Source organism: Nyctereutes procyonoides, unplaced genomic scaffold, assembly GCF_905146905.1.
Source record: "Nyctereutes procyonoides isolate TBG_1078 unplaced genomic scaffold, NYPRO_anot_genome, whole genome shotgun sequence".
NCBI classification, from domain to species: Eukaryota; Metazoa; Chordata; class Mammalia; order Carnivora; family Canidae; genus Nyctereutes; species Nyctereutes procyonoides.
The window spans coordinates 32,459,821-32,531,466 of NW_026575132.1; the positions used below are offsets into that span (position 1 = coordinate 32,459,821).

At 49.1% G+C, this 71,646-nt stretch overlaps 1 protein-coding gene across 4 annotated transcripts; it reads left to right on the forward strand.

Annotated features, from left to right (window-relative positions):
• The first annotated feature begins 28,530 nt into the window (after window positions 1-28,530).
• Window positions 28,531-59,588, forward strand: CUNH10orf71 (chromosome unknown C10orf71 homolog). Of its 4 annotated transcripts, XM_055345655.1 has the most exons (5): window positions 28,944-29,022; window positions 29,255-29,359; window positions 48,067-48,169; window positions 48,411-48,575; window positions 52,967-59,588. In XM_055345655.1, exon 5 carries the CDS (start codon window positions 53,104-53,106, stop codon window positions 57,367-57,369), a length of 4,266 nt encoding a protein of 1,421 aa, XP_055201630.1. In that variant the 5' UTR covers window positions 28,944-29,022; window positions 29,255-29,359; window positions 48,067-48,169; window positions 48,411-48,575; window positions 52,967-53,103; the 3' UTR covers window positions 57,370-59,588. The 4 variants fall into 4 exon arrangements, with proteins under 4 accessions (XP_055201631.1, XP_055201630.1, XP_055201632.1 ...); XM_055345656.1 differs by lacking the exons at window positions 28,944-29,022; window positions 29,255-29,359 and adding an exon at window positions 28,531-28,548; XM_055345657.1 differs by lacking the exon at window positions 29,255-29,359 and having other exon boundaries at window positions 28,988-29,022.
• The last annotated feature ends 12,058 nt before the right edge of the window (window positions 59,589-71,646 follow it).

A 71,646-nucleotide genomic window follows, 5' to 3' on the forward strand; every position in this document is an offset into this window, starting at 1 on the left:
TCTGAGCAGGGTTCATGCAGTTTGGGGTGCAGGGCATGAAGGAGGAGCTGTGATCCCTGAGGCTGCCACGTGGGTGGAGCTGATTCTGAGGGACTTGATCCAGCAAGGGTGCAAAAGCCTCAACATGTCTGAGCAGGGAAAGTGACAAAGCCAAAGCTATCGCTGGCCCCGGCCACTAAGTGAAATGGGGCTAAGAGAGAAGCCTGAGGCAAGAGCAGTGACCCAGAGGCTGCTGCAGGGGCCCAGGGAGCAGGCAAGGCAAGGCAGGACTCGGAGAGAGGGAGGGGGACAAGGAGGAGGCAGTGGGAAGTTTCAGGCTTCTGGGGACGGTGGGCAGTGGCACCCTCCCCATCCTCACACCAAACACAACCGTTTAACGAGTGCCTATGTGCCAGGCCCTTGAAATACAATCTGCCTCCATAATGACAGCAATGTTTCCAGGTGGGTTTACCTCTTCTCATTTTACCTAGGAGAAAATTCTCAGAGCCTCGAGAAGTTCCCACCAGCCTCGCGTGATGGAGGGGACACAGTCAGGGTGTCTGTGCGAGTCCATAGACCACGTTCTTTCCGCGCATCGTGAAATTACACTCAGGTCATTTCAGTCAGCAGAGAGCATGACCAGGTGACAGCTGACCAGGCTTGGTGAGCTTCGTAGTGGCTGAGCACCAGGCCACAAATCATGCCACGTCACCATGAAAGCCAAAATAACAAGTACCGATGTGTGGTCTGATTACTCCAGCTGTCTCAGCTCCACCGGATCTATTGACGATTTACTAATCCAGCCGATAGCCGAGGCTGGGCTGCGGACACACAAAGTGCCAAGCCGAAGAGGACACGCAGCCTGTCCTGAGTCCTCGGCTTAGCCAGCGGTAGTTCACTGGCAGAGTCGCTTTCAGGGTCAGCATGATTTACCTGGCGCCGGAGCTGGGAGGCCAGGCAGCAGACCAGTAGGCATCCCCCTGCTTGTGTCTCTCTGTTACAAATCCCTTTTCTTGGGCTTCCTCACTGGACCCGCTCACAGATGGCCATCTCCAGCACTTTCATTCATGACAAGCTGCAGCGAGCTGAATGGTGACACCCAAGCCATACTTTCAACATCCTAATCCCCAGAACCTGCGAATGTGAACTTATTTAGAAAAAGTTTCACTGCAGATGGAATTAAGGATCTCGTGATGAGGAAATCATCCTAAAGTATCCTGCTGGCCCTAAGTCCATAGACAAGTATCCTTCTAGCAGAAAAAGGTAGAGAGACATTCGAGACAGACACCAAAGAGGTGATGCAGCCACAGAGGCAGGGACCAGAGTGGTATGTCCACAGCCAAGGAGTGAATGGTGCCACCAGAAGCCAGAGGAGGCAGAGAAAGGTCCTCCCTCTGGACCTTGGGAGGGAGAGTGGCCCTGCCAACCCCCTGATTTTGGACTTCTGGACTCCCAATATGAAGATGTGTGTGTATGCAGGGATCTGTTAGGATGGTCACAGGAAAGGAACGCACAGGCTGGCTCGTGCTTTGGACTGTCCAGGGCGAGTTGCTATTTGCAGGAGAATTTGTGACCTCATCCCTCAGGCCCACAAGCCCGTCGGGTCCTGTTCTGCCCTTGGCTGGAAAGGGAATCCCGAGGTTGCATCTGCTTCTTGGGTGTGGAGCTCTGGGCTGGAGCAAGATGAGAAATAGTTCTATTTATAAACAAATAGAACCAGAGGGCAGGCACAGAGTTTGCCAAGGGCTTTACCAAGGTCAGAGGCCCAGTCCCTAGGGACAGGACACATCGCTGAAAAGCAGTGCTCCCAGAAGAAAGGGGTGGGAGCAGGGGGCACTGGGGGCCTCTCTGAGCAGTGGGGCTGTGGTCCATTTCTGAACAGCCTAACGCAGGAATGTCCAGCTGGCTTCCAAGTCATATCTGGTGTCTCGAGTGAAGGGCAGGCCCGGCTGGGTGGGAGGGGATTCTTTCCCACTGCCTCATTGCTGCTCCAAGAAAGGAAGTGCGAGTGCCCAGGGCCGTGCAAGGAGCCTGCGTCCTGTCTGTGGGCTGTTGTGCCACCCACCCACCCACACTCGTGCTGCCTCAAAGGCTGCACTGTGACTGGGCCTTGGAACTCCTCTGTGTCATGGTGACTGGACCTTGGAACTCCTCTGTGTTCCTCACTGTAAAGACCACTCTGTCAGCAGGACCAAGTCAGAGGGACACACTGGGTGGTGTGTCAGCCCAGCTGCCCCATGGAGGGTGGGGAGCTGTGCAGCAGTGCCAGGGATGAGGGTGGACAGTGGCTCTGATTAGTGGCTGGGCCAGGGTCCACTCTCATCTGGGTGGGTGCTGGGCCCAGCTGAGGAGGAGGAGGAGGAGGCCGTGCTGCACAGGCTGCCTTACCCAGCCCCTCCCACAGGCCTGCGCTCAGTTGATGCCCAGCTATCTTGCACCAGGGTTCCTGGCAGACGGGTTTTCTCCATGTCAGGAGCAGCCTCTGACATGGCCAGGAGACCTTCCTCATTTACATCTGTGACCATATCACATCTTTGAGTCTTGTACTTGTTAACACTTCTCCCTGTGGGAGTAAATTTCTGACTGCATAGCTGTAGCAGGAGGAAGAACAGAGGCAGACATTCACCTGCTTGGGTCCAGAAGACATGACCTTTAGTAAACCTTGAATCCCTGCTTCATCCCCTTCTCATTGTGTGACCCTGGATAAGTCAACAACTCAACCTCTCTGAGCCCCATTTTCTTTTTTTAATTTTTTATCAAATTTAATTAGTTAACATATAGTGTGTCACTAGTTTTAGATGCAGAGTTCAGGAATTCATCAGTGGTATATAACACCCAGTGCTCATTCCATCAGGTGCCCTCCTTAATGCCCATCAGCCAGTTGCCCCATTCCCCTACTCCCCTCCCCTCCAGAAACCCTAAGTTTGTTCCCTATAGTTAAGAGTCTTTTATGCTTTGCCTCTCTCTCTATTTTCATCTTATTGTATTTTTCCTTCCCTTCCTCTATGTTTATCTGTTTTGTTTCTTAAATTCCACATAAGAGTGAAATCATAGGGTATTTCTCTTTCTCTGATCAACTTGTTCCGCTTAGTGTAATACCCTCTAGTTCCATCCATGTCATTGCAAATGGCAAGATTTCATTCTTTTTGATGGTTGAGTAATATTCATATGTGTGTGTGCATGTGTGTGTGTGTGTGTGTGTGCTACATCTTTATCCATTCATCTGTGAGCCTCATTTTTTCATCTGTAGTGCAGATAATGTGGCCTACCTCACCAAGCCCCTGGGGAGGTTAAATGGGTGGTGTGAGACTGAGAAAGCCTGCCACAGGTCAGGGGCCCTGTGCACTCTAGCTATGCACCCAGTCACATGCAACACTCAGCACAGCACCTTGCACTCAGGCTGCTCTCTGTCTGCTGAGGATGCTCATGGGGGCATCCATGCAGCTCATGTGAGACCTGTAGCCCCCAGACGTCCTCTCTGCCTTCCCCTCCTAATTTTGGCTCTGGCCCAGCTGGTCCCCATCAGGGGACCTGTATTCCAAGCCTAAAACCAAACTTGTAGGGCACTTGGGTGGCTCAATGGTTGAGCATCTGCCTTTGGCTCCGGTCATGATCTCTGGGTCCCGGGATTAAGTCCCATATCAGGCTCCCCACAGGGAGCCTGCTTCTCCCTCTGCCTATGTCTCTGCCTCTCTCTGTGTGTGTCTCATGAATAAATAAAGTCTTTAAAGAAAACTCGTATTTTTATCACTCACTTGCCAAGTCCTATCTTTCCTGCAGAGATCTGGCTATGACCTTCTCACATTGAAGGGAATGTAGACTCTGCATATGCTAGGGACTGACCTACCACTGCCACCACAGACTCATGGGACACTGCTCCATGTCGCATGGATGGCCCTGGTTAAGTCATTTTTCCTTCCGTTTCTTCATCTTTAAAGTGGATATAATTATACCTACGTTTCAGAGTGACGATAGTTTGGTGGTTTGTTACTGGGCCCCACCCTGCCACATCGGAGGAGCACAGTTAACATTAGGTCCCCCCTCTCCTCTTGCCCAGAACCCCCGTGCATGAACACAGTGATGTGATGCAGGCCCCAGCACAGGCCCTAGCTGGTCCAAGGAGGCCACAAGACCCAGGAGCCCAATCACAGGAGGAAGGGCAATGCCATCGCTCCTCTGCCCGGAGCAGTGCTTGTCATCCGTAATGGCCAAGCTGAACTCACTCATCTTCCTGACCACCTGCCCCCAAAACACACACACACCCAACACTCCTACCTCCCCTATGCTCAGGAGCATCCAAGTGTGAGGGCAGTTCTCTTCTGCCCCGTGCCCACTTGGTTGTCATGGGCTATTGTGGGACTTCGGGCTGCCTCCCTCTTTCCTCTGTTGCCTGGGTCGGACCCTCACGGTACCCGCCGCACTGTCATAACAGCCTCCAAGGGCCCCCTGCCTTGCTTCTGCCCCTCTCAGACTGCCCCACATCAGGAAGGCTTCCTGACAGGCAGCTCCCAGAACCTCCATTCCCACCTCAGAAGAGGGCGTTAGCTGGATCTGGACATTGGCCTTCAATGTGCATGACAGGAGGGTCTCTAAGGTTGTTTAGCTTGGCAGCCTGCATTTTTCTGACAACCGTGACACTGGAGAAACAGTGTCAACCCCTGCATGCTCAGACATCCCAGAGAAGAGCTCCACCACCCCTCAGGGGCCTGACCTAGTGCCCACTCCCTCCAAGCCCCAGAAGTTGGCACCTCGCACACTGAAACCAGCACCGAGCTGACTGCAGCACCTCCCCAACACACACACACATGCTCACTCATGCATACACACACACACACATACACACTCACTTGCATGTGCACACACGCGTACTCTCTTACACAACCATCTCCAGGGCAGGTAAAGGGGAAAGCGGGATGGAGGGGCCATGTCCCGCAGGTGTCCAGCTGGGAATAAGGGGCTCCACCTTCATGAATGGCTGCCCACACTGCTTTTTGCATGCACGTGATGGTGCCACCACCTCCAGTTCCTCCAGAGGACCCTTGGGAAATGCTCTTCCCGGACCCTTGCCAGCAGAGCCGCCCCCCCAACACAGTCTGTGGGGAGCCCACTCAGACTCTAAGGGTGCAGCTGAGGCTGGAGCAAGCTGACCCAAATGGGGACACAGTGCTGTGGCTCAGCACTGGCCAAGCAATGTAGGTCCACTCTCCTCAGTCAGTCTCTAGGGCCCTGGGACAGCAAGGCAGTGCCCCAGCATCTGTAGAGCACCTGCCCGGAGCAGGCCCTGACCCCAGCAGCCGTTCCCTTAGCAGGTGCCACGATTACAGGACAGCACCCCTGGGAGGCACATCTTCAGAACCATCATGGATCTGTGTTTAAAGACTGTCTGAGACTGCAGAGAGCTCCCTGACACCACCACACCAGGTCCTCATGACGTCCTCTATGTCACAGCCAAACTTGCTCCTCCTCTGTGAGTGCCACTGCCCCACAGTGCCGCTACTGGGAAACAGAAACCCAGTCATCCGAGTTCCTGGGCTTGAGCAGTCTTCCTTCCAGCTGGTCACATTAATAACTATGATAGAGGCCTCACCAGGAGGCACCTGGTGAGGCAGGATTTGAACCAGGACCCAGTTACCGGTATAGACAGCCATACATCAATGTGAACTGAGAATAACTAGGGGGTTACCAGAGCCAACCCTCAGGACCAGAGTAAAAAATGGGGGCAAGTGAGTAGCCAGGCCCACTCAGAGGCATCTCCCCCAGCTTCTTATCCATCCGTCTTTTCATATATTAATCAGATTGGCAAAGCAGTGGGCAAGGCAATACCACTCTTAGGAAACTTGCTTGGGCTTCTCAGCAACTCTGGCCATATGGGGAGGTCAAGTATCTAGAGATGGTGCTGTGGGGGGGTTGTGTCCCACAGACCTCAATGAGGAGGCAGGGCAGGTACTCTCTGGGGCCGCCCTGGAGAGGGAGAGAAGATAGGAGCAGTTAGAGCAAAGCTTGTCTGGATCCAGGTGGTGCTATTGATACCTGAGGTGTCCAAATACCTGAGGGTGGACAGTGGGTTGGGACAACAGAAATCCCAGGGGTTGCTCGTGCTTGCTAAACTGTGAGTATTGGCTCCTGTTAGAATTGATGCTAAAGCCCAGGCACCCAGGGTGGGAGACTGCAGCTGGGCGGGCAGGTGGCCAGGCTGGCCCCACCCACCAGTAGGACGGATCTGAGGATGACATCTGCTGGTCCTACCCTCAAGGGTGACTGGGCCTGGCAAGGACAGAGGAGAGCCAGTGCATCTGACAAAGAGGTCTTTAAAACAAAAAATCTAAAAGATGACTCTCATGTAGGCAAAAAGATGTTCAGACAAATTAAACCTGCTTAGGCCAAATGCCTAGGTTAGAATCCACTACCTAAAGCCTTGTGGCCTTGGGCAAGTGTCCTGGCTGGAATGGGCTGAATGGTGTCCTCCAAAAATATATGTCCACACCATAACCCCTAGAACTTGTGAATGTGACTTTATTTGGAGAAAGAGTCTTTTGGCAGGCTTTGCATCCAAGGGCAAAGTGTTACAAGAGGCACTTGGGGGAGAGAGGCATACACAGAGGTAAAGCCCTGTGAAGATGGAAGTGGAGATTGTGGTGATGGCAGTCACAAGCCAAGAAATACTGGGGGCCACCAGAAGCTGGCAGAGGCAGGAAGTTTCTCCAGGAGAGCCTTGGAAAGCAGCTCAGCTCTGCAGGCACTTCAGCCATTGATGTCCGGACTCCAGAACTGTGAGAGAATAAGCTTCTATGTTTCAAGCCACTCAGATAATTTGTTACTGCAGCCACAGTGCACTAGCATATATAAAACAGGTTAATCATATCTGCTCTTCACAGTCATAAGTTATAGAGGACTAAAACAGGAGTGCTCATAAAAGAAAGTATGTAAAGATCCAACAATGGGGGATCCGCATAGGTCACGTACATTCATAAAAAGGAATAGTATGCAGCCATGCAAGAAGCTTGTGGACAATTGTCACTGATGAGACAGATATTCGCATTATAATATCAAGCCAGAAAAACAGAGTACCTGAAGAGTAAAGTATAAATGCATGTGAATCCAATTTTGTTTTTAAAACTATGCCCAAAAAAGGAAAAAAAATCACACTGACCATCTTTGGGTGATATGATACCAGTTCTTTATTTTCTGCTTTATTTCTTGCATTTTCCAAATTCTCCTCAGTGACTATTACTGTTATTATAAGAAAATAAAAGAGCTGTCCCGAAATTTTCTTCCTGCAAATATCACACAATTATGCAAGGTCGAGGGCCACTGAGATGGCTCAGTCAGTTGAACCTCCATCTCTTGGTTTGGGCTTAGGTCATGATCTCAGGGTCCTGAGATCAAGCCCTGAGTTGGGCTCCAGGCTCAGCCAGAAGTCTGTTTGGGATTCTTTCTCTCCCTCTCCCTGGCCCTGCCCTCTCTCTCTCTCTCTTTCAAAAATAAATAATTCTTTGAAAAAATTGTGCAAGTGTCACTAAAGACCCACTTTGTTTCCAGCTATAATCTCATGAGGTCCTTATAGAAGCCCCATGAGTAGCTCCCACTCTTACTCATTTTGTAGGTGAGAGAACTAGGCACCAAGAGGTGATGGCCCAACCCCAGAGCCAGTCTGTGGCAAATCTGGGCAAGAAGCATCTCCAGCCTGCCTTCTGAGCCTTGGGGGGCCCAGCAACCCATAAGGATGGCCACCACTCTGGCCTCCTCTCTTTTCCCTGACCACTCCCAGGGCTTGGCCATGTCCTTCAAGTCAGGATGGCAGATCAAAGTCTCAAGTGCCCTCCAGGCAGAGATAAATAACAGAAAGAGAGAGAGAGCGAGAGAGAGAGAGAGAGAGAGATCCTAGGATTCTGCTTTCTTATTTTTAAATGAAATGAAGGATAAATCATTTCTGCTAACTGTTTTTACCTGGCTGTAGGAAATGATGCATCGCCATCTTTTAAAAGAAAATTAAGCCTTTAATTCCATGGCACATGTAATAAAATGGCACTTCAGCTCCCTGCCCTGAATATATGGCCCATCATGTCCTAATTTACTATTTCGAAGCTGCCTGAAATGTTCTGAAGTTATTAATGTGGCAATATATTCAAGCACAAAACCCAGCCTTCAAATGCTGTGAAGCACTCAATTAACGCAATGGATGGCCATGTGGGAGCCAAAGAGGTAACGGCTAGAGGCAGGCCACGTGAGCAAGGTGCACAGCTGGCCTGGCCCTGGGCCAGAGCCTCAGTTTCTTCCTCTGGAAAACAGAGATGATGGGACCTAACTCACAGGTGCAAGCTACCTGATGTGACCCCGAGATCCTGAGGAACACCCTTGCCCTCCCTTACCTGGATCTCTGACTGCACTACCATCTCATCTCTGCCAAGAATGCCCCAAATGCCATCCTCTCTATTCTGACTTGCTCACCATCTGCAGGGGAGCTGCTGCACATCCATGAGCGTACCAGTGCTTAGCACGTTCACGCAGCCCACACAAGGGGCAGTTCAACCCCAGGTTCTGAGCTGGCACATCCCACTACACTTTGAAGACCAGGCATTTATGACCAATGATCCATGCAAAGGTATACTGGGGTGAAGTCTCAACATTAGAGAAAGGACGGGGGCCAGGGGCTTCTGTGTCTGTCCCCTCCTCTCCCCACAGCATGTGGTGCTAACCCACATGGCCATGGCCAACTTGCAGCCAGCATCACGAGCTCTCCTTGATGGCTAGCACCTGGAATGGCCACTGCAGGTGTGCATCTGGATGGGCCCACCCGAGTGAGAGCCCTCCTGCAGTGCAGAAGCTTCCAAACAGGCTCAAAGGTACTGCTGGGGTCCCTGGGGTTAGGGACTCCAGACCTTTCTGTGGGCCCCCTCAGCAGGCTGGCCCAGCCCCCGGAAGGTACAGGCAGCCCTGCCACCCTACACGTTCTCCAGGATAAGGCTCATCTGCTGTTTAAGGGACAGAGAGCAGGGACTGTTCAGTTAGTCCTCAGCAAACTTGTAAGAGGAATTACAAACCTATGTTTGGAGAAGGCAAATGTCAACTTCTCAGGTGTGGACATGACCCCTTAGCAATGGCGGTGAGCAGAACTCCCTCTGATTGTCAGAGTCTGTGGCCTGAGGAGAAGCTGACAGCTACTGCTGAGACCAATTTTCTGGAGGAGCCAAGATGCCTGGGCAACTGCCAAGTGAATAGAGCAAATTATTTACATAGCAATAGGACCTCTTTCCTAGGATTGCTGTGATTATTAAAATGAGTCAGTGTGTGGTGATCAATCAGTCACATAGACATGGTCACCACCTGTCAGTTGTGGATACCAGCGCCTTGCATGGCGGTTTCCCAAACATACACAGATTCTAGGCGGCAGACAGTGGGTAAATGCTCAGTACTAAGAGGCCTGCTTGGGTGTCTTCCTCATCCCTCCCACTCAAGCCTTCAGAGCCAAATTCTATTCCAGACAACCTCTTCCTTGCTCTCCTTGAATCTCAGGGCCACCATCTCTTGCTCACCGGACCCCTACATGTCCTTCTGATTGGCGCCCTGCCCCCATCTCATCCTACAACATTCTGCATTCCATTCAGCAACCAGTGAAGTCTTTCCAAAATGCCCATCAGATCCTGGTGGCCCTCCGATTAAACCCACCACTGGCTTCCTGTAACACTGAAGAAAATGCAAAGACTGTGCCCTTGTCCTTCAAAACTCCACACTCTTTGCCTCAAATCCCCCACCCCAATCCCCAAATTTAAGCTGCAGGAAAGCAAGGACCCTGTCTGTCTCCTTCACTGCTGTATCTTTGTTGCCTGGCCCACAGTGGTCACAAAACAAATGCTTCTAGAATAAAAGAAGGCTACAAATCCAGGCAAACTCACTACACTGCATTGCACCACTAAACAAGGGAAGACACTCAAAAGTAATCACTTCAACTAAGCTAAGTTCAATCCCTCCTCCTAACCTAGGCTATATCTCTAAGGGGCCAAGGTGGCCTGGAGGGAAAGTGGCCCTAGAGGGACCACCACATTCAGCTGCACAGGCTGTGGACCGCACAAATCCAGGGATGCCGTTGATATAGGACGATGCTCCTAGAGTTTTCAGATGAGGCAGTGGAGCAGCTCTGCCCACCCCACACACAACCTGCTCTACTGGGGACGAGCCCCCTTTGAGCCCCCTTCCTCAGCCCTGTCCAGACCCTCCTGTACTCCTCTGCCCTCCGTTAGTTTCCTCCCTAAGAATTTTCAGAGCAATAAACCAGAGAAAATTGCAAGTGGTCATCCCCTGGGAAGGGAGGAGAATAGAGCGTTGGACAGGGATTGTGGAGACTTTGGCATGATTAAATCCAGCTTTGGGTCCTGTCTCTGCTGCTCACTGTGTGCTCTTGAGCTCAGCGTTTTTCCAAGCCCTGGGCTGCCAGTGCACAGAAACGCTTAGAACCTGTGAGCTGTGCTGGACTGGGTATCCGTATGGCAAGGCTGGTAATGACATGGCAAAGCCGGAAGCTCGTGGCCGACTCAGTACACAGCAACTCCACCAGCATGAGGAGCTTCGCTTCCCGAGAGAGTCAGCACACCCTTGCCTGCTTTTATTCACCATAGAGGTAAGCACGAAGTTACCTTGTCACTTCTTGCACGAGGCCACTGCAGCTTAGAAGGTCAGTGGCTGCCCGCCGCCCCACACTGGTGATGGTGGGGCAGTAACTGCCCTGGTCCTACAGGTGAGCCTTACAGCTCCTGTGTGGCAGCGGTGTTCCCAAGGCCCTGGAGCATAGGAGTCAGATACCTTGCTCTTGACAACTCAGCCCACTAGGTCTGCAGGGCCAGGGACCGCCACTCCCACCCCACCCCACACCTGCCCTCCCATCTGCTCTGTGGGGTCCATCCCAGTGCCTAAAATCAGAGTGGGGAAGAGGGTAGGCCTCCCGAAAACAAAATCTCGACCCCGTAACTGAGCTTGGCTGTTAAGTCACAGGCTGACGCTAAGTCTGAAAACTGGGGACATCACTGACAGTGCTGATGACAGCCCAGCTGGGAGAGTGGCTATATTTAGCCACATGCTTGACCTAAGATGCTATCGGGAGCAGAAGCACAAGGTTGGGGAACAGGAAGGAGGTGGTATAGAGAGCCCCCACCCCGTGCCACCCCAGCTGTGCAGCCTTGATTAACTGCTCGGGTAAGTTTCCACTTCCCGAACAATCTTTGTTTCCAGCGTTAGGGAGGCTTTGTGATTTCCAAGTGCTTTTGGCCTGGAGGGGGAGGCTGAAACCAATCGGCTCTATTTGCAGCAGGAGGAATTCAGCACAAGAGAGTTAAGAAGCATGTTGGCCACGGGTGACAAAGCCAGGTTTTGCTTCCGTGGCCCTGGGTGCCTGCACCAGGGGGAGAGTCTCTGTGCCATGCTTCGGTGCCAGGAGGGGAACCCAGGCTATTTAGCAGGATGGATCCAAATCCCAGATTGCAATGCTCTCCCTCCTAAAAATTTTGAAAAGATCAAATGAAATAGAACATGAAAAGTATACAACACAGCAAACGGTGTGACTTTCTCCCCCTTTCCCTCTCCTACTGGGCCATTGTACAGATGAAGAAACAGAACAGAATACTCCGAGACGGTGATTTGCCTGAGGTCTCAGCCAGGGTCTCAGCAGTATCCGTGTTGCAGACACATCAATATTTCTCATCTCTGGGTTTGACCTGTGTTAAATGGTCCAAGAAAATCGAGGTTGGGGCGGAGGTGGTGGTGCTAATTTCCCAGAAGCAATCTTACCTCTGCTCTTTGAAGTGTCACGAAATTGGCTGGAGACTGCTCCCATCAGCAGCACGGCACGAGGCTGCTGAAAGCACTTTTAGCACCTGATTAAAAAGGAGCCTTCCTTTCCTGAGCAATTACCAGCCTGCATCTCCTGATTTCATCCCAAAGACAAGGAAGATGAAAGGCTGGCCTCCAGATGCTCACCCTGCAAAATGCTGAATGCCCTGACCGTGCCCGCCGTGAGGTATGCCGGGCCCAGCTTGGGCAGAGGTGGTTGGAGCTGCTGGACAGCAAGCAGGGCTTGCCATGGCGGTCACTTGTGTCCTTTCAAGCTCTGACACGGCCCCCCACCTGGGCTGTAGCTGCTGTGGTCTCAGTCATAATAACCAAGGACATTTCTGTGAGTGGCACGCTCCATTTCCTACAGCTCATAGTAGCAAAAAGCCATAAAAAGGAAATACTCAATGTTGCCAGAGATGTGGTCAAACAGGCAGGCTTCCCATTGCTGGTGACAGCAGAAAACCATTTGGCAAGATGTGTGCAAAACTCTTTGCTCCAGTAATTACACATCTACAGATATATCTTAAAACAAGTCTAAATAAGATTAAGTCTTACCTAAAGACATCTTTACTGTGGCATTTTCCAAGGAGCCAAATACACTGAAATCCTAGAGTATGGAATATTAAACCATTAAAAATAATGTTTCTGAAGAAACCAGAGTAAAACAAATCTTTTTATTATAATGCTCAATGGCAAAAGAGCATTATGAAATTGTCCTGGTGAAATTGGCCACAACTATATAAAAAAATTAATGACCTCAACTGTATAAAAAAATTAGGGGGGCACCTGGATGGCTCAGTCAGCTAAGCATCTGACTCTTGGTTTCGGCTCAGGTGATGATCTCATGGGTCATGAGATCAAGCCCCACGTCAGACTCCGGGCTCAGCGAGGAGTCCGCTTGAAAGATTCTTACTCTCTGCCCCTCCCCATTCTCTCCCTCTCCCTCTCCCTCTCTCTGTCTCTCTCAAAATAAATAAATATTCAAAAAAATTAGAGAACTTATGAGTGGAGGTTTCTGTAATTAACAGACTTTATTTTCTGTAGCAGTTTTAGGTCCACAGCAAAATTGAAAAGAAGTATAGGCTCCCTATACTCCCTACAAGCATAGACTCCCCCACTGTCAACATCCTGGATGGGGTTTCTCTTCCTACTTTTTCCTACTCTTCCCAAAATTGTCTATTATGAGAAAACTACATTTTGTCAAGAAGGAAGTAGGAAAGAAGGGAGGGAGGAAGGGAAGGAAGAAAAGCAAGAAAAGGAACACCTCATACCAAATGAAGAACACAGACAAGGTTATGGTCTTTCACTTTCCAACACTCTTCTTTATTTCACCAGCCATTAGAATTCCTCACCATTAAAAAAAAAAAAAGAATTCCTCACCATTTTGACTTGTGACCTCATTCCCCCAGTCCACATGCTTCTTCCCAGGGAGGGGAGACCATGTTAGTAAGGCTTTATCAGCACTGCAGCCCTCCTGAAAACTCCAAATTCCAGCAGGCCTCCAAGGGAAGCTTCCTGAGCTCACTCTCTCACTCTCTACACCTTAGGCTCTACACACGTGCACACACACACATGCACACGCACCAAGGCCAAAGGGAGAACATAGCAGCAATGTCCACAATAGCCAAACTGTGGAAGGAGCCTCGGTGTCCACGAAAGATGAAGGGATAAAGAAGATGTGGTTTATGTATACAATGGAATATTACTCAGACATTAGAAACGACAAATACCCACCATTTGCTTCAACGTGGATGGACCTGGAGGGTATTATGCTGAGGAAGTAAGTCAATCGGAGAAGGACAAACATTATATGATCTCATTCATTTGGGGAATATAAAAAATAGTGAAGGGGAATAAAGGGGAAAGGAGAGAAAATGAGTGGGAAATATCAGAGAGTGAGACAGAACATGAGAGACTCCTAACTCTCGGAAACGAACAAGGGGTGGTAGAAAGGGAGGTGGGTGGGGGGTGGAGATGACTGGGTGACAGGCACTGAGGGGGCACTTGATGGGATGAGCACCGGGTGTTATGCTATATGCTGTTGGCAAATTGAACTCCAATAAAAACAAAACAAAAACACAAAACAAAACAAAACAAAAGGGAGAACATGACCTGCAATGTCAGCGGCCCGCCAGCAGGGGCCGAGGGCTGGGTGGGGGCCAGGGCGGTGTCTGTATCTGAGCCTCCAGTACCCAGAACCAGGGGCACAGGAATGTTAAATGAATGAGTGGATGCATCAACAGGCCCATTTTTGGCCCTCTCTTTGCAGCGTTAACTTGGGAAATGGGATGTTCTGGGCAGTGATGGTGGAATTTACATATATTAGATCCTGCCACAGGAAGAACATTTAATACCTGGCCCACTTTAATCTCTGATAGGTCATTCTAAGAGCCAATTCCATCCAATTCTGTGCCACAGAAGAGAGAAGCCAGGACTAAGGTTTACCACCCACACACCACATAACCTTGGAGCCCATTCCTTCTCTCTCAGGGCCTGGCTCTCCCCAGATGTAGAATGAGGAGGTAGGGTGACCTCTTTCCAAGATGCTATGATCCCATTAAAGATCACCTGAATATATGATGAATTCTCAGCCTGGAAGCACTTACAAAATATGACACATTTTATTTCTTGTGTCATACATAATGATATGTACAAAGAATTCAGGGTAAGTTCCTTAGGAGATTTTCTAATTAGAAAATAAGATCCTTAGAAAGCCATGAGAGCTAAGAAGTGAGCTAACAGTGGAAATCCACTTCTTGTTATTTTTTTTGGTAAGATAATAGTGCAAAGTCTGACCCCCAGGTGTGCCTGTGCCACACACATACACACATGCACACACTGTCGCACACTCACACATATGCCCATAGGCATTTCCCTTCACCACCCCCACTGCCCCCCACAAATGACTGTATTGTAAGTGCACATGGAAAATGTTTAGGAATGAGGCCACCCAGTGGAATCTAAAAAGGGAAAGATGAAACATGGGTCTCAATGAGGAGGAACGATACCTGGGAAGTGGAGGCAACCAGCTACTTGTGGGATTTAAAATAGATCAAACACTGGGCTGTTTTCGTCTTTCTGGGGAGGAAAGCATTCAGGGGTGACCTGCTGACTTTTTGCCCAGAACATGTACTAAGGGCAAAGAGGCATCCTGGCACTGCTTTCTGTTGCCTAAACAGGTGGCCCCAACCAGGCAGGGTCTGTCCAAAGAAGCTTCTTGTTTCAAAGACCACAAGTAACATACCACTCTCCTAATCTGAGCCCATCTCAGGTTGAGCATGGAACAAAAGACTGAATACACATCGCTTATTTAACCTGTATCAAAACTGCCAGATCAATATTATTATGCCCATTTTATAGATCAGACCACTGAGGCAGAGAGTGGATTAACAATGTGCCAGTATGGTCAGTAAGAGGCCAAGCTGGACTATGTAGTCTGGTACCAGACCCGTTCTCTTGTCTGACTGCTTTGCAATCCCCTTTTATCTGGAAAAGTTGGGAGGGGCATGGAGAGGTGGCCAACATTTCTCAGGGAAAGTGGAGAACATTCCCTGAGGTCACAGCTCTGCCTTTTAAGTCTTGCTCTTCTTTCATCCCTTCTGTTCTTGCATCTCCACATCTCTGGCAATGGAGTTAGATCTGAGATAAGAAGCTGCTGAACACTCAAGCTCCACACCCATCCTTACAGACCCTCATGTTGTCTGGGGAAGAAGTTCATGGGAGTTCTTGGGTCCAGAGTCAGGAACCATGGCTCTGAGTTCCAGCTCTGTGCCCCCTCTAGTGTCTGACTCTGGATGAGTCATGCTGCTCTCTGGGTCTTGGTTTCCCACCTATGAAACATAAGGGATGGAAGAGGTCATGTGTGAAAATGCTTTGTTAAGGCCAGCAGTTGCAGGAGAATCTCCTGGAGGGCTTGAAAAACAGAACTCTCTGAGACAACCTACAGAGTCCGAACCAGTGGAGCCTGAAAAATCTTCATTTCTAACAAGCTTCAAGATACTGCTGCTGCCATTCCAGGGTCCGGCAAACATCCAGATAAGAATGAAGGGACACGTGGTGAGAGGTGTGTTATGGAGCTGGAGGGCAGGGTCTACATCAAAGGGAAGTTATTCCCCTTGCCACCACCCCTCACTTTAGGGCAGTGTTTCCTAATTCCACATAAAGATCATCTGTGGGGCTTATAACAAAACAAGACAGATTCTTCGACCCTGACCCAGATTTACCAAATCAGAAGCCTCAGGGGAAGGCCTGGTAATCCGTATTGGAACAAGCTTCCTGGTCAGTCTTATCATCAAGGTGGTTGGGAAACACTGTAGCTTAACCACTAGTTCCAGATGGCAAAGATTTCCTGTGAAAGCAAATGGTCCATGTCCCCTCCAAGTGGGGACATGGTAATAAGTGACAGCCTCTTTTCCGCAAGGAAGAGGTATCCTCCTGCCTCCTAGTGAATACCTTATAAGTCCTGCAGGGCAGACTTCAGGGGTTTCAGCATTAGGACAAGTGTCAAAGAAGGAAGGGGACCTTAGTGGACTTCAGTGTGGCCCTCATCATCAGCACCAGGAGAAATCTATCTGGAGCAATATAGTCATTCACTTGTATGTAGGCAGCTGTGTCCCATCTCTGGTCCCAAAGATCCCCACACCAAGGAACCAACAGCACAGCTTGAAGCAATAGTTCCCATCCTGGCTGCACATCAGATTTGCCCTCCCCTGTATGTGTGGCTGAATGTGGCCCCAGACCGATTCTTTTTTAAAGATTTTATTTATTTATTCATGACACACACACACACACACACACACACACACAGAGGCAGAGGGAGAAGCAGGCTCCATGCAGGCAGCCCAATATGGGACCCTATCCCTGGACTCCAGGATCACTCCCTGAGCCAAAGGCAGACGCACAACCACTGAGCCAGCCAGGTATCCCAGCCCCAGCAAAATTAAATCAGACACATAAGAGGGGAGCCAGCATCACAATATAATGCCCCACAGGTGATCACCATCTGTAGCTGGGCCTGCATTAAAGGGAAGAGGTGACACCCCAGCAGCTGCACACCTTCCCAGGCTCTCACCCTTGATCACCCATCAAGTGGTCAGCCCATCAAAAGTCAGTTACAAACCATATGGCATGTTCAATATAAAGACTCCAATTTAAAATAAAACCTCAAGGGATGCCTTGGGTGGCTTAGCGGTTAAGCCCCTGCCTTCCGCTCAGGGCACGACCCTGGAATCCCAGGATGGAGTCCCACATCAGGCTCCCTGCATGGAGCCTGCTTCCCCCTTTGCCTGTGTCTCTGCCTCTCTTCTCTCTGTGTCTCTCATAAAGAAATAAATAAAATCTTTAAAAAGATAGAATAAAACCTCATTAAGTGATGTTTACATGCTTCTTTAAAAACTGATATTTTTGAAAAGATGCTCAACATCACTAACCCTTAGAGAAATGCAAATAAAAACCATAATGAGATACCATCTCATACCCATTAGGATGGCTACTCTAAAACTGTTTTAAAAAGAAAGAAAAGAACACGTGTTGGTGAGGATATGGGGAAATGGGAGCCCTTGTACCCTGTTGGTCCCACCAACACTAAGCCACTAAGAAAAACCACATGGCAACTCCTCCAAAAGCTATAATTAGAATTACCCATAGGATCCAGCAATCCCATTTCTGGGTATATACCCAAAAGAAATGGAAACAAGATCTAGAACAGGTATCTGTACACCCATGTTCATAACAGCACTATTCATAATGGCCAAACCCTGGAAACAAACCAAGTATCCATGAATGGATGAGTGGATACACAAAATGTGGTCTATACACACAATGGAATATTATTCAGCCTTAAAAAGGAAGGAAATTCTGACACATGCTGCAACATGGATGAACCTTGAGGACATTATGTTAAGTGCAATAAGCCAGTCACAAAGGGACAAATACTGCCTGGCTCCACTTATATGAGGTACCTAGTGTAGTCACATTCATAGAGACAGAAAGTAGAATGGTGGTTTCCATGGGCCAGGGGAGGGAGGATGGACAGTTAGTGTTTAGTGGGGACAGAGTCCCAGTTTGGGATGCTGAAATAGTTCTGGAGATGGATAGTGGTGATGGTTGCCCAACTGTATGGACATTCTTACTGCCAAAGAATTATACACTTAAAAATGCTTAAGATGATAAACCTTATGTCAAATGTATTTAGCCATGGCTTGTTTTTTTAATTTTAAAAAACCCTGATATTTTGTGGAATTGCCTGGGGTCTGCTCCATGATAAGGTGGATTTTATTTGAATCAAGTGCCTAAATCAGGACTAATGCTAAGGGAAGCGTGGCATGCAGGTGTCAGTGTTCAAAACACCTCCTATCAAAGGCACAAGAGAACCCAGCCTCTTGCCAAACACAGAAACAATCCACCAGAGAAAAGCTGTAAGGGAATAAAGGTTGGTCCCAGAGGGTCGGCGCGTAGCAATGCCGGGCACGTGTTTACCATTATGTTCTGTTCACTGACCCTTTCATGCTTTCATTCATTTATTTACTCTTTTGCTGTACAAACAATCGCCAGGCCCTGAGGCAGGAAGGAGCAAGAGGAGCCCAGAGTATAGGCTCTATGTCGGTGAGCTCACAGCCCAGCAGGTCCTTTTGGGGAGAAGTGGCCTAGTGTAGAGGAAGAAGGAAAATGACAAGTGAGGGAGAAACAGAGAGAGGAGAGGCCATGGAATCACTCACAGGCTGCTTTGGAGCAGTTGGAGGGGAACAGATAGAAGTTCCCTGTGGGGCTTTGTCCAGGAACAAGGCTTCCAGGAGGCCCGAGGCAGAAGGTCTGGTACCTTCTGCAAACCCTGGCACACAGGAGGGACCCAGCAAATGTTGGCTTGTGACATGTCAGAGCAAGGCCCATCGTATGAGAAGTACAGAAGTGCCACCCAATCTGGGCCTTGGAGTGAGTTTCAAATGCAGACCAAGCTGCCCATGCCTCTTGGCCTGGGTGGGCAGGTGAGGGAAAGAGAAACGGGGGAGGCTCTGACTCTGCCCACTGGTGCGTGCTAGGAGGCCTCGCTACTCATCAGAGATATTTTGGAGGGACAGCCCTTCTGCATGCCTATCTCTTTTCTAAGCCAGGGATGGATTGTTTTCATTTCATTCAGAATGAACAGCAACGCGAAACTGGATCCAATTTCTGATCAGTGTCATTTCTCAGGCTTGCTCAGAGAAGACAAAATCCATTAAACTACCCCCCCTGTTCCCCTATGAGAGGCACTGAGCTCCCCATAGCAGCAAGATGGGAGCTCTTGAGGGTAAAGACTCATTTTATGTGGATCAGTGACTGGCTTATTGTAGGTGCTTAATAAATATTCAATCATAACAATCTTAATTACTGGATTACATCATGTCTGTCTTAGGGTGGGATATAAATAAATAATGCCATAATAATAATGAGGCTCTAACGGAGGGCTGCTCAGTTTGAGCTCCTACTACTTCGCAGGCGGTTTTAATAAATTTGGGTGGATTTCATATTTCATAAAGACATATCTGCTCACAGCAGGTAAATGCTTCTGGAGATAAGCCTTATATAGTATTAATGCCTGCAGAACACGTCCTGGTTTATGTCCTGTTCAAGGTTTAATTCAACGCAACATAGCTCCCAGTTCTCCAAGCGATTGGTGGTATCCAGTGGTGAGGAGGGTGGCGGGGCTGGGCATTCAGGGCTCTGGCCCCACTGCTGGCTTTAGGGAAGACGTTGAGACAGGCCAGCTTTATTGTGATGAGCTATCAGTCTCCAACACTCTCTAGACCACCCCCTGCTTAGAAAGCAATTGAAAACACCAAAGCCTTCTCCTGACAGGTTATGTAAATGAATGAAGTTATCTAAGGGCTAGCTGGAGGGCGCATGCCCCGCCCCTCCAAGGGGCAGCCCTAGCCCCTCCTCCCATGCATGAATGCCATCCAGTGGTGCCTAATCTTCCATTAAAAAGAGCCAAACAAGCCGCTACCGTCACAAAATCTCCTGATCTTTAAATGCTGCTAACCAATCCAAATTATTTTAAAGCAAAACCCTCCTGCAGCCTTCTGGGCCACACCTGGCCATGGGCTGCTTTATGAGAATAAAGGTTTGGAGCTGAGAGCCAGGGATGTGTAAGCCATGGTATGTGCTGGTCCCTCCATGAAGGCCAGGAAAGAGCCCAAATCCCCTTCCTAAGTGTTGGGCACCTGAGGTATGCACTAGCTTTGTTGTCTGCTGGACACACTGTGTGACTCCCATGAAATCCCCAATACCCTGCCCTCTCTGCTGGGAAGTGTGACAAGGTTGTTGAGCCTTCCTCAGAGGACTGCACTGAGAACCAATGTTTCATAAAGTGATGGGGGAGCCTTCTGTAGACCAGACGGCACCATCTGTGCCAAGAGAACAGTGACTCATGGATCCCCAGGACATTGTGTGAAACCTCCCTGAAGTCCAGCCTCTGGAAACTTGGGGAAGTGGAAGCAGAGCTAGTCTTGGGGTATGTGGAGATCTGAATGTCCCAGGTAAGGGAAATGGTGACCTGCAAAGCTACTCATCCAAGAGTGCAGACTGGTTCTGTCCTCACCTTGCAGGTTGCTTGAGCCAGCCCCTGTCCCACTGTGCGTGTCCGCTAACTACTCTGTGCCCTAAAACAGGACAGGAGAATGCAAATGAACCTCCCCCGGTGGAGCTGAGGTGCCTGGAGTAGGTCTTGGCATCCTCTATTCCCCAACAAGAAACTAAATTAAAGGTACATGAGCTGGGCGGCCCATCTGTGATTGGGAGCACCTTCCACTTCCCTCCTGGGACCCTCTGCAGCAGAGGCAATGCCTTAGGGACTTTGGGATATGCAAGGATCTGAGAAGCAGTATTTGCCCTAGATACGGTCATCACATCACAGCACTGGCCACAGGGGCGTGACCTCCCCAGCCCTTGGGAGAAAGTAGACAGCTATGGACTTTCTAGAGAAACTCCTGCCCTGGGGTATTTTTAGTACCACCATCCCATATAGCCATTCCAGGGGTGTTAACATCATGGGTGAAATCAGCCACTCACCTTTGCCAGGGGAAGGTGGCTCCAGCAGGGCGAGCAGGTGGGGGAACTGAAAGTGCCCCACTAAAACTCTGCACTCAGGTTTCCTCAAGCTGGTCCAACTATGATCTCTTATCAAAAGTAGGAACAGGTTTTCTTCACCCTGCTACAAATCATCTCAATGAAAACTGCATTATCATTTTTTTAAAAAAGGAAAAAACACACACATTCTGTTTATAAAACAATATCTGTTAGTTTTAGGTATCCTTTTACCTCATGCTTAGTGGTATGTGACTAGAGAACGTCTCTTGATGTGACTACAGTTTTATAGGGTTTTTTTTTCTTCCCATGAATATGCACATTTTTGCTTGATTACTTAATCAACCAATATTTTCTTCTATTTTAAGTTTTTAATTTTTAAGCATAGCCTTACCCACCCAAACTCTAAAATTGGACATTAATTGTTTCTGGTGTTTTGTATAGCAGCCAGCATTTGTAGGGATGCTGGCCTTCTTGAAGCCACTTAATATCAAATAACCCTAAGTGAGGTTACCAGACAGACTGGAGTCTACGGGTTGGGCCAGGCAGCCCCAGGTGCCATCTCCTTTGCCACATGGCCTGAGGGACAGTCTCAGATCTCACCCTGGATCCCGCGGAGCCACCTGACCACAGTGTTCTCAGACTCCCTGCTGTGTCTCTTCCCCAGAGCTCCCATCTCCCCCTCAGCTCACTCTGGCCCTCTTTCTCTCCTCCCTGCCCTAGGGATTTTTTTTTAAATTATAGAACTTTTCAAATGTGTACAAAAGTTCAGAAGACAGTAAAGCAAATGCCCAAGGCCAAAAAATCATGGTTCATGTACTCTAACCCATGTCCCCATACTGCATGACTTAGAAGTAAGTCCTAGACATAATTTAATTCCATTCATAAATATGAGTGTAGGTCTTGCTAGATAATAAAGCTTCTTTCTTTAACATAGTATTACCACGCCTAAAAATATGAGCCATGATCCCTGAACATTATCAAATACCCAGGCAGCCCTCAGATTTTTCAAGTTGTCTTATGTTTACTATGTTTGTTGGAATCAGGATCCAAAAAGAGTGTATATGTGGCATTTCACTAATGTGTCTCTTTGGGGAAGCCTGGATGGCTCAGTGGTTGAGCACCTGCCTTTGGTTCAGGGTGTGATCCTGGGGTACCAGGAGAGTCCCGCATGGGGCTTCTTGCATGGAGCCTGCTTCTCCCTCTGCCTGTGTCTCTGCCTCTCTCTCTCTCTCTCTCTCTCTCTCCCTCCCTCCCTCTGTGTGTGTGTGTGTGTCTCGTGAATAAATAAATAATATCTTTAAAAAAATAATGTGTCTCTTCAGTGTCTTTTAATCAAGTGATCCCACCTACCTCAATTTCAATGGTTTATGTGCAAAAGAAATTGACCACTTGTCCTGTAGAGTTTTCCATACCCCGATTTTGCTCCTTGCTTCCTCACAGGGTCATTTAGAGATTTTCTCGGTCCCTGTTATTCCTTTAATCTGGTAGTTAAATCCAGGGTTAGGAACTTGTTATGATTCAGGCTTGATTTTTTTTGGCAAGAATACTTCATGGGTAATATGTATTTTCATAGGGGCCCCATGGTGGTTGTCATCTTAACCCACTGTTTTGTCGGGGGGTTGAAACTGATAATATTCCAATTCTATCCTTCCTTCTTTAGTAGAGAGACTGTTCTTCATCCATCATCCATAGCTCCTTGAACTATTCTATATGGTTCCTTTGGGGAAGTCAGGCAAGGTACTCAACACTATTTCACTTTTCAAAAGAAAGAAGCTGCTCCGTATATCTGCCCAGGGGGCCACGGAGGGTGGCTTGAGTTGTTATTTTTTTCAGTATTGTTATGAACTCGTGGGCTCAAGCAAATTCAACGTGTTTCAGTCCATATGGTGTTTTCTTACACTGTTCTACTTTCACTGGTGGGAACCTCTTCACGTTGGCACTTTGTTTTTTTGGTATCCTCTCAGGGGGTTTTCTTAGCCTGCCTGCCTTGCAATGTGACAAGGGGTTCCAGACTCTTACTTATACACTTTCTGCTCAGGGAACTTTTGTTCTTTTTAATGAGAAATCATGTTTAGAGACAAAAATCCTTATCCAAAGGAGATTCATTGCTACTATGTTAGTTATGCCTTTTTATTAAGTAATGCTTTTCTTTTTTAAAAGAAAGTATATTTTGATTTTACGCTTGATTTTTTTATGTTTGATTTTATATACTCTCTTTATATTGATATTCAATATAAATATAGCAGTACTGGGTTTTACTTACCATTTTGACTTTATATTTGCATCTGTTTTCTCTAACACTAAAAAACAAAAACAAAAACCTTTGCTTTATAATGTCATTAACATACTTACTAATTTGTTTTATCTCTTTCCATCTATATTTCTGAGAACAGTTCAAAATTTTACTTAACAGTTAATTTTGTATTAGGCTATGTCCTGATTATGGATGTTAAGTCAAATTAATGTATTTCCAAATAATTCTAAATTATTCCCCTCTGTGAAATTAGGCCACCTACACACTAAATTCATTTGTTTCATTTTACTCTAATTTTTAGGGATTGCCTTTTTTAAAGTTTTGGTTTGATCTAGCTTTAAAATCTGGCAAGTACCTACATGGCTCCACATCAAATCCACCAAACACGGGACTCAGAGAAGCTCAGCTCCTATTCCCATTGCCGCACACACCTGTGCCTTCCCTGCCCTACAGGTAACCATTTATGGGTTTTTATTTATTCTATCGTTTTACTATAATATAATCAAAAATATATAAATACTCACAGATTTATATCTTCTTCTTTTTAAGTAAATGGCAGCATAGGGTCCTGAGAGTCTCCCTCTAGCCCTGGGAGCAATGGAGAAATGCTCCTCATTGCTTTCTACAGCTGTGCAGTGCTCTACCCTGTGGTGGAGCCCCACTCATGGTCCTCCATTCATCACCTCCTCACCGAGCTCCCAGGTTTCTCAATCACTGCAAACTGGCTGTCACTCTCCTACCCAACTGAGATCCAGCTCAGGTGCTCAGAATTCCATCACAAGAGAGCCTTCCTCAGCATGTCGCACTGTGAGTAGCTACCTAGGTCAACCATTTGCATCCTCTTGTTTACCATTAGCAATAGTCATGTGAAGGAATTATCAAACTGAAGTTTGGAGAAGCCAAATCACATGCCGGAGATCACACAGCTCTTGTTGGTAGGTCTGGGAATGGAATCTGTACATCTCTAAGGTCAAAATCTACAGTCTTAGCCACTCAGCTATACATACTCTCCTGGCCATGCCTCCCAAAGTTCTGTCAAGTTCTGCCAAGTATCACGAAGATTACAACTGGAAATAGGTGGCTGGATCTACCTGGCACCTATGACCCACATCCAAAGGCTTCCAGGAGGTGAGACCACAGAGAGGCAGCAGGACAAGTGGGAGTCTACTGATGCTCAGTGCCGAACTCCTGAATTCAAGCCCCAGCCTCATCTTCTCCTATTTATTTAACTCATGTCCTCAGACCTCTTACCTGTAAATTGACCTCAGAGATTCAGTGAGGATAAAGCTTCACCCTGAGTGGGAAGCCATTCTGGAGCAGTAACTCCCGGAAAATCACTTGTCACAATAGTGGAGTTGGCTGTGCTTGCTTAGGAGCAGCTCTTTCTTCTCCAGGGGTAGTTCCTGGGCTAGCAGGGTGAGCCCCACCTGGGAACTTGTGAGACATACACACTCTGAGGGAGGGTCATGGCAATCTGTGTTCTCAGCAGCCCTCCGGCTGCTTTGAGAACAGCTGCCCTGAGATAAGGCCCACACTCTTAGTTGGTAATGGTGGGGTGAGATGCAAGGCGGTAAGGAGCCCCCTCACCTGCACTGCTTTCCCATTCATCCACTAGCACGTGGTAGGTGGGGACAAGAAGGCAGACAAAATTAAAATCCTCTTGGAGCTTGAATTCTGGAGAGAGCATAGACAAGGCATAAACCCATGACCGAAGAAGGAGAAGGTCCCATTAGGGACTGGTGCCATGAAGGATATAAACAGGATGGAGGATGGACGGGAGCTGAGAGTGAGAGTCAAGAAAGGTCTCTCGAAGGAAGTGACACTTGAGCTGACACTTGAATGGGGAGAAAGAAGAAGCATTGTAAAGATCAGGGGCAGAGAGCTCCAAGCAGAGGATCAGCAGGTGCATTGGCCCTGAGGCAGGATGGAGCTGCACACATGAAAAGGAGCAAGAAGCCTGGAGCCAGGGTAAGAGAAGTGATTCTTACATTGGTCCATCTCTGAGGTCAAAACAATCATACTACTCCTGGACCAGAGATGAGTATGAAACAGTTAAACAGTGGCTTTCCTCCCCAGCTACTGCTGGGGGACAGAGCAGGCAATGCCTGGGAGTACAGAACAGCAAGAGAACACATTTTGGCTTTGCACCCCAGCCCTGCCTTTTTTTTAAAAGATTTTTAAAATTTATTTATTCATGAGACACACACACACACACACACACACACACACAGAAAGAGAGAGAGAGATCAGCTCTGCCTTATGATCCTCTTCTTCCACAGCCAGGCTGCTCTGTGAGTTCCCTCCACCACCTCTCTGCACTGTAAGGAGAAACAATTCTTCCAGGAGGCCCTGCTTCTAAGGGCACTTTAGTGATTATATCCCCAAGAAAAAGATTCAGTCCGGGGATACAGAGTGACCTGGCTTTGAGACCAGCTCTGCCATCAATTACATAATTTGGGACGAGGGATTTTACCTCTCTGACTTTGTTCTGCAACCGGAAATGGAGATAGGAATGGTCTGCCCACTCCCCTGGGTGATTGTGAAAATTAAAATATCCACTGGATAGGAGACAGGTAACCCAGTATCAAGTGGGTGCTTGGAAAATAGTAACTATCTCCCCTTTTCTTCATCGGCAAAAAGTTTAATTTCTTAAGGTTCAATATTTTACAGATAATGAAAGAACCAAATAGAAACAATGATACTACTAACCTAGGAATACACAGTTCTTGCTTAACTTCCGAACTCAGAGTGGTTGGCGATGGACACGTTGGGACATTTTCACCATAACCACATCAGCTCTGATCCCAGGAACAGACTGGCCTCATGGAAGCAGTGGGTAATGAGGGTCAGGGTCACAGCCAGGAGAAGAGCAGCCCAGCTCCTCCCACTAGAAATACATGGTATGAGCCACATGTGTTATTTTAAATTTGCCAGTAGCCACATTAAAAGAATAAAAGGAAATATGTGAAAACAATCTTAATAATATATTTTATTGGGATGCCTGGGTGGCTCAGCAGTCGAGCATCTGCCTTCGGCTCAGGGGGTGATCCCAGGGTCCCGGGATCCAGTCCCGCATTAGGCTCCCCTCAAGGAAACTGCTTCTCCCTCTGCCTGTGTCTCTGCTTCTCTATGTCTCTCATGAATAAATAAATAAAATCTTTTTTAAAAAATAATAATATATTTTATTAAAGCCAATATCAACACAAGACCCAACACACTATTCTATACAGAACACGACTAGGGAGATCTTTCACATTCTGTTTTGTTTCAGGGGGGACTTTTTTTTTTTTTTTGCACTATCTTGGAAATCCAGTGTGCATAGTTTTACCCCCTTCAGCATGTCCCAGTTAAGACTGGCCAGGTTTCAAGTGCCAATAAGCCACACATGCTTGGCGGTGGCCAAAGGGGACTCAGTGACACAGTTGTCGACACCTAAGACCCATGAGCCAATCTGTCCTGCCCCAATTCTGTATAGTCTCATAAGCTAAAAATGACTTTTACATATTTAAGTGGAAAAATCAAAACAAGAATATTCTGTGATATGTGATAAAATTCAAATCTGTGTGTCCATAAAGTTTTATTGGAACCCAGCTATGCCCATTTGTTTACAGATCATCTCTGACCACTTTGCACAGCTAAGCTGAGCAGTTGTAACAAAGACCATCTGGCCTGCAAAGCTGACAACCTTTACCTTAGACTACTACAGAAAAAGTTTATGGACCCCATGTTAAAGAGTAGAGCACACCTCTTCACCCCCTGCTCCTTCTGAGTCCAGACTTTCAGATCCCTCCATATAGGAGAGATGACTTATATAAACTCCACATGCACTGTGGCTGACCTCTCAGCTGGCCACCAGGATTTCATTGGTGTTTGATAGCATTTTAATAAACTGGATTTACTTCATTTCATAGCACAGGTTCTATTTCTTGCATTGAAATCATTCATTGGAAAGTCCTAAGCAAAGAATTCTCAAGGAGAGAATTCTTTTTTTTTTAATTTTTTTTTATGATAGTCCCAGAGAGAGAGAGAGTGAGAGAGAGAGAGAGAGAGGCAGAGACATAGGCAGAGGGAGAAGCAGGCTCCATGCACCAGGAGCCCGATGTGGGATTCAATCCCGGGTCTCCAGGATCGCGCCCTGGGCCAAAGGCAGGCGCCAAACCGCTGCGCCACTCAGGGATTCCCCTCAAGGAGAGAATTCTTAAGGAGAACCCCCCAGCCCAGGTGACTCTCAATGGACTATGACACTACCATCCTGGCACCGGGCTAGTTAGGCTAGAAGAGCAACACCCCTGGGGAGGGGGTACCAGCAATCTGAGCCAGTGGTCTGTTTTCCAGCTGTGAGCTGCAAACAGGATGCCCCCCTCCCACCTCCATAAATCCAGCCTCCCTGAGCTAGGCACACATTATCATGTAACATCCCTTCCCAAAGGAGCCAACTCAGGGTTCCTGGTAAGAAAATCCATCTGAAGGGAGGGGTCTGATTGCTCCAAGCCCTCAGCAGGTGAGTAGCCCAGCAAGGCTTGAGCTCCAGAAGTATCCTCCTACAGTGACATCTCATCCTGCCATCAGCCCTGAGGATATACTTTCACTGTGGTGACACTGAGGTACAGAATCCCCTCAGTTCCCATAACAAATCAGTAGCTAAAGAGGTGCCCTGGCAAGACTTTGCTCTCTCGCCAGAGGCAGGCAAGGAAACCAGGTGGATGGAAGACAGCCATGCTCCCTGGATGTGGGCTGGGACAGTGTCGGGGGTAGGGGGGCACAACAGAGGTAGACACACCGGACAGGCAGACAGAGGGACCCTCATCTGCATCCTCAGTTCACTGAATGACATCCAGGACCACTGCAAGCCTCAGTTTGCTCAGAAGTGGAGGTGTGAACAGACATCAACACTGGGATATCACGAGGATTCATGAAAGAACACACAGGCAGTGCCTGCACATAATGCACACTCGGGAAATTACTGGTTTCCTTATCGTGTCTTTGCTTAGCTCCCTGACAGGTAGCAGTTTGTGGGCTAGAACAACATGGCGCCAGGCCCTAAGAGAAAGAGCGTACAGCGTCTAGGTTAATTTAGGTCAAGGCTCAGGACAGTGCAGGGCCTCGAGTAAAGGTTTTGTAAGTGCTAGCTGGCATTATTATGGTGCTGTTATTATTAGGCCCAGGAAATGCTCCACCCTCCTGCAGAACTTTTTGCAAATAACTCCTAAAGAAGGCTGAGCGCTAGTGAAGAGTGGGCTGGGGCCTGCTGATGAGCAGGCCGGTGTAACCACAATAGTGGAAGAGCTGGGGAAAATGCCTCCCGTCATTCGCAGAGACATGTGCTTCAAACACCCTGCCCTGGAAATTCTGCATGGCTCTCGCTACCAACTTTTGAACATTCCTGAATAACACAGATGCAAAGCAGAGCTGATTTGCTGCAGAATTAGGTTAGTAAGCACCATGTACGTCCAGGCCAGAGCAAGGCCATTTTCACACTTGCTTTCGGGCAGGAGGGCCCTTCCCACAATGTTCCCGGGGTTCTGCTGCGAGCTGGGGCCAGGGACATCACTGCCAGGTCTGGATGCCGTAGCCCGCCGCCTGAGGACAGCTTTATTTATGCTCCTGCAGAATATACATGCAGGTCTTGTTTTTCTGGATGACTAGGGAGCCAGCTCACATAGCGTCCATGGTTCTACATTTAGAATCGTGTCTTCATTCACATTCTTTCCACGCAGCTCACGGCTCCTGGACTGGGAGAGAGTGGTCACTTTGCCTGGGCCTGGGCCCTGGAAGCCTGCCAGCTCCTCTCGAGCTCCCAGTCTCAAGCTGGGGCTGAGGTCTCTGGCGGTGCTCCGTGCTGGGGTGATCCACACCGGTTGTGCCCACCGAGATGGAACCAGATGCAGAGTCCATGGCATGGGGTAGGTAGGGCACATTCTGGGATATGTCAGGTTCTACAGCGGTCAGCTGTGGTCAGGCGAACCAGACAGGGCCCCTGGCCAAGCTCTGAGGGCTCCTGCTTCCAGGAGCAGGTCAACTGTGTTTTATTGTTCTCTCCCGACCCCTCCTGCTGACGCTGACAGAGCTGCCAGCCACGGTCCTGCCCCCTGAAAGTCCCCTGGGTCACCCTACTGCTTTTCTTTCCTCAAACAGCCCCTTCAAGCAAACACCGCCAGCTCCTGCTGCACTTCAAAGCTCACGGCTTCTAGGACCCAAACCAGACATGTGGTCAGGCTCTCTACCTGTGAAGAATTAAAAGTAAGCTGGGGAAGGAATGTGCTAAGGAGCGGGAGGAAAGCAAGTTAGGAAGACCAGGGCCCTGCTAAATGGTTTCACACTCCAAAGCAAACTCCCCCATAAAATGGGGTTTAATGATGGAGACTTCCCTAAAATCTGGAACAAAATGATTTGGGTCATACACGGATAACATGTGAACTGGCTATGAATTTGTTTCAATGCGTAATAGAGGGAAAAAATGAACCAGGACATCAAGCCTATGTTTTTGCAGGGATTGCTATTTACCGCAAAGCTCTATCTTTAAAAAAAGTCAATCTACATTCTTCTTACAAAAACATAGTAAGTGATGGTATGGGTGGGTGAAGGTGTGGCAAAAATCATTTAAAAAAACCAAATGACTAGCATTTGAGAAGCTTTGCAATATGCGAGTATATCTGTGTACATGAATTCATTTGATCCTCAACCCAGCAGAGCTGAGGCAGTCTGTCCATCCTAAAGATGAATAAACTGAGCCACAGAGAGGTTAAGTGATTTGGCTGGTGTCAGATAGCTAGGAAATCTAAGAGTTCAGGGTTCCGAGTCTTTGGTGTTGTGATGTGTTGTGTTGTGTTGTGTTGTTTTAACAGTGGCTCACACCTCAGGTTGATTCCTTTCATTGGCCAGGTTGGCTAGTGTTGGTTTTGACAAGCAAAGGAAGTGGGTGGTGGGATGGGGTAAAATCGGGGGGTTCAGTTTGAGCCTCCCTCAAACTGTTTCTGAGTCCTGATCAGTGGGTAGGTGTCCCTGGAGTCAGGTCCTAAGTGCTCAGGGGCAAAAAGCAAGTTTCAAGGCTCCAGGGAAGAAAAGGGGCCGGATAATCCTGCTGGTTGGGGTCTGGCCCCTCTGTCTGCAGGGAACAAGGAACTGTTCTTTCTGAGTTGTTTCAAACTGAAGTGCATGGACCCGGGTCCCTGTGACCCTGGTTACCAGCTGATTCAAGGCTGGAGGTGGTGCCAGGCCCTGAGTTAGGGCTGGGACACAGGTTGCTGGCCATGAGGAGCCCACAAGGCCAGGGAGTGGAGGAGGAGCAGTTCACGAATAGATAACGGAGATACAGTGCAGTGCAGACTTTCAGGGGCTTTGAGCACCTCATATAGCAGGGCACCTGGCAGGGACCAGCACCCCTGCTTTTCCAGGCTACCAGGCAGGGGAACACGAGAAAGGGCTCTTGGAAACAAAGACAAAAACTCTTGCCTTAAATCCTGGCAGTGAGTGGACTGTCACAGGGCCGATTTGGGGAGGGGGGGGGGGCTCCCAGGGATTGGAACAACATGAGCAAAGGCAGAGGCAGGAAGAAGTCTGGGGGTCTGCAGGCAGTATGGAGAGCAGGTGAGCCCCAGCCAAGACGGAGAGTGGCCGCCGGGAGCTGAGAGGGGCTCTCTGGGCTGGCGGGACAAGACCTGTCCCCTAGGACGTGGGGCTCGCGCACAGCGGGGTCTGCTGCAGCCGGGCTCGCCAAGGGGGCACTTACCTTGCCTCTTCCCCGATTACTTCCCATCTTTCTGAAACTCTCCCCCTGACATCCCAGCCTGGCCTTCCCCCGGCCTGTGGCTGGGCCTGTTATTTTGCTGCAAAGGCCCAGCGAGCGCAGTTCCTTCCTCGAGGAATGCGGCCGGTCCTCCGCGGGGATGAGGACACCTGCTATTTCTGCCCGGGCCGGGCCGTCAGCAGGGCTCGGCGCCCGCTCCCAGGCGCTCGCCCCGCGCTCTTTAACGGCTCCCTAACAAAGGTCGCCCTCCGCACCTCGCACCTCGGGACGTCTGTATGTGGATCTAAGCGCTGGAATGGCTTCAGGAAGCCACGCGGGGTCGAAGCTGGGCTCACGCTTAGGGCCCAGCTCAGCGGCAAGCCATTGCTCACTCCCCAAGTTATCTGTTACCCGCGGCCGGTCTGGATGTAAAAATAGCTGCTGAGGCTGTTTGTTTAATCTGACTGTTACTCGACACCACGCGGGTGCTGCGGCCGGACTGTTTGCCTCTTCCCCGCCGGGAGCGAGCGCGGCACTTGGCGGCTGCGGGCGCCTACTCGGGGACGCTCGCTTCATGACCTTGCGGCGCCCGGACCACCTCGCGGCGCGGTGCTCCCCAGGTGCGCGGGTCCGAGGGCCGAGCGGCGCGGGTGCGCGGTCGGCCGAGGGGAGGCCGCCGGGTCCGTCCCGCCCGCGCCCTTCCCGGGAGGCGGAGGAGCCGCAGCCGGACGCGCGCGGAGGTAGGCGGCGGCCGCCGGGGGGGCCGTCGGGCGGGCGTCTTGGGGCGCGGGTCCTGGGGCGCGGTGCTGGGGCGCGGGTCCTGGGGCGCGGGTCCTGGGGCGCGGGTCCTGGGGCGCGGTCCTGGGGCGCGGTCCTGGGGCGCGGGTCCTGGGGCGCGGGTCCTGGGGCGCGGTCCTGGGGCGCGGTCCTGGGGCGCGGGTCCTGGGACGCGGGTCCTGGGACGCGGGTCCTGGGACGCGGTCCTGGGGCGCGGTCCTGGGGCGCGGGTCCTGGGGCGCGGGTCCTCGGGCCGGGCCGGGCCGGGTCCGCGTGGGGCGCCGAGGGGCCGGCCGCCAGGAGCCCCGGCGCAGACGTGGGGGACTCCGTCCTCGCGCGTGTCGGGCTCCTCGCTCCCACACGCGGCCCGTGGACGAGCCGAGGCCGGATGGGGGCAAGCCCACGGCCACGGGCTGACCCTGAGACTCCGGTGCGAGGCCAGGACCGAGGGGACAGCGGGTCGTGGGGCGCTCGGGCGCGCGCTCCGGGAGTACGGGGCCTCGACCAGATTCACACTGGGCCAAACCTAAAATCGTATCTCTCCTTTCTCATGGAGAAGAACTGATCCCTCGAGAACAATACTGAATAGGTGTGGGAAACTAGAGAGCCTTAAAAAATTATGATTTAGGACTTGGAAACTCTCCCATGAACGTCGGTCATGGAGGAGGCCACGCGTATGGGGAAGGGGGCGGCAAGGTCAATATGGGAAATCTCTGTACCTTTCACCAAATTGTTCGGTTTCACTGCAAACCTAAAACTCTCTAGAAAATAAAAGCTATTTTTTAAAACTAAATTATAGACCACTTCTTTCAACGCATCTAACCCAATTATAACAAACTGTATTTGAAGTAGTATTTTCTAAAACCCGTTAAGTATAGGAATCCTAGAGAGTAGGTTAAACAAATGGTTTTGTTATATGAGGTCCAACTTGCCAGCATTTGAATTCCCTCTGCAACCGTGGCTGGTAAACCACAGCTGCGGGCTGGGCACCTGGTTTTGTAAATAAAGTTTTATTGGCACACAGCCACATGTGTTCATTTGCATTTTGCCCATGGCTACAAAGGCCAAGGCCATTCGGCCAGCTAAAACCGAAACATTTACTGTGAGGCCCTTTACAGAAAAAGTGTGCTGACCCCTGCTGTGCAGGAACACTCCCTGAGATGGGTCATCTGGTACCCACACAAAAAAGGCAGGGAAATTTCCAGCTGTTAAAACAGCTAGACCCTTCAGTACCAGTGACCGGCTCAGGAACCCCAGTCTGGGCTGGTTCTTCCAGTCTGGCTGGTACAGGAAATGTTCCGTTTGCCCCTGGGATGTTAGCTTTGCTGTGGAGTGTGGCCTGGGCTGAGCAGAGCAGATTGTGCTTATCGGGATGGTTTATAAATAGACATCTCTGGGTGACCCAAGTCCAGCATGTTTCTGCCCCTGGGTCTTTGAGAGGAGAACAATTGTGCCTGCTATTTGGTGGCCAGAAGCTGGTTGGGATGGGAGCAACTGTGACTACTGGGAGGAAAGAAAGGAAAGGGGTTGATGAGACACTGGGTCCTGGAAACAGGGGCTTGGATCTCCTGGAAACCTGGGGAGACAGGTGTGTGTGGAGGAGACTGGGAACGCTACAGAGGGCCATCAGTCCTCAGAGGATGAATGCATTCACCAGTATGCAGGCAAGTGTCTTGGCCTCTTCCTCTTCTTTGCTCCTGACCCTAAGAAGCCCTAGATAGAGACCCTTACCGAAAGGGGAAGCCCCATGTCTAGAAATAGCCCTGTCCTCCAGCCTATGCCAGAAATCTCAGTAACCAACACCTGCCAGCCACCAGAGACAGGGCTAGGCCATCTTCTTCATTGTCTCTTGGGATTTCGCTCCGTCCGCCAAGGGTTACTGGAGAGATGCAAAGGGCTTTAAGAGAAGGTGGCCCTCGTGGAGACATCAGAGCTGACATTTCCCAATGAGCTATAGAGGATCTTGGTTTTATTTCCATTTGAGGGTTTAAACCACCTTTCACCAAATCCAGCCAATCTGTAACCCTACAAACTCAATTGTATGTTTCATTTAGTTACTTGAGAACACTGCTTGTCAAAATACCTCTTAGTTTCTGCTTGGTTCCCAGGGGTTGCAAGAGACAAATTGGTGAGGACAGACGGGGTTAGGGGGAACAAGGGATCTATCAAGGCACATGGATCAAGTCCCAAAAATGGAGAGCATGGAGCACTGCTGAGCTGTGTGTCACCCCCAGCGTAAGTCATCGGTATCCTTATGGAACATCCCCTGGAGGGGTGCGTGTGGGAGCAATACATGTCTTTGATTTAAGGTGGAGGCAGAGCAGGTTCTCAGCTGACCTCGGTTCTCAGGTGGCAGCCTGCAGACCACTTGGCGCAAAGTGCATTCCCTTCTAAGCCTGTGTCTGTCACCTTGGAGAGCTTGACCATGGAGTCAGAGTATTCGGGAATCTGACAGCAGCAAGAGGATCTGAGGAGACCATCAAGCAATGATAGCTTTCTCCCCAGGACTTGACAGACAGACCTCCCTTTCCTGGTAGGAGAGGACAAGGGACCCTTCTGGGCCAGAGCATGTGAAAGTGGGGAGCTTCCCTGTCCTCTATTCTCTACATGGCAGGCCCTCAAAGGTCTGGCCCAGAGAGGAGGAGCACAGCACAGGTGTCTGAGGCCTAGAAGGACTTCCAAATCCCACTGAGACACCTGTACATGGTGGCAGCAGCAGCCCGGGGACTCTGTCACCTGGTTGCTGTTTCCTGCCTCAGTTGGTCCCTTCAGTCCCTGAGGAGCCCCTTCCAAGGGTGGGGCTTGAGTTTCCAAGTGACTGCAAGGCTGAGCTAACAAGAATTTTATTTCAGCCATGTCTTCACCTGGAGCCTCGGGAAGGCCCAGGGCAGAGGAAACCTTGAGATCAAGTTGAACGACGCACTCCCTGCTGACTGCCAATGCGGAGGCTGGGTCATGCTGGAGTGGCCCCTTGGTCTGCCCTCTCCTGGGGCAGTCTGGCCACATGTAGCACCAGGTCCCCTCACCTGCCTGTTGGCTCCTCTCTGAGGCAGGTCAAGCCTAATGGCTGCAGAGGCCCCAGAGTCAGGATTCAAACCCACTGAACTAAACCCACCGGCTCAGAGCCGCTTCTCTCCCTTTTTCCACATCGTTTCCATCAGGGCTGGCCCTGGCTGCCTTATTCTCATGTGCAGAGCGCTTGCATAGATTGTCTGAGGTTTACTGCCGGGGTCGTCCAGCATGGTAGGTCTTAGGATCCCCTTCGTAAAGGCAGGCACTGCAGTTCAGAGAGGTTTAGTAACTTGCCCCGGGAGGCACAGCTAATGAGATGCTAAGATGCAAACCCAGGACCGGAGTCCAAAGCCCACTCCTCTTCTGCATCCAAAAGAGTCTCTACGAGGAGGCCAGTCCACTTAACAAAGGGTCAAAACTGTCCTCCAAAAAGCCATGCATACTCAGACAGCCTGCTTCCCTTAGAGCCTCAGAGGTTCCCTGATGCTCCCAAGAGGCCTGCTGGAGGTGCTCTGCAGGGGCTTTGGAGCAGGGCATATCTGGACCAGCTCCACCCTTCTTAGCCAGCCCCTCGCCTGGCCTCAACTTTCCTCCTCTGTCAAATGGGAATGCCAACCAATCAGAATCCATCTCAAGGGCTCCTTTATGCATTAACTGAGCAAACATATGAAAAGTACCAGGCACATAATAAACAGGATAGCTGGTTTCTCACTGCCCTATTTGTCAGTTTTTTTCCTCTCCTGCTTAGACTCCAACTTGGATCTTTTCCTTCCAGAGGTCACTCAAGAGAAACCCCACTGCTGATTCATGTTCCTTGCTTACAGTAAAAGTAGCTGGCACCATGGAGGACTGACCCACTGACCCATCCTCACAGTGACTGTTGGACATTCACACATCATTGTTACCTTCCCTCATATACCAGATAGCATTGTGGACCTGTGCACCTTCACCACATACGGTGGAAGACTCTAGAGGGGAAGCGAGGTTCCCACCCACACAGCAACCTGGGCAGTATCTGGGCGACTCAGTGCACATCAACATCAGCCCCCTGCTCTGCCCCCCAACCCCTCCCAAGGGAGAGAAAGGAGATTAAAAATACTTACTTTTAGGTAATTTAAATTTACCTAACTTTAACTTAAATCTCAAGGGCAAGGGTAGGAGTCTAATTTTTAACTGGAGTAGAAGGTTTCCCCCAATTGCTTCTGGTGACTGCCTAGGAACTCCAGACTCACTGTTTATGGGGAACACCCTACAAGCACCAATGCTGTGAAAGGTCAGCCAAGATCCAGTCTGAGAATGAGGGAGCCGAGTGGTTTGCTAAGGCAGAGAAACCAGGTGGAGAGGACACACATGGCGGCGGATCCCAGAGCAGGGAAGCCCGATTGGCACGCTGGTCAGTCACCACCTTGCTTAGGGCCCCCTTTTACATTGGCAAAAGGCAATGTCATCCTAGTGACCCTCGCGCTCCTGCCCTAAGTTGGGCATGATGCATGGTGGCAAAGATAGCAACGTTTACAGATAGTTACCAGGGCCCGGCCACCTTGCACAATGCATTAGGTCCTCACAATGACCCCATGAGGTAAGTACTACTGTTAGTCTCACTTTACAGATGAGGAAGCCGAAGCACAAATAGGGTCTGTAATTTGCAGAGGGTCACTCACAGCTAGTATAACCAGGAGCCATGCCCAAAGGGATCTGGCATTGGTCCGTGCCCTTCCCACTATGCTATACTTCCCCCTCTCTGGGGATTGGAAATGATGCCAGCTGGCATTTAGTGAGCACCTACCATGTGCTCTGCACATGTATACTGATTTAATGCACTCAGCAATCTTGTTGGTGGGTGTTAGTAATACCGTGGTCGATACATGATTCCTTCTCTGCTCTGTCAGCTTCAAAAACCCAAGGTCACTGGACTGGTGGAAGCTTCCATTCATTGAGTCCTCATGCTCTGTAAGTCTCCTCTGGGCTCTTGATATTTTTTATTTTACCCCCACCCTTCACAACCACCCAGTGAGGTGGGAACTGTTGCAGATGAAGCATCGGAAGCTCAGAGAGAGGAGATAACTTGTTGAGATCACCCAGGGCTAGGAAAGGGGAGCCTTGGTCTGACTCTAGATCTTGTGCTCTTCCCACCACCCTCTGCTTTGTACCCAGGCAGGACCAGGTGGATGCTCATGCACACACTGGCAGCCAAAGGTCTCCTGCAGCTGCCTTCACACAAGCCCTGCCCCGTGACACCTCTTTCCTTCCAACTTCTGGACCCACAGCTTGGATTCACCTCTGCTGCTCTCTCCTCCTAGGTGATGGTCCCTTTAAGAGGACAGCATCTCTGATCCACTTCTGTACTCCACACAGGCCCAGCTTGCCCAGAGTTGGGCCTTGAGTGAGGCAGACACAGCCCAAACCACAGTGGTTGATGACCATGGGGCCCAAGTGGCCCAAGAGCCCATGGCTTATCAGTACAACCTCCCCAAAAAAAGGATGCAGCCTCCAACCTAGGGCAGCGGTGTTCCAAGTGTAGTCCCAGAACTGGCAGCACCAGCATCTCCTGTACCCCACCCAGACCTCCTGAGTGGGCATCTCTGTGGTAGGGCCCAGCACTCTGACAAGCCCTCTAGGGCCTTCTGAGAAGGACCACTGCCTTGGGGAAGGAGGGGACATTGTTCCCAAACATAGTTCAATGTTTGGGAACATTGTTCCCTGCATTGTTCCCAAACATAGTAGGAGATGCTCCGAGAAGCTGATCTTTTCCCATCAACTTAAGCTGTAATCTTAAATAACTTTGCCTGTTGGAAGAGCATTGTCCAGTGTTAATTTTTAGAAGGATAACCTGGATGTCCACATCTGATTCTTTTCCAAACTTCCCCTGAGGAATTCCACAAAGAAAGCAGGATGATTGTCTCTCCTTCCCTGGAAGAGCTGGGCTCTCTGCTGCCACTCCCCTTGGAGAAAGGACAGCTGTCATCTACCAAACAGACGTCTCCCATCTACTTCCAACTTCCAACAGGAAGTGGGAAGGCCAGGGCCAGCTGGGCTCTGACAAGTGTGTGTGTGTGTGTGTGTGTGTGTGTGTACACGCGCACACCCACATGGGGTTTAGAAATTCCTGGGTTTAGGACTTCCTTGACTCTCCATCCCAGAAAGTCATGCCCTCCTGGCTGTGCAGGGACAAGGAAGATGGCACCCTGCAGTATGCTCCCTGAAGGATAGCCAGATACGACAGATGCCATTTCTAGCTTTGCCAAAACCAATGCTCCCTGATGGGAAGAAGAGGAGAGCCACTGAAGGTAGAAGAGAAGGTACCAAGTGAGAAGTTGTTGTCCCTCCCCACCCCGTGTGGACACCATGGCAGATGGAGACACCCTCAGCAACTCAAGGCGTCCCTCTGCCTTGGCTGCCTAGGAAGGGCAGAGCCATGTAGCACCTGAGTCTGACTCCCCACACGGGCACTCTCTGGCTATGTGACCTTGAGCAAGTTCCTCAACCTCTCTGACCTTCAATTTTCCTGCCTCAAATTCCTTTGGCACCAGCCCTACCTAACTTGCCTCTGGTTGTGACCCCTGAGCAAGACCTTGTAGCAGGTAGTAGGAGCTGGATAAATGGGATGGACACCCAGAATTGTCCAGCAGAGTGCTGGCACTCAGCAGTGCCTCTTCTAGCTCTGCTTCTGCCCCTTTGCTGCCCAGCCCCATGGTATCAGTTTACAGATGGGGAAATTGGGCACATGGTGAAAGCTGTAGCACCCCTGATCCTGTGGTCTGGATGCCCTGCCCAGAATCTCCCTTCAACGCTCAAACCTGGAACACTCCAGGGCTGCTCTTAGGGGGTACTCTTCCCCAAATTTCTTGGCTATCCTTCCAGGGGCTGGAGAGAGGATGGGTGCTGAGAGACCTCCACTCTCAACAAAGCCAAGTGTCTCTTCCCCTGGGACACCCTGAAGGGGCCTCCTCTTTGGACAAGGCTCTCCAAGATGGAGTTCAGGCCATTGGCTACAACCCTTTCTCCCTGCAAGACTGCTTCATGAGTCATAGAGATGTCGTGAGTCCTGGGCTGCTGGGTTCCCCTACCCATAAGCCCCAGCCTACAAAAAGGAGATGGAGGCTCAGAAACAGAAAGAGATTTGCCCCAAGTCTGTCTGACTACAAAGCTCATAACCAGAGAGACCCACTCTCCAATGAGACACAGGGTAGGCTTTCATGGCCTCTGCACCCCTTATGCAGAATCTCAGGTGTGACGGGGTGTGAGCAATAGGACAGCCTGTGACCAAGGGTCTTAAGATGAGCTCCAAAGAGAACCAGGAATGGAGGCTACAGGGAGCCAGGGGTGGGGTAGTACTGAGCAGAGGTTCTCAGCCTGCAGGAGGCATTACAGGAGCTCCTGGAGGAACCCTTTGAAATGCAGGTTGCAGGCACCCTCTCCCTCTCAGCAGTCCCAGGGAGTGGGACTCAAACCCACTCAAACCCCATGCCCTCAGGGAATAAACTTCTCTGGACTCCAGGTTCCTCCTCTGTAAAGAACAAGGCTAATTTCCACCTCTCAAAGCTGTTGCAAATATTAATTGCATAGTAATAAACATGAATCAATAATATTACAGTATATAAAGTGCTTGTCTTATGCCAGACATACTTAGTACATGGGGATTTCTCTTATTCATTCATTTGCTCCTTTGACAAAAGCACAGGCACTGAGCAGGGCCAGGAGACACAGCAAAGGCAAGGCCCAGCCTGTAAACCCACCACGCGAGGTGGTCTCCTCCCCTGCCCAACAAAAATCTGATCAGACCCTGCCAGTCACAGCGGCTATGCCTGGGGTCCCCATTTCTCCATCCATATGAAAGCCCAGCATCGCTACAAACAGAGCAGCGGCAATGGAACCAAAGCAGGAATGCCTGGTGTTACTGGTCCAGGAAGTTCATAAAAAACACTGTAGATCATAACTCATTATTAGGTCTGAAATCACCTACCTACCAAATTGCAAATAGGTTTTTTTTAAATGAAAGAATAGAATAGAACAGAAGATAACAGAGTAGTACAGATAAGTAGGGTGAATTTTGCTTCATGGACTTTCCTTGATGTCCAGTTGATCCTTAAACAATGGGGCGGGGGGAGTTAGGGGCACCAACACCCAGCCCACGCGGTAAAAAATCTGAGTATTTTGACTCGCCAACAATGTAACTACTGATAACACAAACAGTCAATGAACACATATTTGGTGTGTTGTGTGTATTATACGCTGCATTCTTACAATAAAGTAAGCTAGAGGAAAGAAAATGTTTTTAAGAAAATCATAAGGAAGAGAAAGCCCACTTACAGTACTGTACTGCATTTATTGAGAAAGTCTGTGCATAAGTGGACCCACGCAGTTCAAAGCCATATTGTTCAAAGGTCAACTGTATGTCTCTGAGAAGTTTCCATGCATTTCCATTAACAATGTAAATATATTTCCTACTACATGTTGAGGGAAAAACAAGCAAGTATGAAACATCTGCTCCTGAGAGATGTGTAGCAAAGGGCATGCACATAATTCCCTTGGTGCCTGTGACCAGAAGGTAAAACACAGATCTGTGGTACCTGGGGCTCCCTGGGCCTCCTTCTGGGGCAGGCATCCCTCCCGCCCAGGGAGAGAACCCAGGACCTAGTGAGTCAGGGGGCTCCAATCATCTGGGGACTCAGGCAGTGGCTGCCACAGGGACCAGTTTCATGACCATTCTTTTCCCCATTCTCTCCAGCACGGGGAGCAGCCCTGAAGGGGTGGGCAGAGCCAGAGCCAAGGTGGGTCTTTACTATTCCTATTTTACAGGTATATGTAGAAGTAAAGTGACTTGCCCAAGACCACCTTGGCTTGGCACCAAGTCCCCCACTCTTTCTACTGCCTAAAAGTGCTTATTTGATTACCATCTCACTTCAGCTACTACCGTTTCCACAATTCAGGGCAAGATGTTCTTGGGAAATATGAAGGGATGACCAGCTGGACTGACTGACTGACTGACTGATGTTCCAGGGGTGGGTCTATGCTTTCTCCTTGATTCCATAACAGCAGTTCTCAACCAGGGGTGATTTTGCCCCAGAGGACTTCAGCAAAGTCAATACTGCCAAGGTTGAGAACCCATTTTTTATACACAAGGTAGATAGCATTGGCTCCATTTTACAGATGAGAAAGCTGAGGCTCACGGACTTGCTGTAATTTGCCAAGACCATCCCCAGAGACTGTATCAGACCCCCAGGACCTGGCTCACACCCAAGTAGACCCACCATTTTGGTGGTCCCCATGTTTCTGAAAGAGCTGTGTGTCCCCCTTCCAGAGGCTGCTCAGCCCCAGGTCATGCAATCAGGGAATGGGAACAGAAGCCAGGATGTGCAGCTCACTGCATCTTGGAACTCAGCATTATCCATCTCTTTCATGTACCTCCCCTGGCCTCCAGATCTTGCTTCTCCCCTCTCCTCCTGCAACTGGGCCACCCACTGGGTGTGCGATGCCATGTGCTGTCACTCTCCTGTTGTGGTGAGCTTGGCGAGAGCAGGCCAGGCATTCCCTATGCCAGTCTCCCTGACCTCTACCTGCAGACATGGGTGATGCTCAGAGGCTCCTAAGGAAATGTCCCCTCCAGTCACAGCACACTGATAACCCAGGTAGGAAGGGGATGCAGGCTGGCCGAGCTCATGGGAGAAAGACTCTCTCCTCCTGAGCTGTCTGTCGCGGGCAACAAAATGCCCACAGTAGCTATGATTGCCTGCCCACAATGGGCTCTATGAGCCCAGCAAGTTCAGACATGCTGGTTCCTTCAGCCACATTCCTTTTGACCACTGGACCCCATGCAGCAGGGCTTTGAAGTTCCTTGTGCATGTGATGTGATTCAGGGAGGATCCAGACAATGCCAGGCCAGTGCCACAATCAGGGCTCCCCAGTGCCAACCACACTGTATTCCCAGGGCTGGAGGAAGCTGGCCCTGTCCTCTCCCAGGGCACAGGGGTCTGGGGATCAGCCTGAGAGCCCTTGGCTTCCCCAGTCCAGTTCCTAGGTTGGGGCCATTCAACCAGGCCAGGATGCAGGTCAACACTCATCCCCTGCTCACAAGTTTCAGACCAGAGGAGCCAAAATGGCCAAAGCAGATGCACGATGACCCATGAGCAAATCAAAGCTGTGCTTTCCGTGCATGAGAGACACCATCCAGTGGAAGCCAATCAGAGGCCATCTGAGGTAAATGTGGCCCAGGACCCTCAGCGACTCACCACAGCTCCACAAGGTGAGGTCCAGGTCCGTCCCGGCAGGGCCACATCTCCAGCACCAGGACAGGTCTGGCACACAGTGATGCTCTGTGGGGGGTGGCCAAGGGAAGGAGTGCGTGTGTGACAGACCTTCAAGTTTGCCTTATGAGAGCCCATATGTTCTCCCAGCAGAATGTAATGACCTTGAAATTTCTGATTACCAAAAGTTAAAAGGATAGAGCAATCATCACACTAGGATAGCTGAGGAGGAATCATCATGGGGCCAGGAAGCAGGACCCTGGAGCCAAAAGCAGGCAACCCCAGCTCCAGCACTCGGCACAACACAGCAAAGAACCCAGGTGGTAGCCTTAGTTCCTGGCCCTGTAAGGTAGGGAGAGGCACTTACCCTGATGTGTTTTCATGAGGAATGGGTGAACACAGGCACACATAGTAGTGGGCCTGAGGCCTGCCACACTGTAGACACTCGACAGGCATCTGCTCCCCCTTCTGGAGGACCCCGACTGTAGAAGCCAATTTTGCCATCATTGTTCACCATTGTCTACAAAATGTAGACAAGGGCATTGTCTCTGAAACTGCAAGGTGAGAGGGCTATTGGCAATTGCGCATAGAGGTCAAGAGCTTGGCCCAAGATTGATCAGCAGGGCAGAGTTCCAGAGCAAGGCACCTGCCTGGTTTGGGGTAGGGTGGTGAAGGCTGCATGTGGGATGTCTGTGTATTCATGAGCTGGACCAGGACCCATCGGCACACAGACAGGGGACTGTCATGATTCACTACACTCAGCTGTTCCTCAAGGCATACCTGCCTCAACATCTCAAAAAAAACCACCTAGATAGAAGACCAAGAGGCATCAATTCCAATTTGTTAGGGCTTTCTGGGTGTGGTAAAGCCAACCCCTGTCATCTCCACCAGCTTCCTGCTTCCCCTTACTGAGAAGTGAAAACACCATTCAATTAAGGTAATTAAATCCACCCAAAGAGCTCAGGCTCAGAAACCACACTACAGGCAAGTGGTCAAACCCAGGAGCAAAGCAAACCCCAATGGCTTCCTGTGCAAAGACAGGCAGGGACCAGAGGGGAGTGAAACAGCCTCCTTAGCAGGTCGAGAGCATCCCTGCCGGCTCTACAAGGCCCACCTGAACCTTCCTGCTGTCTGCCTTCCCCAGCAGGAGGGCCCTCTGCTTACCAGCGGAATCATCACCTCCATTCCCGGGGTGGTCACGGAAACGTGAGCTGAGGAGATCCATAAGAGGTGATTAGAAACAAAAACCCTCCTTTTCTTCATCCCTGCCCTGGATTCCCCCACTGAACAGCAGCCCACAAGCCCACGAGCCCAAGACACACGTATCTGCCCCTGAGCCCGTGGACCAGAGGGTCAGGGCTGCTTCTCAGAGGAAGCGTGGGGTAACCAAGTTGCAAGCCTGGACTGAATCCCAGCCTGCATTCTCTTCTCTACATGCTGTCTGCGCCTCTCTGTGTCTTTCCTTCTCCACCCGGAAAATGGTGACAATAAGGCCTGCTCGCCCCACTTCATAGGGATTGCAAGGTTCAAACAAGATAATGTCCACTGAATGTGTCCTGAACTGCAGGGTGATATGCAAACATGAGTCATCCCATACTGACTCATGGTGTTGGCCTCCTCTGATGGTGATCCCCTTTGGGTCCCAAAAGCTGGTGAGAACCCCAGGTTGTGAGATAAAAAAAAAAACAGGATGTCCAGTGAAACTTAAATTTCAGATAAACAATGGACACCTATTTTTTAGAAGTATGTGATGATTAATTTTAGGGAGAACTCTAATACAAAGTATATTCCACTATTAGACAAGACACACTCATACTAGGTTGGTTGTTTATCTGGAATTCAAATTTCACTGGATGTCCTGTATTTTTAATTTGCTCAATCTGGCAACCAAGCCAGGACAAACCACCAATGGCTCTCTCCCTTGCTATGTCCAACTCCAGAACCACAACAGGCCCGGATCCCAAGCCCAGCTCTGCCACTCATCAGCTGTGTGAAATGGAATATTCGCTTCACGTCTCTGAGGGTCCACAGTCTCATGCCAGAAAGGAAGCTGATAGTGCACAGCCACGCAGGCAGTTATGGGGCTGGATCTGGGGCCTTGGAGCAGGGCTCTGGTTCTGTGGGCCCCTCACACTTCTTCAGCTTTGGATCTTGGATGAGTAGCTGTAGGTGGAGCATCTGAAGAAGGGCCTGTAGAGGGTGATCAGAATGAGTCCCTCCTCCAGCCACCTCCTGTCCTCACTGTCTGGGACAGACCTGCAGAAGCCGAGCTGCATGCTCTCTCAGGCCTGGGCCAGCCCCAGCCAGGAGCCCCGTGGGAGGAAAGGAGAACGTGGGGTGGCAGTGCTTTAAGTTGTCCTGCACCACACTGCATGCTCACCGCAAAGCTCTGTCCTCCAGACCTGGCATCCAGGAGGCCCACTCAGGATCAGCAGCTGGAAACCCTGGTATGACCACCATGCGCTAGCAATCCTGTCAGTCAAAGACAAACCAGGTCGGGGCCCTCTCTCCCAGGAGTTCAAATCCTTGTTGGAAAGCTGGATTTACAGCAGATAAAGTGGAATACAGCAGTGCAAGTGGTTAAAAAAACCCAACAGGGAAGAGGAGAGCTGAGGATAAGCAGTCAGCCATTGGTGGCCAGGAGACAGAAAGAGACACAGCAGGCAGGTAGCACTCCCAGGAGCCAAGCCAGGACCCACCTGGGCCTGTAGCTGCTTCCCCAGTGCATGCACCACAGGCCTGCAGGGAGGGAGTGTGAGGAGAGCTGGCACTTCGTGACGGTCACCCAGAGGCATTTGTAAGGGACCAGGAGAGAGAACACTGTACCTGCAAAGAGCAGTGTATTCCAGTTCAACCACGTGACTTGGGAAAAAGCATCAGGTGAGGAAACATTTCAGAAGAGGTGGAATTCAGTAAGGACCATGCAAAGGATATTTTGTTGCTCGTCAGGAGAAAAAGCTGATTCACGAGGATGTACGCTCAGATCTGGTTTATTTGATATATTCTGATTCAAAAAGATGACCCTCGTTGGGCACCTGGGTGGCTCAGTTAGTTAAGCATCTGCCTTCAGCTCAGGTCATGATCTCAGGGTCCTGGGATCAAGCCCCATATCAGGCTCCCTGCTCAGCAGGGCGTCTGCTTCTCCTTCTGCCCCTCCCCCTGTTCATGAGTGCCTGCTCTCTCTCTCTCTCAAATAAATACAATCTTAAAAAAAAAAACAAAAAAAGATGATCCTGGCAATAAGGCAAAACAAAACACATCCTCATGTATAATTCTCCGTGTCTCAAGGCCACAGGAGCACATACAGGCCCCCAGTTCCCCACCGAGCAACTATAGGATGGGGTGTCACCAAACCCTCCTTACCTCTCCCCAAGGGCTGAACTGGAAAGTCCAGTCCACTAACTTCTGCATTCTGATGCTTTACAGAGCCTGCTTTACCTGATGCAAGCTTGACCAACATTTAGCATCAGTGGATGAAGTGCTGGAGAACCTGATAACCAAGCCAAGGCTGTGGGTGTTCTCCAGGGTTGCGTGTACAACACAGGGCAGATGCCAACAATCATCTGCTGACACCTGCAATTTAGATAATGTATCAGTTAATGACCATTTGCAATGCGGTTGTAAACAACACCCCAGTTAATGTACTCAACAAATATTTGCTGGATGCTGGCCCTCCAGAAGTAATCAAATTATCCCCGACTGGAGTCCTGAGTACAATTCAAATGACAACCAGGAAAATGGAGAAGTCACGAAGTTACTTCTTACTTCTCCCTGATTATCCTGAAACTCAATCCTGACTTAAATGGTCTGTGCCATGGTACAAATGAATACCTTTCACTGTGCCAACCTGGGAGCCGTCTCTAAGACTGATCTGTTCCACCCGCTTCCATCTCTTACTACAGGCAGATTTTATGAATTTTAGGGCTTGGAATCAAAAAGTAAGTTAAATGCACTTGAATCCAAATTCACTGATTTGAAATTTGTGATAATTCTGGAATTATCCAATTACGATTGACTTTCAATAAAATTAGTCCTGCTAAGCAGTCAATAATATAAATAGATGACTGAGGTGGAATGATTTGCCTACTCATTTAACAGATTTCTCTTGTGCTATGCACTATGCTGCCTAAGGATAGACTGGAGAGCCAGACGGACACAGACGGACCCAGACTCCTTGAAACTCCCAGGTTATCAGGAAAGATACACATTAAATAATAATCACCCAGTTAACCACTTGAGTACTTGAGTACGTTACAGTAAGTATTGCAAGGGAGAGGGTACAGCAAGCTACAAAAGCATATAACAGACTTAAAATAGCCTAAAGAAGCTGCCTTACTGAAGGATCATGTGAACTGGGTTCTGAAGCATAGGTAAGACCCAAGCAGGTAACAGGGTCAAATAAAAGTAAAGAATTCCAGGGAGCAGGAGCAATGTGTGCAAAGGCCCTGAGGCATGCTCTGAAAGCCAAGCATGAGGAGGGAGACAGCCCAAGAGGAGGATGGAAAGGGAGGCTCTTTTTAAGGAGGTTCATTTTCATTCTTTAAAACTGGGAGGCCCTGGTGGCTCAGCGGTTTAACACCGCCTTCAGCCCAGGGTGTGATCCTGGGGTCCTGGGATCGAGTCCCACATCAAGCTCCCTGCATGGAGCCTGCTTCTCCCTCTGCCTGTGTCTCTGCCTCTCTTTCTGTGTGTGTCTCTCATGAATGAATAAATAAAATCTTTAAAAAAATAAAAATAAAAATAAAATTGGGAGGCCATGAAGGGATTCTGAGCAAGAGCCTGACATGAACAGATTTGAGTTTTACAAGCTGTTCTTGAATGCAGTGTTGAGAATGAATACAGAATAGCCCAAGGGAGTAGCCCAAAGCGGTGAGCAGGACAGATCCACACTGGCCTCTAAAAAGTGTGTTTCAGCGGCAATGACAGAGATCCTGTGAGTCCAAGTACAGAGTGACAGTTTCCCTAACTGTTCACAGAACAAATGCTACCACATCCTTCTGCGCCCACATCTTAGCCAGGTGCAAGTCAGATTGGTTCCATCCTTAGCCTTAAACTCTATACCTCGGGGGAGCAGCAGGCAGTGGAATGGGCCCACTATTCCGTGACACAGAAGGGTCAGTCCAAATTTTTCTGATGGCCTTAATACCCAAGGGCAGTGGTTCTTCTCAAGAGAATGTGTCCTTCAGTCTCACTCCTTCTTTTCTCTGCTTCAGTTTGCCCTCCAGAAAAATTGAGCATAAGGATACCCAGCTCAGAACATTCCCACATTTATTCAGTTTCTATGTTGACGAGCTGACTCCACCAAAGCAAATCAGACTTCTCTTCTGAGTCAAGCAATTTTCGTTGTAGTTGAGGAGAAAACAAAACAACCACCCATTCCCAAGACAGATGGATTTTTATGTGTGACCTGTGACAATACAGCATGAGCTATGGAAACAGGACGCCCAGCATGGTGTGAGGACAAATGACAGTCTGGGAGTCAGGGACGAGGCCGGCCCCACGGTGGTAGACACAGGGCCCTCTGTGGGCCTCCAAAGAAATGTCCTCCACAAATCTGAGTGACTGTGATTATTAATATTATTAATAAAATACCATGGACTGGGTTAACATCCAGGAGCTGAGAAGAGGAAGGTCCTTCAGGAAGCCCCAATGGTCTGCATTGAAAATTTGCATAATGGATTTATTTTAATTAGTTTACACTTCATTCTGAGTACTCTTAAAATTCTCCTGGGCAGCTTTTTGGTTCTTTAAGCTGTCAAAATAGATACTCAAGCCTCCTGCCAACAATAAATCGAACACTGTGCTACTGCTTGCTGAGTGGATTCAAGTTCTGCCACTTGAGTTCTCTTTATTGCAAAACCTAAGTTATTAATCCACATGGGAAAAGGCCTTTGGTCAGATTCGACTAGCAAAAAATAGTCCACAACCGCGCCAACCATATTAGAAATCCCAAAGGCTTAAAACAGGTTCCTAAAGATTTAATGAATATTGAAAGCAATAGATATGGGCTCTATATTGTTTTCACCAAAAATGCCTATGTCTGGAATTTTGTTGAGGTCAAGTGTGGATTTAAAAATATATATTTGAAAGCCAACTGTATTATTGACATTTAAAGACATGTTTTGCACCTGATGCATCTTGACCAGTTGGTCAGTTGGGGCCACTGACACTATTTTTCTTCTTTCTAGATGGGCTATGATGATAGCAAATGTAAGCATGAGAAGAAGTTTTAAAACTACAGATCCTAAATCCCAGCAAAGCAGGCACATGCAGCCCCCACTGCTGTAACAGGTATGGAACCAACCCCAAAGAAACACCTTCCATTGTCAGCTACTGTGCTGAAGGGCTCCACTGGGCGTTGGGAGAAGAGGGAGTGGGACCGGGCTTGGAGACTACTTTATGACTGTCCCATCCCAACCCAGGAAAATCAAATCAGAATTGACGAAGCTATCTAAATAAAGGTCTCCTTCCTGAGCCAGAAGAAATGTGGTTACAGCAGTTCTTTCTTATCCATGGTTTTGATATTTTGCAGTTTCAGCTACCTACGGTCAACCACGGTCCAGAAGCACATGATCCTCCCTCTGACATATGGTCAGAAGTCAATAGTAACCTAATCCTACATCACAGTGCCCAAGTCATTCGTCCCACATCATCTTGTCACGTAGACATTTTATCGTCTCACATCATCACAGGAAGGGTGAGTATAATACAATAAGATTTGAAAGAGAGAGAGAGAGAGAGACCACATTTACATAACTGTTATTATAGTATATTGTTATAGTTGTTCTATTTACTATTGAGTATTGGTAATCTTGTACTGTGTCTAATTTGTCAATTAAATTTTATCATAGGGAAATCGTAGTATGTATAGGATTCAATACTACTATTCGTAGTTTCAGCCATCCACTGGGGGTCTTGGAATGTATCCCCCATGGATAAGGGGGGGGGACTACTATATTTTCCGAATACTCCAATATCAGTGAACATCTTTTATTACTGTTTGGAATTATGACTCAAACCTCAGATCAGTTAGGGTTCTTTGACTATGCACAAAAGAAACAGAAACTGGACAAATTCAATTGAAATAGGTAGTAAAAGGAAATTGGAGCCCTTGCAGACTCAAGGTGAAGGCTGAAGTTCCAGGCTAGGAAAAGATAAGCAGACAGACAGCCACTGGAGAGAACATCCAAGCGTATTTCCATCCTGGTGTCATCCCAGGAGAAACAGGACAGGGGCATGGCCTGGGTCTCACATCTGCGCTTGGCCCAGGGAGGTCTCAGCAAGCACCTTGACTTTCAGCCCCACCAACACTAAACACAGTGGGGAGAAGAAATTGCCCCCAAAACTATCAAATGTTTTTACTCAGGGGAGAAGGATGGAAGCTGAGTGTTCAAAAAAATAACAAGTATCTGCTAATAGTGAGGCGGGGGCAGGGGTGGATTTCATTGCCTGGAGGTTTTTTACTTAACTCCAAGATTCTAAATTTAAATCCCCAACTATTTTATTTTCATCTAAAATGTGGAGGTATAGAAACCCCAGTATCACCATTACCAAGTACAGCCATTGCTAAGATTAAGATCCCAGCATTCAGGACACCTGAAGCCTCCCCTAACTATATACGTAGAACCTCAAGGTCCAGAAAACTTGACTCACAGTGGTCGAAGCCATTAAGATCCCCCACCCTACCCCAATAACACAACTTCCAGAAGAGGTAGTCCTGGCACATGCTCACAGCTCAGCAATGCTGTCAGGGACCCAGGGCTACTCTGCTCACCAAGCCAGCCTCAGCAAGTTGCCTTTTAATTGTCATTGCAAAGTCAATGCCTTGGTGTTATGAGTTGAGTTGTATCCCCCAGATTTTTATATGTTGAAGTCCTAACTCCCGGGGACCTCAGAATGTGCTTTTATTTGGGAAATGGGGTGATTGCAGATGTAATTAGTTAATATCAGATCACAGGGTGGGCTCTACTCCAACAGGACTGGTGCTTTCATAAAAAGGGGAAATTTAGACACAGAGACACAGACACAGGAAAGATAATATGAAGAGAGAGAAGGTGGTCATCTAAAAGTCAAGGAGAATAGCCTGGAACAGAACCTTCCCTCACAGCCCAGAGAAGGAACAAACCCCACTGACACCTGATTTGGGACTTCTAGCCTCCAGAATTGTGAGATACTAAATTTCTGTTGTGCAAGCCAGTGCTTTGTGGTTCACCGTTGGCCATAACAAACAAACACACTCTGTCTCAGGCTTTGTGTCTGCATTAGAAACAGGAGGAAACAGCACCAACAGAATGGAAACAACAGGGACTATTCCTTTGATCAGAAAGGCCAGGGACTCCTTGGGGGCTCAGTGGCTGAGGGTCTGCCTTCAGCTCAGGTCGTGATCCCAGGGTCCTGGGATCGAGTCCCACATCGGGCTCCTCTTGGGGAGCCTGCTTCTTCCTCTGCTTATGTCTCTACCTTGCTCTGTGTGTCTCTCATGAATAAATAAATAAAATCTTTAAAAAAGAAGGAAAAAAGAAAGGCCAGAACTTTCCCCGACATCAGAATGCTTCCATCCCTGTGACAGGAGCTATGCCACCAAGAAGGAGAAGCCAGTGGGAAAGAGAGTGAGGTTGGCCAGCCAGCAGGGTCTAAAAGCTGAAGCAGAAGTCCTTGGCCTTCTAAAAGGCCTGGACTCTCCTCTCTGGGGAGACACAGCCCTGATTTTCAAGGCAGGGCTAAGGAACATGTAAATAGAAGCTTTCACAGAGCTGGCTCATCCAGTTCACTAGAACTCAGGGTCCCTCCTTCCTCCAGCACAGCCAGCTCAGTTTTCTCATTCACAAAACCAGGTCAGCCTGCCAACAAGTCAGCACTGGAAACTCACCATCAGGCTGTGGTCAAGATACAGGAAAACAAACAAACAAACAAAAAGCCCAAAGAAGGCTGGCCTTCAGGACCGAAACACAATGCCACTGGCACAGCAGCAACACACCTGGGTGGGACATCTCATGCACTATCCCCCATGGGGGACCAGGACCACATGGGATGCCTGATGTGCAGGCTCTACCTCCCCCTTGGGAGCATCTTCATCTTCCATCCCCTAAAGCCCTGGTGGTGTCATCACTCTGACCAGCCAGGCAAGAAGGGAAGCATGCAGCCTTGCCGGCTTCTGCTGCTGATGTGAACGGAGCTACCGTGTGACAATGTCATCTGTCAGCTGAGGACACAGAGCACCCTGCCAGATGTTCACTGTCCCAAATGCCCACCACTTGGGCCCATTCTAGGGTCTATACTTGCTATTTTATCTAACTTTTAATGTACTCATTGACTTGTTCCCTGTCTGGGCCAGAACTGTTCCAGGCAGTGGAAGGATGTACCCCAGTAGTAGTGGTCAGGGTCCCAGCGGAAGCAGCTTCCTCAGACAGGACCCAGAAGGAAAAGCAACATACCACCTCACACCCATTTAGGATGGCTACCATGAAAAAAAAAAAACCACATAAAATAACAAGTGCTGGCAAGGCTGTGGACAAGCTAGAACTCTGTGCACTGCTGGTGGGAATGCAAAGTGATAGAAACACCATGAAAACAGTAGGAACTTCCTCAAAAGATTTAAAATGGAATTACCATATGATCCAGCAATTCCATGTCTAGGCAATTCCACGTGCCCAAAAGAATTGGAAGCAGAATCTTGAACAGGTAATTTGTATACCCACGTTCATAGCAGAATTGTTCACAGTAGCCAAAAGTGGAAACAGCCTAAATATTCATTGAGAGATGAATGGATAAACAAAAGAGAATAAACATACAGTGGACTATTATTCAGCCTTAAAAGGGAAGGAAATTGAATGGAAGTGGATGATCCTTGAGGACATCATGCTAAGTGAATCAGCCAGTCACAAAAAGACAAATACTGTGTGATTCCACTCATATGAAGGACCTAGAGTAATAAAATTCATGGAGATAGAAAGTAGACAGTGGCTGCCAGGGGCTGCATCAGCGGCAGGTGGAGGGTAGAGTGGAATTGATATCTGACGGATACAGAGTCTCAGTGGGGAATGCTGTCAAAGTTCTAGAGTTGGATGGTGGTGATGGCTGCACCAATATGAATGCACTTAACACCACTGAACTGTATACTTAGAATGGTTAAGTTGGTAACTTTTATTTCATGTGTATTTCGCCACATTTTTTTTTAAAGAAGAAAATCTAAGGAAGGGACCATAACAGAGGTATAAGAATTAGGGAGAGCCCAGCATGTGGAGCCACTCAGAAGTGAGGAAGCCATCCTCCCCACATCCCCAGGGGGCAAGGGGAGCAGTGAGAGTCTGAGCCCAGGGGAGGGGCCATAGTTAGAGAAGACTGCAGCATTGCCAGGACCCCATACCACAGCCAGGAACGGGGATGGAGGGGAAATGCTGGGGAATCTGGCTCCCTCTAGGCTCCCCCCAGCATCTTCCACTGGTCACCCAACTCTCTAACTGGTAAGTTAGAGAGTTCAGGAGCCCAGGTGCTACAGGCTCTTGGGGACTGTACCCTCTTGGGCACAGTGAGAGAATGTGGGGAGGCGACACCGCCTGGAATGTCAGGGAAGACCTCTCCACAAAAATGGCACATCTGAACCATAGGCACTGTACCAGGCAGGGTTCTCCAGAGGAACAGGACCAATAGCATGTGTAGATATAAAAAGAGATTTGTTTTAAGGAACTGGCTCATGTAGTCATGGTTGCTGGCGGGTGTGACATCTGCAGAGCAGACTGGAGACCCAGGCGGATTGGTGTTGCAGCTCCAGTCTGGAGACCTGAGGCAGAATTCTCCCGTCCTCTGGGGAGCTCAGTCTTTGAGATGCGGCCCACCCACGTTACAGAAGGTGGGTAATCTGCTTTACTCATAGTCCATTGATTTAAATGTTAATTACATCTAAAAAATACTTTCATAGCAACATCTAGATATATTTGCCCAAAAACTGGCCACTGGGGCCTGACCAGGTTTTGACACATAAAATTAACCATCAAAGGTACGATTACCCATCTAGACCAGCGTGTAGTTCTCATATGGAGCCACTAAGTTGGATATCCTATTCATACCCTACACGTCTTTCTTTTACAGAGGAAAAAAAAAATCACACTGTGCAATTGCATCTGGTCAATAGGAAGCTCTAGTTTTGTGGGAAGAGGGCTGCTCTTCCAGAATCATCACACAGAGGCACCCTCTGGCTGACCAGGGACAGTCTTCCCAGCTGGTGGATGATGCAGGGGAACAAGAAGTGCACGGACGGGTTCAGCGACTCCTCAAGCATCGGCAGTGTGCTGGACGATGCGGACAGGGAAGTGAGCAGCCTCACAGACCGGGCGTTCCGGAGCTTGTGCATCTCAGAGGACACATCTTTTAACGACTCTGACCTGACCCTGTCCCCAGATATCAGCCGCCAGGTGTTTGGAAATTTTCACCAGGGAACGGTGAGCCACACCCACAGGAAAAGCAGCATTTGGAGCCAGTTACCATCACAAGGCACCGAGCATGCAGGCTGGGCGGCCACATTCCAACAGCTACCCAAGTATGTTCAAGGAGAGGAAAAGTATCCCAAAAGCAGCCCCCCACTGACACCAGCCCAGAGGAGACTGGAGGTGCCAGTTTCTGGCCTGAGGAGCAGCAACAAGCCTGTTTCTAAAGTGTCATCACTAATTAAATCTTTTGACAGGACCGAGAGCCAACATTGTGACAGCCGGCCTCCTACCAGTAAGCCCCCAGCTCTCAAAAATCCCCCCAAATTTGCTCCTCTTCCAGAAAGTGGCATCAACTTCTGCTTCGATTCTGCCTTTCTGACTGTCAGGAGGGTGCCTGCTGAAGTCTCTAGTGCCCATCAGAATAGCCATCAGCCTGGCAGGAAGCACGGAGAGCAGGAGTCCCCCAAGAATCCTGACATGGCCAGTCACAACTCCAGCAGCTTCCTCCCAACACCTGAAAATGTGGCCAACTCGTTTGAGCCAAAGTTCCCTTCTTCACCCCACAAGCCAGCCAAGGGCGAGCCTGGAAGGGGTAAGGACTGGCCTCGCAAAGGGACCTTTCTTCATAGTGAAAACAGTGCTTTTGAGTCATGGAATGCCCACCAACCGAGGCTGCCTGAGAGGAAGGAGGCTGCTGACCCTGTCCCAGAAAGCAAGGCTCCCAAGCACTATGAGGACACACCCCTGTTAAGAGAGCCCCTGGCCCCTGAACACCATGTCTCCCCCTGCCAAGCCCAGGCCAGCTGTAGTCAGGATGAGAACAGGCTGACAGCAGGGGCTCTCACCACATCTGGATCCTGGGGAGCTAGAGATCCAGGAGCCCAGATATTCCCTGTGGAGGGAGAAGCTTCTAGCTCACAGCCTGACCCTCAGGTGAAGCCGACCCAGGCCCCGTGGAGGAAACCAAAGCCTAGCAAGGGAAGGAAAGAAAGTCTACCAGATGCTTCGGAAAAGAAGCAGGCCACCAGAAGAGGCCCAGCCTTGTATACAAAGCACAATCCCCAGGGACAATTTCCAGAAAACGAGGCTCTTGACATGCCCATGGACCCCAATGAGCATTACAGTCCTCCTTTTAACATCAGTAAGCTTCTGACCCCTGTCATACCCACCAAGCATGTCCTGGATCCACCTGACAGTCAGCTGGTGGAGATAACCCCATCTCCCTCAGGACAGCTCAACGGGTACCAAGAGAAGGAGCCCAGTGAATGTCAATCTTGGGACACCTACAAATCCAAAGCCCCTAGCCTGTTGTTCAACCTTAAGGATGTGCGGAAGCGTGTTAAGAGCACATACAGTCCGTCACCTCTCTTGAAAGGCCTTGAGGAGAAAACCAGAGGCAAGCAAGAACCCATGAGCAATGGCGTCATCCTTCCCAATGGGCTTGAGGAGAGCTCTCCAAACGAGCTCTCTAAGGAGAGGCCAGCTGACGGCCCTTCTGTGTCACACATCAGTACCCAGAAGGACCCTAAGGCTGACCCTGGTGCTGCCTCTGAAGACAGCTATCTAACTCTTAGCTCACCTCCAGCTACCACCCAAGCCCCCTTCTGCGTCAACGGGGAGAGAGATGACAGAAACAGCTACGAGAAGGACGATGGAGAACCAGAGATGGGCACTGCCAAGTCCGGCGAGTGTCCAGACTCTGGGGAACGCTGCCCCAGGAAGCACCTGTCCCTGAGGCTTTGCAGCAGAGAGCCTGAAGCAGGGAAGGCTGCAGAGAAATCAGGGACCCCCAACCTAGAGAAGGGGTTCTTGAGATCCGTGTCTCAAGAAACAGAATCCGAGAGAGAGGCAGGATTCCAGAATCCAAACTTTAACCAGAAATTCTCCCCAGGGCCCCTCTCTCCCGAGGAAGAAGATGTGTTTTACAGTGACACACAATCTGATTTCATGCCAGGCTTCAAAAGTAAGGCCAAATTCAGCACCAGCTCTTCAGACCAGTCCTTTGCCTCATTTGAGGATCAGCAGAAAACGTGGTTCAGCGAGAGCCAGCAGGAAGACAGGAGGAATGATGGAAGTGCAGGAGACAGTCAGAAGGATGAGAAGGAGAAGACGATGGGGAAAGATGAGCTGCCGCACTGTGCCCTACGTAACGGGCCGGTGTGCATACAGGAGCACAGCAAGGGGGGACTGCTGCAAGGAGAAGGGGAAGGTTTATCTGGATGTAGGCCCAGGAAGACGTCGAGAGAGGAAGCTAACTTCAGAGGCACTTGGATGGGGGGAAGTAAGGATACATGCAAAGACCTTACCCCCTCACCATCTTCCACTTCAAACAAGCACATACTGTTTGCAATTAAAGACAATACCCTCAGGGCCACCCCCGTGATAAAACCCATCATGCTGCCCCTTCTGAGGACCCTGTCATCAGAGGACCCACTGGGCAGTAGCCACAAAGAGGAGGACTTGCCAAAGCCAGGCTGGGGAGAAGAGGCTGGTGGTCTCTGTGGCCCTGAGAGCCAGGAAATGGCCAATACCCCGACACCTGCTAGCACGCAGGGCACACACTTGGAGCACACAGCCTGCGAGGGCATGGACCATGGGCAGGTGCCCAGCATGGCCTGGATGGAGACTCCTCAGCCAGTCCCAACAAGAAATGTCCCATCTCCTCCACTCATGGGAGAGGATAAAGGGCTGAAGCCACGACGGGTTGTGGCAAAGGAAGGCAAGAACAGTTCCATGGACCGGGGGAAGCTGGATGCTCCAAGGTGCATCCCCACCATCGCTTTGCCCCAAGGCGACCCAGAAGACCAGCCACCCTCACAGCAGCTGGGGATGTGCTGGGAAGAGCACACACAAGATTTCAAAAGTCACTTATTGTCTACACCTAGAGCAGGGCCCCCAGGGAGAAGATTGGTCCCTGGTGAGATGGCAACTTCCCCTAATGCCAGCTCCCTGGATGAGAGCAGCGTGTGCTCCCCTGCTACCAGCACCATTTGGGACGATGCTTCCCAGTCCCCCACCAAGCCAGGCCTGCTGCCAGGGGAGCCTCCTCACCCCAGCCCCTGGGCCAGCCCCTACTCTGCCGGGGTTGCCCACAGGGAGGACCTGACACATGCCCTCACATGGGAAGCTGGCTCAGACCCCCAACTTGAGCCAAGCACAGAAGACCTCCGGACACTTTCTCCAAGAGGTTTGGTGCTGGACACGGCCACCAGCTCTGTAGGCCTCCCTGAGAAACCAGAGCCTCCGGCTCAGCTGGAGAGAGCGGCTGGCAAGCCACCTGCGGTGCCCCCCAAAACAGAGAAGGCCCTACGGCGGGCAAAAAAGCTGGCCAGCAAGAGGAGAAAGACCAACCAACTGCAAGAAAAACATGGTGAAACCAGAGAAGAAAAGCCCTCCCTGGAGGACTGGGAGCAGAGGCCACCATCCCCTGGAGAGAGACCCCGACCCAGGTTTCCCACGGTCCGCTCCCTGCCGCCTCCCATCCACCGCCACTCAGTGTCTGCCTTCTCAGAGCCACTCAGGAGGCAGCCTGGGGGACCCCAGTCCCTTACACCTCTGCCCCCTTACCCTGCCACCCAGAAGGTCCTCCAAGATCCCCAATCTGGAGAGTACTTTGTCTTCGATCTGCCACTCCAGGTGAAAATCAAGACCTTCTATGACCCAGAGACGGGCAAATATGTCAAGGTCCCCATCCCATCCTCTGAGGGAGGTTCCCCCGAGCTGCCCCCACCCAACACACCTGCTGCTCGCTACATGCTGTACCCCCACTTCCGGCCCCTGCCCGTGACAGCCTTGATGCCCCTGCGCTGCTCCTCTCAGCTCTCTGCCCCCACCTTCTTAAGGCAGGGCCTTCACCCCACCGAGGCGGCCAGCCCTGGGTCCCAGAGAGCCTGTGAGGCCGGCCTGCAGCTGGCCCCAAAGCCTCGAGGCGACCCCACCCAGCACCCCACAGGCCAGTGCCCTGAAGCACCTCCGCAGTGCCTGGGGGAGGAGGGAGATGCTTCACACCTGGGCATCATCTCCACCAACGACCTAGAGGACTTTGCCACAGAAGGCGTTTCTTGAGAACTACAGCAGACTAACCCCCCTCAAATAAACCCAGAAGAACTTACTTCCCCTTTCCCCAAAACAATCACTTACATACACACACACAGACACACACACACACAAATCAACACATACTTAGCCATGTGGGATCCCTAATGTCTCAAAGGAAGTGGGGATTCCGAGAAAACCCCAGCTGAAAGGCTTCCTGGGCCTCCCCTCCCTGGGAGGGCACTGTTTGCATGACCGGGTCCCTCCTAAGCTCCTTCCCTGATCCTGGATCTGGCCTCCTTCCCTCTTTCTTCTCCCCTCCCTTACTCTGTCCCCCTCTGGCCATGCCACTGCGGTGGGTCCAGCCTATTCCTAATGACCGTGACTACTCTGCTCCGGCATCCCACCTAATTCTTCTTAAGGGCCAGCTCATGCAGTGAGCAAGCTCCCAAGACCCCCAGAAACAGCACACTGCACTGTGCCCAGCCCTGCCCAGCGAGCAGACCACCCAGCCCAGCCCCTCCAGGTCCAGCGGGGCCCAGAGAAGGGCCTCCATCCCTCCCCACTGCAGGAGCCATTTCCAGCTCACGCAGGCAGAAATGGCTCAGGACTGCCCCCAGGCAACCCCGCAGAAATGTTTATTTGGATAGAATGGGTTTCTTTACTGAGGAAGCTTTCCTCTGAAAGCTATTTTCTGATAAAGAAAAGGCTACCTTTTAAAAAGTGAAACAAGCTTGTGGATTTGGTTCTGTCCCCGACTCCCACCTTCCATCTCTGGGCAGTGGCGGGTCTCCACTGGTAGGTTAAGTGCCTTGTGCTCTCCCAGCCTTCCCCCACTGCCAGCCACGCGGGGGCTTCACATTTGAGCAGAGCAGCCTTAGCACCTAATGTCATTCTGATGCTCCTCCTCGAGCTCCCAGCACCATCCCTGCCTTCCCAGGGCTGGGTTCCCCATCAAGGCCTGAGTCAGGCCCCAGGTATCCCAATTTCATGACTATTATCTGTGCCCTATGCTCAAAAGGAAATTGTATTTTCCCAACTCCCTGGCCTTCGAGGAAGTGGAGGGAAGTATCTGATCCAGGTCAAGGGAGCAAAATGCAATAACCATCTCTGCACCTCTGAGAACAGGGACAGTCTGTGAGCACATGCCCACTGTGGGCAACTGTGCTGAGAAGGAAAGCAGGCTGGTCCTCATGGGCTTCCATGGGCATTCGCTGAAGCAACTTCATTCTTGTGCTATGGGAAAGACAGGGGCAAACACGTCTTCCCTCCTTGTTTAGCAAGGGCAGCTGTCATGGCAGCTGTTGGGACTGTGCTGCCCATGTCCCATGGGACCCCACTAAATGCATCATCCTTGTTCTTTTGGCAGAGATGCTATTCCCAGGCTAGAAAAATGGCACAGAACTCACCAAGTCCCAGATTTGCACAAATACAAGGGCTCTAGCTTATTCTTGGTCATGAATTGGATTCAGGATTTTCTACCTATTTGTTTTCCCAACAAGTACAGCCACACCTTAATTTCATTGTGAAAATACTACACCAACCCCCTGGCTCAATGCCGTGATGAGTCAACCAGATGATTAGCCAGGAACACAGGCAGGCTGCCGTCCGAGAAGTCTGGTTCCCAGGAGTCACTCATCGGGGTGCAAGTGAGACAAACAAGCTATGATCTTGGCTCTGCCACTGTGGCTTAAGCATCCTCCCACCTTGCTTTCATCTTATTCAAATAGGAAATGTGATATCTCATTTTTAAATTCTCAGGGCCCCGGGGAAAAGAATAGCCTAACAAAAGTAGAATCCTTCTGTTAAATAAATAAATAAATAAATAAATAAATAAATAAATAAATAAATAAATAAATAAAATTTTTTTAAAACCATAGTAATGGTAACTGTGTCCCCACAAGGAAAAATATATTTTCCTTAAGGGTAGCTCATGTTTGGGGAAGCAGTCATCATCTGTCTTAGAAACAACAGAAGCAGAGCTATGGGTAGAGCTGAAAGCATAAAGGCAGATATTTGGAGATGAAGGCCAACTTCCCTGTGAATGTGCCAGAGGAACGGCGAGAACTGTGTCTGGCAGAAAGCAACATCCAGGAACTGGAGGGTATTATGCTGAGTGAAGTAAGTCAAGCGGAGAAGGACAAACAGTGTATGTTCTCATTCATTTGGGGAATATGAATAATAGTGAAAGGGAATATAAGGGAAGGGAGAAGAAATGTGTGGGAAATATCAGAAAGGGACACAGAACATGAGAGACTCCTAACTCTGGGAAACGAACTAGGGGTGGTGGAGGGGGAGGAGGGCAGGGGGTGGGAGTGACTGGGTGACGGGCACTGAGGGGGACACTTGACGGGATGAGCACTGGGTGTTATTCTGTATGTTGGTAAATTGAACACCAATAAAAATTAATTTATTAAAAAAAAAAAGAAAGCAACATCCACTCAGGGCGCAGGGATTCCTGGGACACCTGGCTCTGCAGCAGGTCAGCCAGAAGGAAGACCTCCACCTGACAGCAAGGTGCCTATGTTCCTAGGAAGCAGGTAATGCTTCCAGGGGGCAAAAGCAATGAACACCAACTCATTTGGAAATCATGTTCTCTTCCCTCCTTCCTCTTTCCCTCTCTTCCTCCCCCTCCTCTCCTTTTCCCTAACTCTCTGTTTTCCTCTCTCCCTCCTATTACAAACATCTTCAGAGTCCCCACTCTGTGCCAAGCACTTCACTGGGCACCTAAAGATATACCATGATAATAAGATCTGGTCTTCACACCCAGAGAATTAAAATCTAACAAAGAAGAAAGACAGTTATAGTCCTGCATGGTAAGCAATTTAATACAGTGGTCTGAGGAGAATCTAACTCAGCCTGGAAGGATAAGGGGCTTCCTACAGGGGATGGCACCCAAGCTGAGTCAGCAAACACCAAATAGTACATGAGCTTCTGAAGAAACCAGAATTTCCCCAGCTTTAATCTATCCATCAAACAAAGATGACATTTGTTAAATACTAATAGATTTGCCTTACGATGTCAAAGTATAATGGCTTAGCTAATTGTTAAATTTTTTTAGCATTTTTAATCAGCACAAGAATGAAACCAAGGTAGCCTCACAAGATAGACCTTTGTTGATATATTCCTTCAGCTTCTGAATTAATATTTGACTCTTCTGAGTTACCTGGAAAAAAAAAAACATTATTTCTACTATTGTGTTTAATAGAACAGTGGCGAGAACTGTGAAAACAATACTTGTGGAAATTATGGGTCAAGGCCATGCTTGCATCTTCTATTTAGTGCACGGCCCTCCTGTGAGTTATGACTCCTTCAAAAGTCCTGGGGCTATTCAGTAGAAAGTGACCAAGAATTCACACTGTCAATCACATGCTATGTGCCAGCCCTGGAGCCGGGAGCTTTGAGACTGGCCTCCATCCTCGCAACAAACCTCTGAGAGGTATCCTCGTTTGCAAAAGCACTGATCTGCTGAGTAACTTCTCACAGTCACACAGTCACTGAGTGAGGGGGCCACACCAGGGACTCAGGCGGCTCTCACTCTCAGCAGGTGGACACTCTTAACACCCCTTATGCTTCTCGAAGTGTGGTAAATGGATAAGGAAGCTTCCACATTACCAGGGACTTTGTTAGAAATCCAGAATCTCAGTCTGCATTTTCACAAGAGTCCCCGCTGATTCATCTGCTCATTAAACTTTGAGAAGTGCGAGGAGACTCTTTTTGGCCTGGAAGGGTAAAGATTCCAGGAGATGCGTCCATGCCTTCATGTCTACAGCTTCTCCAGGGGCATGGAAGGAGAGTCTTACACATTGCGGGGGAGAGCTGCAGGGAAGCCGATTCACACCCCCTATAGGAAGGGTGTGTCTAGTAATACAGCCCTCTCTACCTGGCTACAGGGGCTTGAGGTGCACTAAGCTCCCCAACACTGCAAATGTGCCATAGAAGCTAGTGACCCCTTTTCCAAGCCAGGGATAGATTCAATGCCAAATATGTCCTAACTACATCTTTTGAGTCCCCAGGCTGCATGTGGGACTCGGGTATGACAATGTCATGAGTCCAAAGTCAAAACAGGGCATGGCCACAGGAGTGAAATATAGAAGTGAAACATTTGCAATTTGAAAGAGGAGCTCTAGGGATGCCTGGGTGGCTCAGTGGTTGAGCGTCTACCTTCGGCTCCAAGGCATGATCCTAGGGACCTAGGATCGAGTTCCACATCGGGCTTCCTGCAGGGAACCTGCTTCTCCCTCTGCCTGTGTCTCTGCCTCTCTCTGTGTGTCTCTCATGAATAAAAAAATAAATAAATATTTTTTTAAAAAAAGAGCTCTAGGCAAAACCCAAATTCTATGCAGGCAAAAAGCATTTTGGCCCAAATAACATTGCACATGATTGTCTTATGTGGGCCTTCTATATCATTCAGATATAAAGTCCAAGGTAAGCAGAGCCCCAGGCCATATCACTAGAGCCTGTCACCACCTGCTTACATGTCCTTAGTATCACCCTAGCAGAGCCATCCAAGCAGAGGCCTCCTCCTTGCACTCCTCTGTGTAGATCCAGAACTGCAGCTGATTCTGGTGGGGTTTCTCTTCTTCACCTGCCAGCTCTCAGACAGGAAGCTCAAGCCTTTCTGGGCTTTACCATCACCTGGGCACTTGTTAAGGACAGCCCCAGCTCCACTTCCAATTCACCTCATCAGCCTATGTGGGAAGTGTAAGTGGAAAAGCTCCCCCAGAGACTCTGGTACATTCAGATTCATAAACACCATCCTAAGAAGTGTTCCCACACAAAGGGCCCTGCACTGCCCAGGCCTAGAGTTCTAGCCAGTGGAGAACTCAGTGGAGGGATATGAGGAGAAAGGGCACATCTGGGTTTGCCTATGGGCAGGGAGAACACACAGGCACTCCCTCTCCGGGTGGAAAGCTGTGGATGGGCAAAGGCACAGCCAGGGTCTGGGACTGTCCAGCGTAGCCACCAGCCCTGCCAGAGCCAGGTATTCCTTGAAGTTCTGAAAGGAGGCATGGCCTGATCTCAGAGGAGAGGAAGGGGGCATTGTGAGGAACGGGGCTCCCTTCCAAGGTATTCCAGGGTGGTTCTCTCAAATGGCTGCTACAGACAGTTTCTTCTCAGTTCGTGAGCAGAGATGACCTGCAGGTTTTACTATGGGATTTGGAGCTGCAGATCCTGAAGAACATTACGCACTTCATTTCTGTGACAAAGCAGGTCCCAGATTCTGAAACTGTAGTATCTGCAGCAAACGAGGCAGGGATTTCCGGAATTACAGAAGCGCAAGCTCATGTCCTTGAAGCTCTGAAGGGAGGCCATGGCCTGATCTCAGAGGAGAGGAAGGGGGCATTGTGAGGAACAGGGCTCCCTTCCAAGGTGGTAGAGCCAGCACTCCTGGCACACAAGGAGATTAGTGGGGGGTTAAGGAGTCACACACATCATCATTGCCAAGTGAAGTCAGTCTTGTTGTTTGCATCATTTGTCCAAATGCAGTCTAGATTTTAAGTCCTTTCACTGTTCTAGCACTGTTCTCAAACTCAGTTTATTTTGGGCACTGCCACACAAACACCATCTTCCAGGTCCTCCCTGCCATCGGTTCTCCTCCTGGGTCCCAGCCCTGACCTCCATCTCTCATTCCCATCCTTCTTCCCAAGTTCTGAAGTGTTCCTTGCTCTCTTTAGAGCCCTCCCTTTCCCCTTTGTAAAAAGGTGTTGAGTGATGTTGTTGGTGCCTATCATCCTGTCTTTGGTGGCAAGTTCTATATTTTCTTCTGAGTTTGGAAAATTTTAGGCTGATGTGCTCTTCTTTCACATTTACAAACTCTAGATGACATTATCAGTCTCACTCTGCATTCCTGTGCTTCCAGCAGCCCATTCTTCTCCGCTGATGGAAAGTCCCAGCAAGCCAAGTCAAGAACTGACCAAGCGGTCTGCTTTTAGCAGAGACTCTCAGCCAACACTGCCATAAGTGGAGCCCCACCTTTGCTCTTCCTTGCAGGGGTCACCTATTGTGTACCCATGTGTGCAAAGTATATGGAGGGCCCTCTGTCCAGCCAAGGGATCCACTACACTGGGCAATGTGATTTCAATGGCCTCTTCACCAGTCCTGACCCATACACATTCACCATATCTCTTCTGCCAAGTTTGCTGACTTCCCAGAAGATGGATAGCTCCTGATGGAAACTTTTTTGAAACATGTTCAACATCACAATTCATTGGGAAAATGCAAGTCAAAACCACAAAGAGGTATCACCTCACAGCCATTAAGATAGCTAGTATTTAAGAAGAGAGAGAAAGAGAAAGAAAACAACTGTTGGTGAGGATGTGGAGAACTTGGAATCCTTATGCACTGCTGGCAGGAGTAGAAGATGGTGCAGCTACTGTAAAACACAGTATGGCAATTACTCAAAAAGCTAAACAAAATTACTATATGATCTAGAAACTTCACTCCAAGGTAGATACACAAAAGAATTGAAAGCAGGAACTCAAACAGATATTTGCACACTTGTGTTCACAGTAGCATTATTCCCACAACAGCCAAAGGTTGGAGGCCACCCAAATGTCATTTACAGATGAACAAACAAAATGTTGTCTATCCATAGAATGGAATATTATTCAGCCTTGAAAAGGAAGGAAATTCTGACACACGCTTTACGGATGAACTTTGAGGACACTTTGGTGTGTACAGTAAACCAGTCACAGAAAGACAAATACTGCATGATTCCACTTTTATGAGGTGCCTGAGGAGTCAAATTCAGAGACAAAAGGTAGAATGGTGCTTGCCAGGGGCAGGGGAGGGAGGATGGGGAGTTGATGTTTAATGGCTGCAGAGTTCCAGCTGGGGAGATCACAAGGGTCTGGAGATGGTTGGTGGGGAATGTACTTAAATGCACACTTAAGGATGGTTAAAATGGTCAATTTTATGATGTGCATATTTTGTCATGATTTAAAAAACAGAACAGAAACATAAATAAAGCCTTTGTCCAGCACAAACAGCCCATTCACCTCGAGGCCTTAGAGCAGGGGTGGAGTCCAAAGAAAACCATGCGCCTGGTGGGGATGAGAACAGACTGGGCTCCGCCTTCTCCTGGAGACAAAGGTGCAGCGGCCAGAGGAAGGCAGGATTCAGGACTGTGGGCCAAACCAAGGGTAGGAGGCCTGTTCAGAGCCACATTCTGGTGATGGCAGAGCAACTATATCTAACTCCAAAGAGAGAAAAGGGGAAAGAAAAAGCTCCGGGGCTCTCCTATCAAACAAGGTCCTCCCCTTCTTGACTTCCCAGATCAGCGCCACAATGGCCATTCCCTGGTGGCCAAACCACAGTCCCCATCCCCACTGCTCCTAATCTCTAGACCCCATTTCAGTCAGACCCCAAAGCTGTCAATTCTATTTCCAGGCATCTATCAATATGCACCATTCATCTGCACCCACCATCAACCCTCATCCTGACTGCTCTTAGAGCCTCCTCACTGCTCCTACTCCCAATATCACCCCTTTCCGAACCACTCTCCCTACAAGGAATCCAAAGCCCTGAATAATGCCCCACCCTGGGGATCCAATCTGAAGATGGCAGAGGAGTAGGGTCCCCAAGTCACCGGTCCCCACCAACTTACCTAGATAACTTTCAAATCATCCTGAAAACCTAAAATTCGGCCTGAGATTTAAAGAAAGCTGGAATGCTACAGTGAGAAGAGTTCGCGCTTCTATCAAGGTAGGAGACAGAAAAATAAATAAATAAAAAAGCATCCAAGGGGGAGGGCCCCCCGCGAGGAGCCAGGCTAAGGCCCTGAGGCGAGAGCCCCCAGGACAGGAAGGCTCAGTCCCGGAGAAGCAGGAGCTGCACCAATCTTCCCGGAGGGAAAGGCGCTCAGCAGGAAGCTCAGGCAGGATCCCAGGAGGGGCAGTGGGGCCTCCAGTCTCCGGGGTCACTAACAGAGGAGGGGCGCCCGGGGAGAGCGCGCCGCACACCGCGGGGCCCAGCTCGGTAAAGGGCTGGAGCGCCCGGCGGGGCCCCGGGAGCAGCTCGGGCGGCGGCTCCGGGCGGAGGGGGCTGCGCCCTGCTGCCTTGGGGAGCTGCGCCCCGGGAGTGCGATCCAGCAGCGCAGGCCCCGGATCCCAGGGCCCTCAAATCTATGGTCAACTAATATTCAACAAAGCAGGAAAGACTATCCACTGGAAAAAGGACAGTATCTTTAATAAATGGTGCTGGGAAAATTGGACATCCACATGCAGAAGAATGAAACTAGACCATTATCTTACACCATACACAAAGATAAACTCAATATGGATGAAAGATCTAAATGCGAGACAAGATTCCATCAAAATCCTAGAGGAGAACACAGGCAACACCCTTTTTGAACTTGGCCACAGCAACTTCTTGCAAGATATATCTATGAAGGCAAGGGAAACAAAAGCAAAAATGAATTATTGGGACTTCATCAAGATAAAAATCTTCTGCACAGCAAAATAAACAGTCAACAAAACTAAAAGACAACCTACAGAATGGGAGAAGACATTTGCAAATGGCTAGTATCCAAGATCTATAAAGAACTTATTGAACTCAACACCAAAGAAACAAACAATCCAATCATGAAATGGGCGAAAGACATGAAGAGAAATCTCACAGAGGAAGACCTAGACATGGCCAACAAGCACATGAGAAAATGCTCTGCATCACTTGCCATCAGGGAAATACACATCAAAACCACAATGAGATACCACCTCACACCAGTGGGAATGGGGAAAATTAACAAGGCAGGAAACAACAAATGTTGGAGAGGATGCGGAGAAAGGGGAACCCTCTTGCACTGTTGGTGGGAATGTGAACTGGTGCAGCCACTCTGGAAAACTGTGTGGAGGTTCCTCAAAGAGTTAAAAATAGACCTGCCCTACGACCCAGCAATTGCACTGCTGGGGATTTACCCCAAAGATACAGATGCAGTGAAACACCAGGACACCTGCACCCCGATGTTTCTAGCAGCCATGTCCACAATAGCCAAACTGTGGAAGGAGCCTCGGTGTCCATCGAAAGATGAATGGATAAAGAAGATGTGGTTTATGTATAGAATGGAATATTACTCAGCCATTAGAAACGACAAATACCCACCATTTGCTTTGATGTGGATGGAACTGAGGGTATTATGCTGAGTGAAGTAAGTCAATCGGAGAAGGACAAACATTATATGGTCTCATTCATTTGGGGAATATAAGAAATAGTGAAAGGGATTAAAGGGGAAAGGGAGAGAAAATGAATGGGAAATATCAGTGAGGGTGACAGAATATGAGAGACTCCTAACTCTGGGAAACAAACAAGGGGTGGTGAAAAGGGAGGTGGGGGAGGTTGGGGTGACTGGGTGACAGACACTGAGAGGGGCACTTGACGGGATGAGCGCTGGATGTTATGCTATATGTTGCCATATCAAAGTCCAATAAAAAATACATACAAAAAATAAAATTAAAAATGCCCCACCCTGATCCAGAATGTTCCAGGATTTCCTGATCACCTCAGCACAGCTGGCTCTAAAGGAAGACATGCAAGACTGTCACATACTGGAACCTCAGTTCTAAATGGCCTCATGACCTGCCTCCTTGGACTCCAGTTATACTGGGCTTCTCCAAGTAGATCAAATGGGCCATTTCTAGCCCTTTGCACATTCTTTGACCCCTCCACAGGAGGTTGGATCTGTGTCTCCTTGCCTGCTGGTCCATGCCCAACAGGATAGAGTTGGTGTGCAATGCCAAGCCCAGATCAAAAAAACACCACACCAACTTCACCAGTGCCCTGGAACACATACTCCTTAAGTCTCCAGCTACCATGGAGCAGTCCATATAGCCTGGCTCACTCTCCTGTAAAGAAGCCAACACTGACCATGTTAAAATGGTCTGGAGAGGCTCTGAGACCACATGGAAAGAAAGGGAGAGACCCCAGCTCTCCTGTTCCAGCTCCTACTTCTGGCTGCCTGAGCCAGAACCATTTCACCAAGCCATTGCCAGATTGATTCCTCACCCACAAGACCATGAGAGATAATAAAGTGATTGCTGTTACTTTAAGCCACTACGCTTCAGAGTAGTTTGTGACAGAGCAAGAGATGACTGGAACTCTCTCTTTCCACCAACCTCCATTCCCTGTCCACTCTCGCCCTCTCCCTGCCAGCTTCCTCTTGTCTAACTTCTGTATACCCTGGGGCCCTCCAACTTAGACTGCATCTTCTTAGAGGCTGTCACCACCGCCCTCGCTCCTTCCTGACCAGGCACCTCACTTTCCATGGCTGCTGGTCTGTGTGCTTCCCCCATTACAGCATAGATTATAATTGCCTGTTTAACTGTCTCCCTCACCTACTCGATGGTCAGTTTTGGAGGGAGGGATTTTGCCTACATCATCATCTGCATCCTTGATGCCTAGCACCACTCCACCCTTGTTGCGAGATCCACGGTAGGCAACAGGTGAACATCACTTAATTCAGTGGTATTCTTATTTTATTTTATTTATTTTATTTTATTTTAATATTTTATTTATTCAAGTAATCTCTACACCCACCACGGGGCTTGAGCTCACGACCTCAAGATCAAGAGTCCCATGGTCCTCCAACTGAGCCATCCAGGTCCCCCACGGATTCTTTTTTTTTTTTTTTTAATTTTTATTTATTTATGATAGTCAGAGAGAGAGAGAGAGAGAGAGGCGCAGAGACACAGGCAGAGGGAGAAGCAGGCTCCATGCACCGGGAGCCCGATGTGGGACTCGATCCTGGGTCTCCAGGATCCCGCCCTGGGCCAAAGGCAGGCACCAAACCGCTGCGCCACCCAGGGATCCCTCCCCCACGGATTCTTATTTTAAATAGAAGTGTTGAAGCAAGTGAAAAGGATCTTTTGGGAAAGCAACCCATGCCATCTTGATCTTATTTCCTTACCTTCCCAACTAGTTGTTGACACCATGTGGATGAGTCAACCCACTCCCAAACCAGAGCAGGCACTCTGCTCTACTGACCCTGTAGGAGGAGCAGCTGGGCAGGCTGTGCCCCACAAATGGGGTCTCAGGGACCTGAGGCCCAAGAACAGATGTCCCACAATGTATCCCATAAGTCAGCATTCACATTTAACTCATTTTCTTTGATGAGAAATTCACACCTGCCAACAAAAGGAGGCCAACGGCTTGCCTGGTGCTCACATCAACATCCAAAACTCAAATTAGAAACCAACTATTATTTGGTTTGGTGATGATGAAATGATGAGGATATTAGACAAATTGCATTAAGTGAAAGCAATGAGTGGACCTGAACTCTGTGTTTATTGACATGGAAGGACTCGGTACCAGACCCCAGTCTTCTGAAGTATTTCACCATGTTTGACTGCCAAGTGGGAAGGCCAGGCTGGTTTAGATGGGGTTTAACTCTTAAGGAACTGAAGGAAAATCAAGGTTGCCCTCCTTCAGGACAAGGAGGATAAATTCACTTGGTTGTCCTCTTCTCATTTCCCCTCAATCCAATGAAACTGTCTCGTTTTAGTTCCATAGATGGAACAATAAGTATTATGACAGGGAAAAAAATGACTCTAAAAGACAAATAACATCACGACCTAAAATGCCTACACATCCAGTTTAACTCTGTAGATAGGATTTTAATATATATTTTTAAGATTTTATTTATTTAGTCATGAGAAACAGAGAGGAGAGAGAGAGAGGCAGAGACATAGGCAGAGGGAGAAGCAGGCTCCATGCATGGAGCCTGACGTGGGACTCGATACCGGGACTCCAGGATCATGCCCTGGGCTGAAGGCAGCGCTAAGCCGCTGAGCCACCTGGGCTCCCCCTAGGATTTTAATATTATCAAGCATGGAAGAGCTTTAGAAATCCTAGAGGAGACACTGCTTGACATCTTCACATCTCAATTTCTCTAAGAGGTTTTGAAGTAAGGTGACTCCAAAGTTTCTTGGGAAGTCAGATGAGCCACTAAGATGCCCTAAAAGTTTCAGCAGCTGCCTTTGGGTGCATTCTTGAGGCTTTAAGAAGTTAAAATTAGAAGACCCCAGCTAAGAACATTAGTTAAAAGCCCCCTTACCACACCATCTCCCCAGAGCATGTTATTATGCTGATAGGTCCAGTCCAGGGAGAGACCTTTCCCTGTCTGCACTCTGCAGGAGGGATAGAGAAGGCAAGGCAGAAGCCACCAGAAGCAGGAGGAAGGAAGAGAGAGGCTGTATGCTATTCCCCCCCAAAATTCCCACAACATATTTGAATATAATCTGAATCTTCCAAAAGATATAATCTTTTGGCAAATCTTCCATCTTTTGGCAAAAGATGCTAAGAAAAAGAATTTTTCTATATAAACCTGAGTGCCCTTATTGCTGGCCCTGGGGGAGATTTGCTAAGTCCAAAAGGATTTTCAGTATAGCTCCCTTTTCTGTGCCACCTGAGCAGGGACTTCTGTCTGCCACTTGAACAGGAACCCCAGCAAGCCAGAAGAGATGTGTCCCTCTAAGGTATGTCAGTAGGCCCATCCAAATTGGCCATCTTTATTTAAATCAAGAATCTTTGGGATTTTTTTAATGAAAACTTGGTATTAACAGAAATCTGCTTAAAAATAATTTTATCATATTTCATGAATGACCTCCTAACTGAATTTACCAAACATTGAAATGAACAATTATCACTACTAAGCTACATGTGAAAGCATGCCTCATCTGCCTCTCCTGTGGCAGCAGGGATTCCTCTACATTAAGCAGCAATTTTAGACACTGGACAGCAAGAAGCATAGGACTGTGATCCTGAAGAGAAGGGAAACAGATAAGGTGATCCCCAAGATTTCACCAGTTTATTGTCTAAAGGCAATTCCCAGGCTGGATTTCAGGAACGGCAGTCTGGCTTTTGGGTACAGAGATCAAAGTTTCAAGAGATCAAGAAAGCCAGAATTTTTAGGGTAGAGTACTAGAGAGGAGGGGCCTGTACAGAAGGAAAGCTCTGGAAATCTGCAAAAGGGATCCCCTCAAGTCTTTGGCCAAGTACAAATACAATATGTTTGAGAGAAAACTACCAATGCCAGGAAAAGAATCACCAGAAATTCATAGATGGAACACTTCTCAGAGCTCATACAAAGTAGAGACAGTTCATCTCCCACTAATTAGAGTGGAAATGCCTCCCACGACACAGGGCATTATATGGAATTTTCAGGGGAACATCACCTTAATAGTGGAGTGAAATGACTCTTAGAATAAAGACTTACTAGACCTGCCCTTAAAAAGCTGGTAGGTGGGGTGCCTGTATGGCCCAGTCAGTTAAGTAGCCAACTCTTGATTTTGGCTCAGGCCATGATCTCAGGATCCTGGGATTGAGCCTCAAGTCAGGCTCCACACTCAGTGGGAGTCTGCTTGAGGATTCTCTCTCCTCCCTCGCCCCTTCTGCTGCACTCTGTCTCTCTCTGTCTCTGTCTCTCTCTCTCTCTTTTTCTCTTGCACGTGCATGCTCCCCCTCTAAGATAAATGAATCTTAAAAAAAAAAAAAAGCTAGACAGCAAGCCTCTAAAGCTACCATGACCAATATGATAGCCACCAGCCAAACATGGCTATTTAATACTATTCACTAGCCATATAGGAAGTGCCTATCATTTTGAACAACAGAGATTATAGAATGTTTTCTCATCAAAGTAAGTTCCAAAGGATCCAATGGATTCCAAGTAACTTAGCTACTTACCAGACAAAACCTAATTCCATTTAAAGGGATGCAATAAAATCCAGGCAACCAACAATATGAAAATCACAATATTCACTATTCAATCAAATATTACCAGGGATGCAAAAAAAGTAGAAAAATATGATTCATAACAGGGGTGGGGTGATCATTCAATAGAAACAGACTCTGAAATGAAAGGAATAGTGGATGAGCAGATAAGGACACTAAGCAGCTATTCTAAATATATTATATATATTCTAGTATGCAGAGAAAAATGTGAGGGTAATGAGGAAAGAGATGTAAGATATACAAAATTACCCAATGGAGCTTCTAAAGTTGAAAAATACAATAGCAGGACACCTGGGTGGCTCAGCGGTTGAGCGTCTGCCTTTGGCTCAGGGCATGATCCTGGGGTCCTGGTACTGAGTCCCACATCGGGCTCCCTCTGGGGAGCCTGCTTCTCCCTCCGCCTGTGTCTCTGCCTCTTTCTCTGTGTCTCTCATGAATAAATAAATAAAATCTTTTAAAAAATACAAGAGCTTAAGTGAAAAATACACTGGATGAGTGAAAATCAGATTATATAATCAGAAGAAAATATTAGTGAACTAGAAGATATAGCAATGGAAACTGTGCCAAATACGCTACGGAAAA

Excerpts from the sequence above, each read along its gene's own strand:
- CUNH10orf71 (XM_055345656.1), top strand. The coding sequence starts at position 53,104 with ATGATGCAGGGGAACAAGAAGTGCACGGACGGGTTCAGCGACTCCTCA.